Here is a 62,174-nt window from a genome sequence, read left to right as displayed (position 1 = left end):
TTAATTTAAGTTTTATTTTTTGGAAAAGGAAATAAATAAAACAGTCCAATCTATTTTTAAACCAAATACAAGATTACTTTCAAGATAATTCAATCTTATCCAATTTAGTCCAATCATGTGTAACAAACGGACCCTAAGGTACTTTCATTTTGAATTTTTTCTACAAAATAATTTATTTGAAAAAAAAATTGCACAAATTATATAAAAAAACCATTGTAATTTCCTCCAATTTAGGGATGTACGTGGGGATGGGGCGGTGTAGGGAATGGAGTCCATGTCCCCGCCTTTTATTATTTCCCTTGTTCCTGTCCCGTTCCTGATTATTCCCCAACGGAGAATGGGGTGAAGAATCCCCGTCGATAATAGAGATAATAACAGGGACCAGTTTATTTTATTAAATAAAAAATTTCTAATACCGATAATTTTAAGAACATTTGCAAACATCAAAATGAAATCAGTAACCACATAAAATTTCTTCATTCCATAATCTATAATCATGCACACCTGTTGCAACTACAACAAAGACACCACTTACAGTTACAGAAAAGAATATAGCGTAGAAGTTTGGGATTGGCTAGGACATAGACAGGCCGGTCCAGAGTTGAAATGGGCTATAAATGGACTTACTATAAAGATAAATGATATTTTTACAAGTTATTAAATAATATATGTATATTTTTTAAAAGTTTTTTTTTTTTTATTTCGGCCCCTAAAATAAGTGAGCACCAGGCGCGGGCTTAGCCCGCCTATGCCTAGGGCCGGCCCTAGACATAAGAGAGAAATGACTAGAGAAAATATATATGAGATGAGAGAATCTTTTTAAAGTTCCAAATTCTTTATATTTATAGAGAAAATGCTATTCAAGTAATTCTCATATTTAAATACTTGGTGGCTATCGAAATTCTAAGACAATTAACATATGCATAGTAAAGACAGTTAACATATGCGTAAGTTAACATATGCGTAGTAAAAAGCTTATAAATTATAATATTATAATTTTGAGAAATGTAAAGGATATCAGTGGTGCCTAGCACCTTTATATGTGTCAATATTGCTATTGTTTCAACTAAGTATCGAGTCTCATATAATTAATTACAATAGCTTTTAGAAAGTATCGCTAGCCAATCGCAACGCGACATGTCAAGGATGTGTTAGGCACTACTAGTACCTAATAGCAATGTTCTATAATTTTACATATATTTAGTTTCTTATATGTACATAGAAACCAACTAAATTAATTAGGGGCATTAACTAAATTATAGATTAATGAGCTTAATTGTTAGTAAAATTAAATTACTGCATTCATTAAAATATAAAACCTGAGTCATATATACATAGAATCATAATAATTATCATTTATCAATACTATATATATTCAGGGCTTAATTGGGGCAGGGAGTACCACACTTGATTATGCCGCGTCCCCAATTCTAGAAATGAAAATCAACCCCGTACCCACCCTATTTCCCGCCAAGTCAGAGATTCTCTGCCCCATTAGAGGCGGATTCTCACGGGTCTCTAGTCCTATGAAACTTTGTACATCCCTACTTGCTATTGAACACTTAATATTTAATTGTAACAATAATAATATTAACACGCAATAAAATACTAAACATCACTAATGTTTTTTAACATTTCTTATTAAATTTAGCAATCAAAAATTCTAATTAATATGTGGAAGTTACTTTTACACCAACCCATTGAAAAGAAAAAAGAACGAATAAAGTGATACAAATTTAGAAAAAGAAAAGTCATGAATTGTGTCTGGCTGCTGCACGTTTTTCACATGAAGACATTATATTATTAACCATAATCAATTATAATTATTAATTCCATGAAATGTTTGGTATATAAATGATATTATATGATGTGTATATAGTTATAAATACCTAACTTTTTTCACAAGCGAATTAAATTTGTTACTACCTATATATATATAATATATTAAAAGTGTCTATCTAACGGCATTTCTTGGTTTAACAGAATATACTTAAAAGTAAAAGAATATTCTGTTAAATTTAACGATTAGTTTGATCTCCGTTAACAAATAAACCCAATAATTAAACCCAAAAAATTAAACAATCTTTTAAATATTAATAATCTATTTTTAAATTAAAAAAATCATCTTAGCCACATATCTCTCTAACAAATTTATTTTGGGAGAATATTAATAAATTCTTTTTATTTTTAAAAAAGAAAAATCTTTATATATTAAAGTTAACCTCACGTTATCTAATGTTTTCTCTGGATAAGCAGAAATACCACTTCTATCTTTGTGTGATTGCAGATATACCACTTCTGTCATTGACCCACTTTTTAGCTTTATAAATGGAGATGTTCATATAATATTAACACTTTACAGAATATTTATAGATATAAACTTACATTACAATGCTATGTTAAAAAAAGAACTAAATAGAATAATCTACTACTCCAATAATAAATTTATTTACAATTTTATAATTACACTAATATTATTTTTAATACATTATTAAATAATATTTCAAATATAAATATTTAATTTTTTCAAACAAAAAATTTGTAATCTTTAAAAATAAAATATATTCACAATCTTAAAAAGACCAAAATCTTAAATGAAACTAGCAATACGTGGCTCGGCACGTACATTTACCTAGTATATATATGTATATGTATTTTTTACACTAAGATACATTTTTATTTTAAAGTCATGCTTCCCTATCTATCTATAGGTTATAAGATGATACATACTTTAGTCTCTACTACCATTTCTAACAATTATGCTACAATAGTATATTTTTTTTTTCATAACATTATTCGTTATAATTATAGTATTATTCCGATAATTTTTTAAAAAATTTCGAATAATTTACAATACCGAAAATAAGATTCCTGAAACATTCAAAAAATTTCAAATATATTTTCAGCACTATAAATAACATTAATGAACACCTACCATAAAAAAAAAATGAAAAAAAAAATATTTCGGTAGGTGTTTTAAGATTAACTAAAAAGAGTATAATAATACGACTATAATTTTAATGATTTTCTTTTATTTAAGGGTAGGTAAAATATATGCAACTTTTTTTACAAAAATAAAAATCAATTTTAGTTAGAAAGATTTGCTATAATTACTCAAATAAATAATATTACAAAAATATTTAGTAATTAACGATAACAAATAATATTAAAAAATAAATTTTATTTGAAGGTAATATTTTTTCAATTATTATTATTATTATTATTTGAGCTAATTTTACATTGCTGTGTAAGTTATACATATATACTATACAGTACAAAAAAATAATAATATTATAATATTTAGTAAATATTATTATTATAGAAATAATTTTGTAAACTAATTTAGCTGAGTAAAATAAATTATTAATTATATTTACCGAACACAAATTAATTCCTAAGAACATATAATATTGGGTAAATACCATTTTGGACCCTCTGTTTTACAAAAGTTACCAATTGGACCCTGTGTTTTGTTAAATGACAAAATAGACCTGTATTTTCTAAAATAGTACAAATAGGACTGAATTGATTTTTTTGTCAAAATAAAGTTCAATTATAATTCGATCTAAAAGTGCTATGACAAAACTGTTTACATTTTTTGTATCTGTTCGTATTAATCATTATCTTCAAGTTAGTTGTATTAAAAAAAAAATTGTCAAAAAATAAGCTCAGGGTCCTATTTTTACTATTTTAAAAAATACAGGGTCCATTTTGTCATTTAATAAAACACAGGGTCCAATCTGTAACTTTTGCAAAACACAAGGTCCAAAATGGTATTTACCCTATAATATTCATATTTATAGTATTTGAAAATGGGAAATTTTATTTACACCCCAAAAATTTCTAAGTACACCCCATTTTAATAATTTTTATTTAATATAAAATTTATATTTTTAATTTTACTAAGTATTTTTAACTTTTTTCTTTCAATTTATATTCTTAAAATATATACCTATCAAACAAAATTAAATTATATTTTAAAAATTATGACAAAAAAAATAAAAATAAAAAATTATATGAAATTTTCTTAGAAAAAAATAAAAAAAAATATACATGAGTTAGAAAAAATTATAAAATTAAAATCAAAATAAGTATTGAAATTAACATAAAATAATGTGAGAAAAAAATTTAAAAAAAATATTAAGAGTAATTTTTAAAAATTATTTAAGTTTATTTTTTTTTTAATAATGGGGTGTATTTATAATTTTATGGGGTGCAAATATAACTCCCCTTTGAAAATTTATTACAGAATGTAGAGGTAACACTAACACAAAATTTTGGTTTAATCCAATGCTTTCATAAATTTCTGTATTAATTAAGAATAGAACAGAGAATAAAAGCAGAGATTTCACAAAATTCTTCTTCTCTTTCTTTCATAATTATATATACAAATATAAAAGTTACATATACTTAAATTCGCAGATCAAATCTTCCAAAATTATTCATATAAAGTCAGGTTGATCGGGAAACAGAGATGGAATTGGCCGAACTTTTGTGGTTTCGGTTAATAGGAATAATAATACTACTCTTGTTGATCCTCTTCAGTTGCTGTAAACTGAGGCGGTGGTGGCCATCGACGGTGGAAGGAATATTAATATCGTCGGTGGTGATGACGTCAGGTCTTCTGATCTGTACGACTGATTTAGGAAGTGGTTCCGCGGTGGTAGTGGAGGTGGAGGATGGACGAGGGTAGAAGAAATCGGTAGGGAAGAAGTTGTACTGAAGACCCGCCATTAAAGAAAATATGTGAAGAAAGTAAGAAAGGGTTTGGGAAATTTGGAAGCTTCGAGAATTTTCTGTGTTTTGGTTTTGGTTTGTTGAAGAAGCAGTGTGTGGTTTTAGGGGGTATTTATAGAGACCAAAGAGGTTTAAGTTTTTTTAAAAATAAATAAATAAAAGATAAAAAGAAAAAAATCTGTTTTTATTTAAAAATTTATTTATTTATTAGTGAAATCGTTGTGGTTGTTAAGGCGCGTGGCCTGGAGTGGCTTTTCAATTAATTAATTAAATAAAATTTAATATATTTTTATCGTGTGCTTCTATTGTACACAAAATAATGATAATACAAAATTATATAAATTACTTTTTTTAAAAAAAAAAATATGTTTTTGATGAATTTTTTTTATATTGTTATAATGTTTTATAAAAAAAAATACGAAAATAACAAAAAAAAAACAAGTAAAAAAAAATAACATTACAACAACCATAAAAAAACAATATATAAATTAACAATAATACAATATAAAAATATAGATCATATTTTCTATAAATAAAATGGTAAAAATATATTTAAAATTCTATACAACTAAATTTTTGTAGTTTTTTTTTTATTATTTTTATGTATTTATGAAATAATCCTAAAAAAGCCAAAAAGAATAGGGGCACTTAGATTATACACCTTCCAACAACTTATGTAAATTCCTTCTCTATTTCAAAACATCTCTATTTTTTTAAAATATTTTTGAACATGTAGAGAAGTACTATTCATCTTTTAAACATATTTTAATGTCAATAAATTAGATTTTAAGTAGATTAAAATTGTTAAATAGGTCATTTGACTGTATTTATACTTATAGTCACATAAGCAAACTATTTTAAAAAAAAAATAAGCAAAATGTAACTAGAAGGAGATATTTGCAATAATTTACATAATTTAAAAAAAAAATTCGCAACAAAAAAAAATGTTTAACAGGAAAAACTTTACAAAGTTCAAGGACAAAAATCATAATTATTACTATCTTCAATTATAAGAATTTTAAATTTAATTACATATAACTAAAAGTAAAATTTATTGACCAAATTTGAGTTTTGGGTACACCAAGTACTAAAAAAAAAAGGGTATATGATACATTTTTTTTAAGGTGCACTTTAGTAGTTTCCCATATTTTACTATGTGCTTCTTTTTTATAGATTTTTTTTTTTTTTGATTTAATCTTTTTTTTTTTTTTGAGTGAGTTTATTGTGTGCCTTTGTTTGACTAGTTTTTATTTTTATTATTATTTTTTATTATTATTATTAGTTGTGTGCCTTTTCTATTCTTCCACTAACATTCTAGTAAGTAAGAATATTACACTAGAGAAATTTCCTTTTTTTTTTCAAAGAAGGAAACTAGGAAAGGGAAATTCTTATGAGATCTTAATTCAAGGAAATTTTTATAAGATTTGAATCTTTGATTACTTTTTCTTTTTTTTAATAAATCTAAATTACCATTTTTAAAACTACAAATCCCATCAAGAACATCCTTGGCATTTTTTTTATTTACAATTTTGACACAAAATCCATCTTCATTTTATTGATTCTAATACAAGAATTGAGGTTAATTTGTAATTTATACCATTTTTGAAAGTTTTTTTTTTTTTTTTTGATAACAAAGTGAAGATTGAATCTTTAGGAGTTAGGTATTACATTTATTAACTTTGAATTATGACAATAGTTGGTTACTAATTTTTAGTTACAAATTGGTAACCATACTTGTAAAGCTTAGTGGCATCGCAAGTCCACACCAACTACATTGCACACTATTATATATAAAAAAAAATGTTAAAATTGGATGTCAAAAACACATAAAATTTGGTGTTCTCTATAATTTTGCTGATCCTAAAATTTAATGAGCCATAAAAAAATATTTTTAATGTAAATTTTTTAAAATAATAGTATATTAAAATTTATCAATCTCTAATAATTTGTATTTGTGCTAACTCTTAATTTAAATTGTGTTGCCATAAAGAATAATGAATTTTGTTTTCTCACACACAACCTTCTTTTATGAATTGAATATTCATTGTTAAATCTTCTTTTACAATGAATACAACTATAGATTAACATTCAAAATTCATTATGAACGATATTAGTAACCAAAACAAAACCAAAAAAGAGTACAAATTATTAAACTCATTATGAATCAAAACTGGCCTAATTAACAACAACAAAAATAAACAAATAATTATGGCCTATAGAATAATAACCTAACAATTATAGGTATAACTTAGTATTTGTTGTGTGCTTTAGAATTATAAACATTAAGAGCATAACACAAAGCAAGAGTAGAAGGAGGAGAAGAAATCTTCTCTTCTCTATAGGCGAATCGAGGACGACATAACTCGAAACATGAATAGGGCACATTAGTACTCTTTAAAATCTTGTTCGTCTCACTTGTACTAACACTACTCATGATCTTCATCATCCTATTGTTGTTGTTATGGACCATAACTTTTGACTCGGAATTTTGATCACATGGGGGATGATCCACCGTCACGAGTGGTGGCGTTGGTTGTGATGGCGGTGATGGTGGTGGTGGTCGAGGGTAGTAGAAATCAGTTGGGAAAAAATAATATTGCATACCGGCCATAGTTGATGATTTTGGACTTTGGAACTTTAATTTGAAGTAAAGTGTCTTTATTTTAGGGTTTGATACTTTGAAGGTTATTATATATTTATAGGATTAATTATAGTCGAAAACACTAGAAAATACCATCCTTAGATTTTTATTTTATTTATGTTAAAAAAAGGAAAGTAAAATCTTCATTTCAAATAAAGGGTAACTAACTGTTCAAAATAAATAAATAAAAGATTTCATATTCATAAAAATAAAAAATGAAAAAGATTTATCGTAATCTATTTTTTTTTTTTTTTTTTGAGAAAGAAGATTTATCGTAATCTTTGTATATTATTTTTTTTTAAAGGGTAGATTTTTTTTTTTTGACGAAATATAAGTTTGGATTTTAAATTCTAAATAATATTGGTTTTTTTTTTTTTTTCCTTTTATTGGGGGTGTTGCTATATTTAAATACTGGGAAAACTAATATATAGGTTATTAATTTTTTTATCTCATTAATATAGGTAACTATTAAGTGAAACTGAGTTAATGCATATATGAATTATAATTTACTGTACTTTTATTTGATTAGACATAGAATTTTAATTTGTATATATTATTATATTTTAAATTTGATACATTCTATATTAAAAAAAATACAATATTATATTGCTTCCGTATTTAAATAATAAAAACATAAAATTAAATTGATAATAATTTTTAATATTTATTTTATTTTTTAGAAAGGATTCAATTTTTATTTTCCTCATTATTTGTTAGTTGAGTGATATATATAATTAATAATTAGTTTCCTCATCATTTTAGTCGAACATTTGATTTCTCCATGCAACATTCTTATAATTAATAAAAAAACAGTTATTTTTGAAAATAAAATTATGAGCAAATCACACATTATAAATTTCTAAACTATAAATAAATCACACAGGGAAATTCTACAATGCACTCCTTTAAAATGGATACATTGATGCACCCTTATCTGTTTTAGCACCCGAAATAATTTTTTTAGTCAAATTTTTTTTCATGGTCATGTACGTTATAGTTATTTAAGACATCCTACAGAATTTTAAGAAATTTGGAAAAGTTTAACACGCCGAAAACTACGTTCAAACAGTGTGTTGCACTCGTGACTTTTTTATTTTATACGCGTGTAAAATAGACTGTTTGAACATTGTTTTCTATATTGTAAATTATTTTGAATTTCTCAAAATTTTGTAGGTTATCTTAAATAGCTATAACGTACATGAATATGAAAAAAAAAATTAGACTAAATTTTTTTTCTGAATGCCGAAATAAGTTAAGAGTGTATCAGTACATCCATTTTAAAAGAATGCATTGTTACATATATTTGAAAGTCAAATCAGTGGGCCATTGTAAAAAAAAAAGGGATAATTTAAAAAAAAATAATAATAATAAAAAATTATAAAAATATAGTTATACAAAATTTTAAATATTTTTACAATTTTATAATTTCATTTACAAAAAATATAAATTTTGATCATATGTTTTATGTTGAACCTTTTTTAATTTATTGTGATGTTATTTGAATATTATTTTTTTAATATTTTTATGTATTTTTTTCATGCTATTTTTATAGAATTTCTGAAAAAAAAAAAAAATCTATCAGCATAAAAATATTAAAATTTACAAAAAAAAATACTTAAAAATTAATTCAAAAAAAAAATGCAAATCAGTCTCTGTTTTTTCTTTTTTAATAATATTTTAATTTTTTTATTATATATATTATTTGATTTATTTAACATGCTTTTAAAAGTATCATGAGGAATGAAGATCTTTATTCCAACAAAGTGAAATGTAACAAAATCTAATAATGTACATTTATTATTATAACTAAATTCTCAACAAAACACAAACATAAATAAACCTTATTCAACAAAGATCATTACTTTGAAAATAATAATAATAATAATAATAATAATAATATAAAAAATCTACACCAAATTTCTGCAACTGAAAAAAATACATGCTGTATTTGGGTATTCCTTCTTCAAAAACACCATCCTATTACTGTATATGCAACTCAACAAGATTCTTAATCTATGCTACATTATGTCACATAAATTTAAACAAAGAAAAGAATAAAAAACAAAACTTTATACACTCATCATCATCATGATCTCAATACATAACTGCTTCTTGATCTTGTTGCCTTATTATTACCTGCCAATGTTCATCAAAGAACAAAAATTTAGTCTAAAAATTTGAACTTTATGAGAATTGTTTAGTTTCTGAGCTCAAAAGTGATCAAAATCTTTTACCCTTTTTGTGATTTTGCCAAGCTGATCAAGTGATCATCTTCTAATACCCGGGGTGACAGTCTCGAAAGCCTCTACAAGAAGCTTCACTTTCCTTTTCCGAGCAGGAGTTAGTTTCGTAACAGCTTGTTGAATCGCGTAATCGAGCATCCATTCCTCTGCATTCTTCCTCTCATCTGTGTCTTGATGCTTTAGGTTGACTTTTTCTGATTCTTGACCGGCCTCCAAGGGTAGAAACCGGGGGCCTCTCGGGGTGAATTTCTTCACATTTTCTAATGCTTTGATGAATCTTTTGAGCAGAATCATTTTCTTCAGGTTGCTCCAGCTTCTTGACATTTTCGGTTCTGTTGAGGCCTTTTCTTCTTCTTCTTCTTTCGGGGTGATATCATCGTCTGCTCGGTTTTCAAAGTCAGGAACTTTGAATTCCTCTGCTTCTTTCCTGTCTTCTTCTCTAGAATTCTCATTAGTAGAGACACAATTGGTTGAGCCTGAGTTATCCTGATTCTCTGGAAGAAGAATGTCATCGATCGCCTTTTCAATTAGCTTAATAGCTTCAATTCGCCGAAGAGCTGCCTTCTGATCATCTGCAGTGTCATCTTTCATGTTCATATCCACATTTCTTTCCATTGTTTTGGCATTGTCCAATCTTTTCTCATCAACTTCATCGCTTAGCTCGGTTCCATCGTTTGCTGATGACATATGCTTATAAACCAAAGACCAAAGTTTCGTGTATGACTGCTGTTCCGACTGAGCATCTTGTGCTGCATCATTTTGGCAATCAGACTCCGATTCCTCGGTTACTCCATTCTCTTCTTTACTGGCTGCAATGGCATTAGTAACACTTGTATTAGTGTCATCCAATTTTGTTTCCTCGGTCCTCAAGTTTGCATCGATTTGTTCTGGTGCCACTTGAACATGTTCATCTTGTAGAGCTTCATGAAAGGTGCTCACAATGTCAACCGAATTCAGCTCATCACTCGAGTTGGAAGAATCTTGTTGATCAATGGAAACATCCTCTTCTCGTTCGATATCTTCGAGCTTTGGAAACTCCTCTGCATACTCATTTTCATCACTTTCTTTACCAGACTTCTCACCAATTTGAACAAAAGAACTGATACAGGATTGGACTCTATCTACTTGACTGTGTTCCGCCAAACTCAGCCTCGGGCTAGTTTTAAGATCCGACGGTGGTAGAACTGTTTCAAAAGCCTTAACAAGCATCGCTACTCGTCTTTGTTGAGGTGGATCGAGTTTTGAAATAACCTTTTGAAGTGCATAATCAAGCATCCATTCCTCTGCATTTTTTCGCTCTTCTGATGTTTGACGCCTAAGATTAACTTTCTCTGCTTCGGGATCAGGCTGCAAAGGCAGATAACTCGGTTCCCTTGGATTGATTTTCTTTACCTTTTCCAATGCCTTAACAAATCTCTTGAGCACAAGTATCTTCTTCAGATTACTCCAGCTCTTAGAACCAGATTTGCCTCCCCATTTCGATGGTGTCTTCTCGTCTTTGCTTATACCACCATCATTACCTTGTTCCAAGATTTCCTGGTCTGAACTAACACCACTTGTAACTGACCGATCATCCTGAATTTCGGGGAGAAGGATTTCATCAAAAGCCTCCTGCACCAGCTTAACAGCATCATTCTGGTAAAGCTCCATCTGTTGCTTGCCTGCATCAGCATTACCACTTTCCACCATTGCATCTTGAAGAACTTGAGAATCGTTCGGTTCAAGTACAACTTCAGCCTCTTTTACTTGTTCTGCCTTGTCCACATTATCGAAAGGGACTTGATTTTCAACTGTCCCAGATACTCCTTTCACAGTATGCTTATACATCAAACGCCACATCCTTACATATTTCTGATCCTTTAGCTGCACCTGCATTCTCGATGTCCCCATATCTTTATTACCATTAAGTTCAGAATCCTTAGTAGGAGGAAACCGAAAGAAGCCATCAGCAGGCTCCAAATTTTCCTTCTCATCTTTCGCTTCTAGCTTTCTCGGGGATGCATACAAACACTCATTTCGCTCCTTACTTTCACCAACTGATCTCGAATCCATTTCCAACTCATCACTGCTTGGAGAAACTGTACTAGTCTCCACCGGTGCTGAATTAGGCTCAACAATGGGAAACTCGCATACTTGATTTCGATTCTCATCAATATGTGAAAGTGGATTTGATGTTTCACCAACTAACTTCTCAACAAAATCATTGATTTTCGCCTCTTCTTCGCCATAGCCACCTAACTCGTTTTCCCTATCAACTTCTTCTACTAAAAGAGCTAGTGATTCTTTCTTTCCCTTACCCGAACTCCTTTCTTTACAAGCAGCTCGAGTTTCGCCTCTTGTACTCCTCTGATTCTTCATCGAACGCCTCCTCATCGATATGAAACGCTTCAAAGGTGGTACATTGGCATGACGATGACCATGAAGCGAGCAATACGAAAATGTACAAACTTTCATAGCTGAATTTTCAATGGATTCAAACCCTTGCAGGGTGTCATGAAACTTAGAATCCTTAAGAATCGAAGAACATGTAGCTCTTTCGACACTCAAATCAGGAAACCGAGATACCCCAGAATGACTTTTCAAGGGACTTTTCTTGGATTTTGTTGGGGAAAACCTTAAAGGTTTCAAACTAAGTTTCCTTGTTAAAGTCCTAGGTGATGATTTCTGACCAGGAGATATTGACTTTGACTTTGAGTAAGCTAATGATGTTCTTCTCTTCTCATCTTCAACTTCATTAGATAACTTCATTTGGTTCAAATCAGTACTTTTCTTCTTTAATTTCTTGCTAGACATTCTTGCTAAAATCCTTTTCCCACTCTTAAAACTAGATCTTCTAATTAATGGTGGTGCAGATTTCTATCAAAAAACATAAAAATAAAAAAAAAAACTAAGTAAATCCTCAAAACTAAGATAATCTCAAACAAACTAATTTACACCAAAAAAACCAACCTGGGAAAATCTTGAAGAAGTAGTTGAACTTGGAGAGTTTTCCTCTTCACAAAATAGCTCAATCCCAATATTTCTGAAATGGGGTTTTGATCTTCTTGTTGAAAATTTCAAGCTTGGTGATTTTGAGAACTTGATTGATCTCAATTTCTTCACATGTGATCTGGTCTTGTTGCTGTCCTGTTCCTCTGACAACAGCTGATCAGATTCAAATTTTTCATCACAAAAATCAGTAAAAATCTCAACTTTTTCCTCTGTAATCATTTTAATTCTTCTTCTTTGAATTGGGTTTTCTTCAAAATTGTAAATTTTGGTGGAAGTAGAAAGAAAACAAACCAAAGATTTAAAACTGGTCTTTTTTGTATAAAACAATAATATAAACACTATGAAAGCTTTTTTGTGGTGACTCAAAAGTTTGATTTTTAAAAGCAAAAAAAAAAAAAAAACAGAGTTAAGACTTTGATTTATTGACTTGGACAAACAAATGCAACTCAACTAGACTTGGTCATATTTTAGTTTGGTTGTCTCAATCATATAAATATCCTTCTTACAAAAGAGACTCTTTTTATACTTTTAACCCAAAAAAAAAAAAAATTGAAAAGTCAATAGAAATTCTCATTTTCATTAAAGTAATTACATGGGTCTTTTTCATTTTATTTTTCTTTATATTTTTCCACAGATGGGTAGTAGTGAAGAAATTATGCATAAATGAGGGTAGTGATTACTTACATGTTAGAACCACAATTTCTTTCTTTCTTTCTCTAAGATGATGATGATGATGATGATGATGTTAGGGTTTTGGGGGCCACTTTAGTGAGAGTTGGACACCACTATTTGAGATTCTCTTCTTCTATTTCACTTAACAAAAACCAAAATAATGACTTGGAAGAACAACTATTTTTCTCTCTCTCTCATGTTCATCTTTGTCATGAAATAATTATAATAAATAATATAAAAATTCAAACTAATGAACATATCAGAGAGATTTTAAAATTGGATTCTCTTTTTGAATAATGATACGTTATATTTATGTATTATATTCATTATTCATGTATGGTATGTACTTTTAGTAAACGCATAATGAGAGAGTTGTCTTTTTCCTTTTTTTGTTGTTTTGTAAATTTTGTATAGTAGTAATTAGGGTTGTATTTGGTAGGATTTTTTTTAATAGCCTAATAATATTTATAATCAATTAATTGTTTAATAGTATCTGGTGGGATTATATTGTATATTTTCTAATTCAATGTAAATATTAAGTTATAAAATTTAAGTATAATTTGTTTAATTTGGTCGGATTAGTCGGTTCAAATTGATTTAATGTGTTTATTTTTTTTAATTTCAAAATAAATAAAATTTCAACCCATAAAACATTATGAGAGGTCAAGGTCATTATTGATTTTTTCAATTTAATTTGAATAAATTATTCAAGTTAAAAATGTCTATAGAGTCCTAGTAGTAGTGAGTAAACCCACCAACCCTTTTAGATGACAGTGTGTTAGATTTTGGACACTATTTAGTATTTAGTTAGGGAGGGACACGTGGCACCGACTTATTATCAAAAAACGCGTTGAGGAAAATGGGACCCAATAGTGGGGACCATAGTAGTGCTCCTCCTCCTAGTGGTTATGTCTTTGGCTATAATAATAATAATTTGTTTAAATTAATAAGGCGATTCAACAATGCATCTTATTGGCATTTAACTAAATTTTTTTATAATCATTTAATAAATTATTATTTAATATATTCGGTAAAATTTTAAAAAATTCAAAAAAAAATTAGCATACTTTAAATAGAGTTTAAATAATCAATTACATGTGAGACTTTTTTATTTAATAATAAATTGTTGAATATTATTTTCGACGTATTAAATTTTTCTAAGTTTTTCAAAATTTTACAAGATATATAGAATAACTACAACGAAAACGACCATAAAAATATAAAACGAAATTTCAAATACTAAAACAAGTAGGGGTGCATCGGTGGACTCCTTTTAAAAGGGTGCATTGTGAAATTTTCCTGATAATAATAATAATAATAATAATAATAGAAAATTCTACAATGCACCCTCATAAAAAGAATGTATTGATGCATCCCTGTCTATTTTGGTGTTTGGAAGAATTTTTTAATCTAATTTTTTTCATAATCATGTTCGCTGTAGTTATCTAAGATATCTTGCAAAATTTTGAGACATTTAGAGAAATTTAACACACCAAAAATAAGATTCAAACAGTTAGTTGCACACATGACTCTTTTATTTTATACGTGTATGTAATAGACTGTTTGAAAACTATTTCTTATATTGTAAATTATTTTAAATTTCTTAAAATTTTGAAGTATATCTTAAATAACTATAAAGTACACAATTAAGAAAAAAATTATACTAAAAAATTATTTCGAGTGCCGAAACAGATAACTGGTGTATCAGTGTATCTTTTTTAAGATGTGTGCATTATAGAAACATCCAATAATAATAAGAGTAATTTGTGGTATAAATACTTAAGTTTAACTTCCAATTGCAAATAAATACCTAAGTTTACTTTGTGGTGGTAATAATACCTAAGTTATATTTTTGAAACTCTGTAGGTAAACCGTTAAATATTAAGTCATTATCCACGTGTTATTTTCTTTTTGGTATATTTAAATTAATTTTTTCTAAAAAAAATAAAAATTTAATGACTTTGACCGATCAAGAATTGCCACATGACAATTTACTTAACACTTAACAGCCAGGTACCTACAAAAGTTTCAGAATTACAACTTAGGTATTATTACCGCTAAAAATTAAACTTAAGTATGTATTTGTAATTGGGGGTTATGTTATATTATTTATAATAATATAATATATAGATTAAATATATGTAATAAACTAATAAAATGTAACATATGACAATGTATATTAGTTGTCATCTTTTTGTAACATTTGGGGAGTTACTTGTTACTATGAGTAACCTCCACCATTATCACCAACATTAAGAGTGTAAAAAGATGTTACACATCTTAATTTGAAATTCTTAACTCTGTAGGAGTTATGGTGTGCATGAGTTACATATCTTTATTGAGTCCATAACATCCATGGAGGTTATGAGTTATGAATTTTGAATTTCAAATGGTGATATCCTAAACACTATATAAAGGAGGTCTATGCTGCTCGTTTGTGAGTAAGAGATGAAGTTTTCTATCAAGAAAGCACTTTGCTAGAAAATCCTAAAAGGCTTGATAATTCTCAAAGCTATTTCCTAGAGAGTTCCCTTAGTGCTTAGAGATAGGGGGAAATAAGCTTTTGGACAAAGGTGTAATACCTTGTTCAAGTCATGGTGATCCCTACTAATCTACACTTAAGGCTGTGAGTGAGTGTATATATATATTATTCTCCTGTTATGTATATACATATTTTATATATTACATGTGTTCTTATCTTCTTCTATATTTCTTATATATAATATATGTAGTGTATATATATTGTATATGATGTTGTTGTAACATTTATTTAATCTCTTTGTTGGTCCTTGTATTGTATTACAATAGAGTTGTAATATCTTGATTTTCTTCCATTGTAATAAAATCTCTAACAGATTAAACTTAGATTTTTATGCCGCAAATTACTCTAATAATAATAATGGGTGTTTCAAATTATAATAATAATAATAATAATTTGAGATAAATACTTGGCCAAGCAAGCTTAATAGGATGTGAACCCTCCAAGACTTCATTGTGTTATCATGTCAACCTACTAATGATCCAATTAAAATATGATGAGGTATAAAAACCCTATAACTCAAAATTGACTATTATTTCATTATATATATATATAAAAAAAAAAGTAGGGTTGAAAATTCGTTTTCGTATTATACAAGTTGACATATTTAATCATTCAATTTTAACATGACTCATATATTTCGTGTCAAAAAATTTCAACTCTGACCTGTTTGATTGTGTTCTCATGTCAACTTATCATATTCATGTATCGATTATACTTGTATCTTACCATTGATTAATATAGTATAGCATATAAAAAAAAGTAATTTATTATAAATTATCAATATAATGAATAAAACTCTTAATATTAACTATAAAAATAGTTTTTTTTTTTTCAAATTTATATATTTATTTATGAAAATAAATATTACTTTAATTTTAAGAATATATTAGATATAAACGAATCAATTTGTGTCACATGTGTTAATTCTAACCCAACCTAAGTAATTAATTATATCGTTCTGGTTTGACTTAATTTTAGCCTGTGTCTAGACATAGTGATTAGAAATACTCATGAATTTACGATGCAAATATTTGCAAACTGCACAGGAATCTCCTTGAACCAGGATAACTCATCGTCTAACCGAAAGGCATGCTTTGTCAAACCATGAATTGCTAAATAAAGTGAGCAACATGAGACAAAATTACCCCCAAAATTTAGATAATAAAACTATAACGTCCTCAAACAACACACCAAAATAGCTAGAACTTCAACTTGTAACATCGCAAACTACACAACAACTCATTAACATATCAAAATGTTCCACAAAATATCTACCAAACAAAATAAGATAAAGAAAAGTGGATTAACCCCTAAAGATGATATTAAAAACTAATAAAAAAATTCTCAATAGTAAAAAGATGACAACTCTCAAATAAATTATATCTAAAAAATTTATCGGCAAAGTCTCTGTAACAGTAGGCCCTCCACAAAAAACGACCTACAAAATAATAACAAAACTCTATTATCACACAATTTAATGAAAAAATATATAATGTGAATAAAGATTGTAAAACAATTCATATAATAATATTAAGACTTGAAACACTTATTTGTTAAATCTCAAAAGTCGTTTGTAGAAGTGATAAATACTAAATGAAACCTTTCACTTATCCATTAATCATACTACAAATCTACTTTAAACAATTAAAGGCAAGTCAAGATGACACAAAAATTATAAAAGGCATCCTAACCATCAAAAATGGTACAAAAATAATACTAACAAAGTACTAATAAAAGTAAAGTCACTAAGGCTAGCTTAGTGGTGAGGGAGTGATTGGAAAAGGGAAAGATCGTGGGTTCGAACCCAAAATCTTTGAGCTATTAAGCTAATATATGATTATAAAATACTATTACGCTATACTAAAAAAAGAAAAAAAAATACTAATAAAAGTATGTGTATCTATTTGTTATGACCCAAACTTGCAATAATTTATATGGAGTTTGTATTAGGGGTGTTCATCAAACCGCCCAAACCGCTCAAACCGCCCGCACCGCAAAAAAAAAGCGGTTTGAAATTCTTTGCGGTGCGGTCGCGGTTTGAATTTTTCCTAAACCGCGCGGTGCGGTGCGGTTTGCGGTTTTGAATTGTTAATATACGGTTCAAACCGCACCGCATGGCATATTATAAAAATACTAATTTTTATATTTATTTAGGTCCAATATGTGAATATTCAACTTAAAGTCTACTATTCTCTCAAAAAAAAAAAAAAAAAAACTTAAAGTCTACTAATTATTGTATTGTTGACACTTAATTTTTTTTTATATTTATTTTCAAGCCTTATGGTATTTTGACAAGTTTTGCTCAAAGTTTGTTGTATTTGTGATAGTTTAATTATTTAGTGATAGTCCAAACCGCATAAACCACAAAAACCGCACTGCACCGCAATATTTTTTGCGGTGCGGTTTTTGCGGGTTTTTAATTTCACAGTGCGTGTGCGGTTTGAGAAATTTGAAAAACCGCATGTGAGGGTTGGTTTGAAAAAATAGTCAAAAAAACGCACCACCCGCACCGCGAACACCCCTAATTTGTATTTTCTCAAATATTTTTTTCTACCAAAAAAAAAGAAAATTTAATTGAAGTCTTCTCTCTCATAAACCCTAACAAGTAAAAGGCGGCTTCAGTCACCACCATCTCTTTCTCTCTCTCTCTGCCGCATCTCAATTGAAGGTAATCTCTAAATCTCTATGCTTTTTTGTTTGTAAAAGATTAAATGATGTTTGCCATTGTGTAATTTTGCATTTATCATTTATCGAATGGTTTAGATTTCATCAAATTATCCCATTTTTAGCTTCCCAAGCAATCTGCTTTCAAGAAACTATGTACAGTTTTTGAATTTAGTTGAAGCTCTGTCACAATCGTTCTTGTTTTCCACTAGAATCTGATTCAACTAGTGTTATATATTTATATATATTTATATATTTATAGTTTTGTAGGTCTAATGGCTTCGGAAGCACCACCTCAAGTTCCAGCAGAAGCTCTTCAATCCCTTTCGGTATCATCGGAGGAGCCTTCTAGCTCTTCTAATCAGATTGATCCGTAAGAATAAGAATTATCTCCAATGACCTTTATATTTATCTATGTTGTGTTCTGTTTTTGTTTTTTTTTTTCAATAATAATACAAAATTTGGATTTTTTTTTAGTGCTTTGGAGGAGAGGTACAGAATTGTTAGAAGTATTGGAGAGGAATGTATTCAAGAGGATGAGCTCAGGAATTTGTTAGCAAAGAAGCCTGAGCCTATTTGCTATGATGGGTTTGAGCCATCTGGTAGAATGCACATTGCTCAGGTAATATATATATATATATATATATATATATATGTATATGTATAAAAATATTTGTGCAAATTTGATCAAATGCTAACTGATATCCAAGTCAATCTTTATCTTAGCTATTCATGGTACCAGATTTGGTCTTTCTAATACTGTGATTGAAAGACAAATGGTATTCTTAGACTTTGACTTTTGTGAGGAATAACTTGAAGTTTGAAACTTTTTCATATAAATGATTTTAGAACATATTGATCTGAGAAGGCTTAAAAGATTTAAGTGTTATCAGTTGAAAAGAGTAGCCAACCAATCAAGACAATCCATTTACAAAAGATTCAGTATCAGAAAAATAGCCAATAAAGTACAAACTTTGGAGATACAACTTAGATTCTTAAAGTACAAACATAATAACCATTGATGTAAGTATAATCATAAGTACAGCAATCATTGAAAAATCATATCTTTACTACTTAAAAATCAATATTTTTCTTTTTCCCCTACTTTCTTGATTAACCACCACTCAAAATCAAGCAATTGAACAGTAAAAAAAAAATACAAAAAATCAATCGAAGGAACCGAAAAATTTATCATCAAATGATCTCAAAAGGCATAAAAAAATTTTAAGCATAATTTTTGTGAAAATTTGCTCTATTATGGATTTATTGACCAAATGCAAACTAGTATATCAAGTCATTCTTTATCTTAGCTATCCATGGTACCAGATTCGGTCTTTCTAATATCGTGATTGAAAGACAATGGTGTTGTTTGTTAGATCCCAAGATTGATAGGATGAGTGGAATGTGCTAGAGTATAATAGCTAAAAATGGTAATTGAGTGATGGAGGGTGGATATTGAGTGGTGAGTAAGGGGATAGTGTGGGATATGCAAGAATTGAGTGTACACTCTCTGCATCATGGGGAGATTAAGCCTCTATAGTGCCTTAGGTTTCCTCACTGTAATTCTATTTACTCTGCATTATCAGTTCATTTGTTCTTAGTGCTACTGTTATTTGTTCAATTGCTCTGTTCTATCGTTTTGGTTGCTGAAACGGTACTCAAGGAGATTGGTTCACATCATCCTTGAACTGTGATTTCTGTGAGAATAACTTGAAGTTTGAAACCTTTTCATATAAACTTATTTAAGCATTGATTGATGAATAGTTTTCAGTACGAAACCGATGGAGTGTACTTGTAAGCTGTAACATGATAATATACTTTGAGAGATTCAAATGGGTTGCTGTATTGCCTGTTCTGCAGGGTGTGCTGAAGGCAATAAATGTGAACAAGCTTACCTCTGCTGGGTGCAGAGTGAAAATCTGGATTGCTGATTGGTTTGCACAGCTTAACAATAAAATGGGGGGTGACTTGAAGAAAATCGAGACTGTTGGCCGCTACTTAATTGAGATATGGAAAGCTGTTGGTATGGATCTAGAAGGAGGCAAAGTGGAGTTCTTATGGTCATCAAAGGAGATTAATGCGAGAGGGGATGTGTATTGGCCTATTGTAATGGATATTGCTCGCAGGAATAAACTTCCAAGGATACTCAGGTGTTTATATCTGTATGAAATTTGTATTTTGGGATATATCGTATGACTATGATGGTGCTGATTATTTGCTGATTTTTGATTATAGGTGTAGCCAAATTATGGGACGAAGTGACCAAGACGAGTTGACCGCAGCCCAAATTTTCTACCCTTGCATGCAATGTGCTGATATATTCTTCTTGAAGGTACTTGATTTTGTGCTCTTAATTGTTATTATTGCTCGGTGTTTAGGGAACATGAACTAAGTCGCATTTCTTCTTGTATCTGATGTATCATATGTATTTTTTTGTTAAAGATGAATGACAAATGATGTTTATGTAAGCTTTCTCGCTGAACTAATGTTTTTTTTTCTTTTTCCCTTCCTAAATGTAGGCTGACATTTGCCAGTTAGGAATGGATCAGCGAAAAGTTAATGTACTTGCAAGAGAGTACTGTGATGACATCAAAAGAAAGAACAAACCAATTATTTTGTCACACCGTATGTATACACAATATTCAATTCTGCTTATTTTGTTTTCAAATGTTGTGCATATGCAGTTTCATGATTTTTTATTTTTTATTTTTTTGTTTGCTTAATGGCGTTGTGTAGACATGTTGCCTGGATTACAGCAAGGACAGGAGAAGATGTCCAAAAGTGATCCATCATCCTCCGTCTATATGGAAGACGACGAGGTGTGTTATAGATACAAAGTTGTTAGGATTATACATATTTGACAACGAGTGGCTGCTATTAGTTGTACCGGAAGTTTTTGAACTGAGGATGTTACAATTTCATTTTTTGCAAATTTGAATTAATATTTTTGTTCTGTTGAATTTTTGAAGTGGGAAGATGTTACAATTTCATTTTATCCAAATTTGAATTAATTTCTTTTGTTCTGTTATGTTAGGCTGAGGTGAATTTGAAGATAAAGAAAGCTTACTGTCCCCCAAAGATTGTGGAAGGGAATCCATGTCTAGAGTACATTAAATATCTTGTTTTGGCCTGGTTTAATGAGTTCACTGTTGAGCGAAGTGAACAGAATGGTGGAAATAAGTAAGTATCACAAACATGAGATCAAATATTGTACTGCTTGTTAATGGAACACGAGATCTTCTCGATCTCCTCGGATGCTCTCTTATCTAAACATGATATGGTTTCACCCTTTTTATTAAATTCAGAACCTACAAAAACTATGAAGATATAATTGCTGACTACGAGAGTGGGGATCTTCATCCAGCCGATCTCAAACCCGCCTTATCAAAGGCGTTGAATAAGATACTTCTGGTAGTTGTTCTCTCCTACACGATGAGTCTCTTCCACTGAATAAAATTAGTTGTTTTCGCTTTTCAGTTTTGCTAAATCCAATGTTTGTTTTTATTCACAGCCCGTTCGAGAACATTTTAAGAACGACAGTACTGCAAAAGAACTTCTGAAAAGGGTCAAGGTAACTCTACTAAAATTTTCCATAAAATTAACCACTATTCGGTATTTTCTACCTATGGCTAACAATTTTTCGCATTGATCATAATTTTGTTTCTGTAGGCTTACAGAGTAACAAAGTGATAATGATCAATGGAGCTTTAAAGATTTTGCCTCCTTCCTTTTACTTGGAAAAAAAGACAAAAAGGTTTGATATTTGAGATTGTAGTCAATTTAAAAAGATTTGTAGTAATATGCTCAGCTATTTATTATTAGACTAACAAGTATTTATTTAGCAAGGCTAAGTAGTAAATATCAAGTAGACTGAGTTAGCTTTTTACTACAAAATGTTATTGTACTTCATTTCATTTTTCACTCAAAGAATTTCACCAGTTTGATTTTGTGTTTCATGCACCATGTTTATGAATTTTAGCACAAATATGTAATATATATTTACATATTATTTGAATAACATATATAATTTTCAGTTTAAGTTGCAATGAAGTATTTTCTATTACTAAATGGGTTATTAGTTTTATACCAAGTGATTCATATTATCATGTAGCAATTAGGTTTTCAAAGGTTGAGAGAGTTGGATTTTGGGATCATTCAAAAACATATAAAGTTGAGTTGTTAATATATTAATTATAACTAGTTTAATGCTAAATCCACCAAATTAACATGTTAAATAGAATGTCTCTTTACTTTCAAGCAAGTCTAATGGAAAATCCCTAGCATGAGACTACTATGGGATTGGCTTTAAATTCAATCAAGAAAATGTTACTTGAGCTTTTTTTGGGACATGCTTGAAGATTGAGGATTTGCACTATGTTTGGTAAGGTGGAAAGAAGAGTGGAAGGAGAGGGGTGGAAGGAAAGAGATGGAGGGATATGTATAATCATTTGTTTGGCAAAAGGGAAAGAGGAAAGGAAAGGTAGAAGGAGAATTAAAAAATTTCAATCCTTCCTAAAATGGAGGGATTTAAGAAAAAGACAATATATAATATATACAATATCATATTTGTCCTAAATAAATAATAAATAATTATATATATATATATATATATTTTTATAAGGTAAAATGAATAATTATATTAAGAAGAATAGTGTTGTAAAGGAAAATTACTTTCTTCTCTATTCTTCATATTTTTTATTCTTTTTGTCCTTTCCTCCTATCCTACCAAACATAGCCTAAGAATTTTAGATGAAGAGGTGCCTTGTCGGATTGTGTTATTGTTCATCTTCAAGACAAATGACAAATTAAGTTGAATTTAAGTTGATCTTAGGTTTCGAACACTTTCATTAATAAACTTACAAAAATACTGTTTTTTTACCAAATGTTTTCAAAAATACTGGGACACGGCAAACTTTACATTTTTACTGTCCAAGCCCATTTTTATTTCTTTTATACTGCCCAGGCCCAATATATTTACTTTTATACTGTAAACAGTAACAAAACACAAACGACACCTGTCCTTCGTGGTTAGGGACAGACAAATCAACACTGTTACATAGAAATACCAGAAAAAAAACCATAAAATATGGCAAAGAGAAAAAATTACTAAATCAACAATAAATTACTGTTTTGTAGTGTTATTTTACTGTTGTTTTAATATGAAGAAAAGGCCACATAAATGAAATATTGTAAAACATGACAGGACATGGAATCTATACCAGTTCTCATAAAGAGCAATGGACAATGGGAAAAAGAGCATAATTATTTCAAGAGAATGTGACAATCCTATAAAAAAACATAAGAAAACACTACTAAAACAACACAAAAAAAAAAAAAATAACATAAAAAACAAGCATAAAAAAACTCTGGAATGGTAGTATTCTGATCGGGTGTACTTGGATTCTCAATCCTATAAAAAAACATAAGAAAACACTACTAAAACAACACCAAAAAAAAAAAAATAAAGAACATAAAAAACAAGCGTAAAAAAACTCTGGAATGGTAGTATTCCAATCGGGTGTACTTGGATTCCCAATCCTATAAAAAAATATAAGAAAACACTACTAAAACAAAACTAAAACAAAAAAATAAAATAAATAAAGAACATAAAAAAACATTAAAACTAAAATAATGAAATGACAAACCTCAACAATCCTTTTCCTAAGAGTTAACAAAATAAAACCAAAACAAAACACAAAGTCAAACAAACAGAAAACTATAAAATAGGACTAAACAAAAAAAAAACATGCAAAAAAAAAAGGAAATATAATCAACTTGAAAAAAACCCTAAAACAACACAAGATCAATAGAAAAAAACCTTATCAGATTTGGGAGACTTTTGAACTTTGGCTCAAACTCAAAATCAGAGTCGGAGTTCTCCAACACAGATTGAGGGTATTTTTGATTTAGTGTTCTTTGAAGTACCAGAACCTATATTTGCAAGAACAGATCTAGAAAATCAAAATAAAAAAACCACTCTTTTATTTCCCCCCAAAAGTGTGACTAAAAATTAGAAAAACTAAAAAAAATGAGAAGAAGATGAAGAAGAATAACTGAACAAGAAATAAAATAAAAAATTCATATGTTAATGGAGAGAGTAAGAGAACTTAAGAAGGAAGATAGTTAGAAAAAAGATGATAAGTGTATGGATTTTGAAAAAAAAAAAAAATAAATAAATAAAAGATAGAGACCCATGAAGAAGAAGAAGACCAGAAGAGGAGCAATTACTATTACATGACACCTTAGATGAGTCCACCCATCTTCTAAAAAGAACAAGTACTTCGTGTTGTTCTTGTTCTGCAAAAATTTTAGAAGAAAAGGTGTTTGATAAAATATTTGTAGATATTTGGGATAGGAGCTGGTGTGTTGTCACTTTCATGGAGTGTGGCTCACTTTCATCAAAAAATAAAATGAAGACACGTTTTGACTCAAATCTTTATCATCTTTAATTTTAATTTAATAAAAATAAAAATAAACATGTAAAAGAAGGTTTTATCAACTTTTATCATTATTTTTAATAAATAAATAAAAAAGCTGCCACAAAATTAATCACATCATAATTTTTACACTCATTAAAATAATAAAAAAGAATACAAATAATCCATGGGATAATAAACTTGAAAAAGAAAGTTTGTTCAGCTTTAATCAATCTAATCATAACTTTTACACTCATTAAAATAATAAAAATGAATATAAATAATCTATAGTGTGACATGTATCAGTTAAATGGAATAACAAATTGGTTTAGCAAAAAGTTAAGATATAGTAAAAATGTAATAAATAACGTTTAACAGTAAAAATGAAATAAAAGTAGAAAAGACAGTACCATGCGTAAATTTCCCTTTTTCTATTCTATCATTTCAAATATCTCATTAAAATTTTACCTTTTGTATACTTTATTTCAAACATTTAGATAATAAATAATTACAAAATTATTAGCTAAGAAAAATGGTATGTAAAAATTTGATGATTAGATATGTTTAGGGGTCCCAAGGAATCCAATCCAAACAATTTAATACCAAAATTCATAAGTAATACGATATGGAGTGTGTTGAATAGACTCCAATGAAGAACAAACTCACACCAAGCTTTGGTTATCCTCATTTTCTCCAACAAACTAACATGTATAGTGATGTCACTTTCAATATTTATGTGCACATTAACCTAACTTATATAAATAAATTAGGACAATTCTTGAGTGCCAATTTATAAAACGTTACTATTAGTATCATTTTTTTTTTTTGGCATTTTACATAAATGTATACATTTTCTTAAATAATTACAAAAAATGTGCAAAAAAATACAATTTTAAAAATGTACACATTTGAAAACATATTTACAAAAATTCATACAAATTCTTAATTAAATTATAATAGATATATTAATGAGTCAACTTACTATATTTAGATTTGTATAACTATTTTTATGACTAATTTATATAGTATTAATGAGTAAGCCTACTAATTACATAAAATTGTAAATTAATAATTACAAAACATAATAAGATACTAATAATAAACAATAAAATTTGTATTTATCATACAAATCACATCAACAACATAAATGATATATTTTTAAAATTCAAAACATATATAATCATAATTTTTTTGATTAACTATGTCCAATATCAATATTAGCTGATTTTTAAAAATCTTAATTTCCACTTATGTGCAATTTATATTTTATTTTTTCTAATTAAATAATATTTTAAATTTATAAAGTTATGTTTGTTTATTTATTTTTTAATGTAAGAATTGTTTTTCAATAGATAAATTTGTTCACTAACTCATTAGAAAATAATCAACATATAGAAACAATAGAAAAAAATATATATTTATTTTAATATAGTATAAATATTAGATATGTCTATTTTTATGTTTACAATTATAATGAACATATCAATAATATAAAATATTTTATATGTATATATGTATTTATTTTATTTTCTATTAGTTAAACATACTAATTTAATAAACAAAATAATAATATTCACATATGTTTATTATATTACTCTATGTGTGTCATGTTTATTTTTTAGTAATTTTTTATAAAATAAATAATATATATAAAAAAATTATTTATCTTTTTCTTTTGTTTTTGTTTATTGTGTCCTGTTTATTTTTCTTTAATTAAATAATATTTGGAGTTTATAAAGTTATATTTGTTTATTTATTTTTTGATGTAAGAATTGTATTTAATTCGTTTACTTACTCATTAGAAAATAATGAAAATATAGAAACAATAAAAAGAAAATATATTTATTTTAGTATTGTATAAATTGGCTATGTCTAGTTTTATATTTACAATTATAATAAACATACTAATAATATAAAATACTTTGTGTATATATGTTTATTTTATTTTATGTTTTTTTTTTTGCGTATAGTTTTGTGTATTTATTTTCTATTTATTAAACCTACTAATTTAATAAACAAAATAATAATATTCACATATGTTTATTATATCACTATGTGTATCATGCCTATTTTTAGTAATTTTAAGCGTTGATTTATATTTATATACATTAATATTTATAATTTTGATATTGTATTTTATTGAAAAAAACTTATTAAATTATAATAATTCATACTAAAATAGATAATAAACATTTTTTCTTTAATAAAAAAAATATTTAATTTATTTATTTTTATAAAACTGTTTATTATTTATTTAATTAATTTTACAGAATTCTTTGTTTTGAATTTTAATAAACATGTTTTATTATTAATAATTTTTAAAACATTAATATAATAAACATAAGGATAAAAATATTATAAAATAATATTAGAAACATTAATTACAGTTTTCTATTTATGGTAATTAGTTTAATTATTAATGATTTATATTATTTAATGATTAAAATGTATGGTTTTATGTAATAAATTTTCAAAATGTATAAGTTTTTCAAATAATTATTTTTTGCACATTTTTTGTAATTATTTTATTTTTGTTGTACATTTATGAAAAAAGCCATTTTTTTTTGTTTCAAAAACTTGTACTCAATTTTATTAACCGGCACCTAGTGACAGTGTGGACGGAATTTTAGGAGCACAATTTGATACATTTAAAATTTTGAGGACATGATTTAGTACATTGATAATCGCATGTTAGGTGTCTGTTAATAAACTTAATTAAACAGAATTGGATGAAAATCTTTAAATCCGATAATTTTAATAGTTCGAGATACACGATTTGGTATGTGTCAAAATTCGGGAAAAAATTATAATTGAACATGGTTTTTCAACACTTGCCATCTAAAATATTATATTTTTCAACACATGGAAAATGAAAGGAATGGGCTACAAAATCCAGTAAAAGAAAGACACCATATACAAATGCTAATTAGCAAATATGCCTAAATTCACTTTTTTTTTGTTTTTTTTTTTTTTAAGAATATCGTTGATTAATATATAATAAGTTAGACCTCATGGTCATTACATAAAATGTTTAAAGGGTGGTGAATAACGGAATATCATCAAACAACTTGTGGGTAAACGCTCACTTAGCCACATTATGGGCGACAAAATAACAAGTCCTACTAATATTAGAGAAGATACAACTAGAAAATAAAGAAGAGTGACTATTACAAAAGGAGACATAGTTTTCAATAACCCAACGGGACTCCTTTCCATTGAGAGCATTAATAACTATCCTCGAATCGCTCTCTACAATAACAAACTTAGCATTCACTTCCAGCGCTGCAGAAAAAACCAAACAGCAGGCCGCTGCTTCCCCACAGAGCACGTTAGTGAAGTCCATTCTAGTCGTATGAACCCAAACCACTCCACCTAAATGATTCCTGGCAACAACCGCTAAACACATGCTATTAAGCCCCACTTTAATATTACAAATCAATTTTAACCAATCTTGAGGAGGGGAAGAGGAAGACCATATCTCCTTCAGGCAAGGGACAGGGGTAGGGAAAATAATAGCATGTAAATCTGTAAAAGAAAATCGAATAGAGTGGACTTTAATTATTTGATGACTTGTTATGTATTGTCATGAATCGAATTGGTATTTGATGTTTTCTTTTGATGGAAAATAGAGAAATTTACAATCAAACTTATGTATGTTTTAATTATTATACATTAATTCTTTATTTTTTTTTTTTTGAAGTAATACCTTTTTTGTTTTATTCTATTTGCAAATTTGATTATTTTGTTAAAATTAGATATTAAGTATTAATTGGATATGTCTCTGTGTACACATGTATACATTGGTTTAAATAATTTTAATAATTTAAATATTATATCAATTATTTTAAAATTAAAAATAAATAAAAAAATTCTCTTTTTTTTTTTTTTAATTTAATATTATATTTTTATTTTTAAATATTTAGGGGCGACTGTCCTCTTGCCTCTATGTGAGTCTGTCTATGCATATACCCTTAAGTCAAAGATGATGTTCTTAATTAGGTTTTGGTGTTTTATTAATAATTTAATTAACAAAAATTTGAAATTTTGAATTAAAACTGAATCAGCATTCAAATCCTCTTTTCTCTCCATTTATCCATTCTGTCTAAATTAATATTATAACACATTAAATCATAAATTATAATCATATAATATAAATTAAATAAAAAAGAAAATATATGACAGAGTATTATATAAATATGTTTTTTTTTTAATAAGACAAAATATTTTATGAAGTTGTTTTCTGTTATAATTATGACACCTATATCTGATATGTATGACTATTGTTAGTTATTACTTGTAAGCAACTTACACTTTTTTCTTTTCGTCTACCCAATTAATTGCTTTCAAAAATTAAATATATATATTTATTCTAAAAGCCCTACATTATTTATTTATTTACAAACTAACCATGATTCCCAATCCAAATTTGTATTCTAGTGTGCAATTATTAGGTAGTATAATTATTAGTATTTAAAATGTAAATCGTATTTGAATACAAAGTGAGTAATTAATTATTTATGAATTTTTAGTATTTTGTTTGACATAATAGTTAGTAATTACACAAAAAAAATTATAATTTTTAATACTTAATATTTAAAATAATTTTTTGAATAATTATATAGTATAATTACACCCAATTCTCCTAAAGTTTGAGAGTATAATTTAAATTTCTTAATTATTTTTAATTATATAATTATAATCATATAATCAAACAAATATGGTGCAATTCATTTGATAATAAGAATTTGTTACAAAAAAAAAAAGTTTGTACTAATTTTAAATGATGATGACATTCTACCAAAAAAAGAAAAAGAATTGATCATGGCACGTTTACTAAAATTTAAAGTGTATTATATTATTTATTTAATTGACTAAAGTGTGAAATGGAAAGAAATACAATCAAAACATTATAAATTAATTAAATAATATTACATAATAGTATTTCTTTTATAGGAAAATGTTCCTTCTAAACTTCTATATGTTATTTTAAGCAATTGCAATTGAATTTTAAAATTATTCTAATAAAAAAAATATATGTAATAATTTATCATTTAATTATTATTCAGAAAAAATAGATTTTTTTTTTTTCTTTTAAAAAAGAATAAAGGAGATTTGAGTACTCATGTACTTATTATTTTTATGAGATTATTTTACAAATATATAAAAATAATAAAAAAATTATAAAAATACAGTTTTATAGAATTTTAAATTATTTTATTTACAAAAAATATGAGTTTTTAATGTATTTTTATATTGTACTCTTGTTAATTAATTGTTCATTTTCGTTATTTATATGTTATTTTTATTGAACACCGTAAAAATATATATAAAAAATCTTTGAACATAAAAATGAAAAGTTTACAAAAAATAGTATTTTATGTAATTATCTATTTTTTTTAATGATGATCAATTAGATTGGCTGTGGTAGTTTTGTGGTCCGGTCTCGTTTTCCCTTTAGTGTCGAAAGTCTGCTTGTGGTTGGATGTCTCTTCCTCGTTCGTTGAACTAGGATCTATGGTTATGCTTTTATTTTGTGTTGTTTCATTTTAGAGATTTGGGGCTTTGTATTCTTGTTCTGTTTCTTTACCTTCCAAAATGACCATGCCTTGGTTTGTCAGTCTAATAACTTTGTTGTTGTTTGCTCACCCTTCTTACGATTGATTTACTTTTGCTCGCCCTTTGATTTTTCCTTAAATGAAACTTTGATCTTTCTAAAAAAAAAAAAAAATCATAAAAAAAATATAAAATTATAATTATTAGTATATTTTTAAAAATTTATAAAACCAAAAATAAAATTCACATGTTTTGTTATATATTATAAATTTTTTGATAGAATTTTTGTCCTTTAAATTTTAACACGTACCGAATCATGTTTTAAAATTTTTTAAGTTGTTAAAAATTCTTCCAAATTATTGAGCTTGTTAAATTTGAGGATTTTTATTTAATTATACTAACAAAATTTTGACGTTGATAGAAGTTCAAGGGGGACAATTTAATATATTTTAAAATTTGGAAGACACAATTTGATAAATATCAAAGTTTAGAGTTCACAATCTAATACATGAATAATCACTACATTAGTAAAGTTAGATAAAATTGAACAAAAATCTTAATCCAACCATCTTAATAATTTATGAAAATTTTTACTATTTTGAAAAGTTAAAAAATTATACATACAGTAAGAACGTATATGATAATAGAAAAAAAACTGATTTGCAGCCTAATTTTATCTAAATTATATTTCTAAAATTTTTATAAGTAACTAATCGTTAAATGTCAAGTTAATCGCTTTCTTGTTAACATATTTAAATTTAAATTAAAAAAAAAAATTTAATAATTTAAACTAATCAAAAACTATCACGTTCAGTAGACTTAACAAAATTAAACAATGCAAATTACCAAAATCCAAAACTATTTCTTTTCTTAAATATGGAAACAAATATTGCAAAAAACTCATTTTACAAATGTTTATAACAAAATTTTCCACTAAGTTAAATAATACTAATTTCTTCTTTAATCAGAATTAGAAAGTTCGATCTGACAAACATTGTTTGTATATATATAATCTGTGTCAGTGCCTTATCTTCCATCTTCACCGCCTTGCCGATTCAATTCAACGTCATCACCATATCTACATCTTTATCTTCTCACGTTTCCCAATGATTTTTTATTATTATTATTTATTCATTTTCTTCCATGAACTTTTCAAACTATTCACATAAAAAGCCTCTCTTTTTCTAGTTTCCTGGGGAAGAAAATAGAAAGAAAGAAACTTTGATATTCAAACTGGGTTATCTGTACATAATCACTTGTTTGAATTCTTATTATAACAAAAACCTTTTGAGAATTTTAGCTGAAACCCAAATGGGATTTGGAGCATAATTTGTTCCTCACCTATAAAAATTAAATCTTGAATTGAAAGTTTTGAGTTTGGGTATTTAGGGTTGTGGGGAATTTGAGAAAAAGAAAGTTTGATTTTAAATCCCATTTGGCTGGAGATCTGTTGGGGTGTTAGTTTTCTCTTTTGAAGCTTCGAAACCAATTTTCAGAGTTTGAATAAGGTTGGAGAATTCTCTTACTTTGTGTATCTTATTATATATTGCAAATTAAGTTTCTTCAACCTTAAATTTCTGGGAATTTTCCCCTGATTCTTTCATTATATCCAAACAATTGAATTTCTTGTTTATGATAATTGATTTACCTGTTCAATTTCATTCTGTTTGATCTCTGTAAATTGAGTTTGTATAACAAAAGGGTTAGTTTAGAAATGGATATAAGTAATGAGGCTAATGTTGATGCTTTTCCTATTGGACCTTCAACATTAGTTGGTAGAACAATTGCTTTTAGAGTTTTGTTTTGCAAATCAATGTCCCATTTGAGACATCAAGTATTCCATGTTTTTCTCCAACTGTTATATAGATTTAAGGATTTTTTAGGTCCCATGTTATCATGGTTACATCCTAGGAATCCACAAGGGATATTGGCAATGGTGACAATCATTGCTTTTGTATTGAAACGTTATACAAATGTTAAAGGGAGGGCTGAAATGGCTTATAGGAGGAAATTTTGGAGAAATATGATGAGAACTGCTTTGAGTTATGAGGAATGGGCTCATGCTGCTAAAATGCTTGATAAAGAGACCCCAAAAATGAATGAGTCTGATTTGTATGATGAGGAATTGGTTAGGAACAAGCTTGATGAGCTTCGCCATCGTCGCCAAGAGGGGTCTCGAAGAGACATTATCTTTTGTATGAGAGCTGATCTTGTTAGAAATCTTGGGAATATGTGTAATCCTGAATTGCATAAGGGTAGGCTGCAAATTCCTAAACTTATTAAGGATTACATTGATGAGGTTTCGACGCAATTGAGAATGGTTTGTGATACTGATTCGGAAGAACTTATGTTGGAAGAGAAGCTTGCTTTTATGCACGAAACTAGACATGCTTTCGGAAGAACAGCATTGCTTCTGAGTGGTGGCGCTTCGCTTGGAGCTTTTCATGTTGGTGTGGTGAAAACACTTGTGGAACATAAGCTATTGCCTAGGATCATTGCTGGTTCTAGTGTTGGATCCATAATGTGTTCTGTTGTTGCCACTAGGTCTTGGCCCGAGCTGCAAAGCTTTTTCGAGGATTCTTGGCATTCGTTGCAGTTTTTCGATCAAATGGGTGGTATATTCACAGTTGTTAAGAGGGTAATGACACAGGGTGCTGTCCATGAAATCAGACAGTTGCAAATGATGTTAAGGCATCTTACTAGTAATCTTACGTTTCAAGAGGCTTATGACATGACAGGTCGGGTTCTCGGGATAACAGTTTGCTCCCCGAGGAAGCATGAACCTCCTAGATGCCTTAACTACTTGACATCACCCCATGTTGTCATATGGAGTGCAGTGACAGCCTCTTGTGCTTTTCCCGGGCTTTTTGAGGCACAGGAGCTGATGGCGAAGGATAGAAGTGGCGAAATTGTTCCTTACCATCCTCCATTTAACTTGGGGCCGGAAGCAGGGTCTACCCCAGTGCGTCGGTGGAGGGACGGGAGCTTGGAGATTGATTTACCTATGATGCAATTGAAGGAACTGTTCAATGTTAATCACTTCATTGTGAGTCAGGCCAATCCTCACATTGCACCATTGTTGAGACTAAAGGAGTTTTGGAGAGAACTTGGAGGCAACTTTGCTGCTAAGGTATAAATCTAGACCCGAAATCTGTTATCTTATAAGTGCATCAAATACCTTTGTTTGCCTATCTTTTTCTCTATTGTATGTGTTAATATGGTGTCATGTTATGAATTACAATGTGATCTTTCGATCCTCTCGTTTGCACACACGCAGAACATACTGTATTTTAGAGCTCGGTTGCTTTTTGTGAAGCGATTATTTAAAATGAATAGCTTGTTCTTTTTGTGTTAGATGGCGATTCGAAAATTAATTGGTGTTTACATGTATAATTTTTGTAGCTTGCTCATCTTGCTGAGATGGAAGTAAAACATAGATGCAGCCAGATTTTAGAACTCGGTTTTCCATTAGGTGGACTTGCTCGGTTATTCGCTCAAGATTGGGAGGGTGATGTCACTGTTGTCATGCCCGCCACACTTGCTCAGGTAACTAATTTCTTGGAATTCTATTAACATTATAACCGAAAAATTTGTGAAGAAACTCGGGAAAAAACACAAATTGCAGTCTTGTTATTGTTTCTAACTAGTTGTTGTTTGTATTCGTTGCTTATAGTACTCGAAGATCTTACAAAACCCGTCTCATGGGGAGCTTCAAAAAGCTGCCAACCAAGGAAGAAGGTGTACTTGGGAGAAGCTTTCTGCAATAAAAGCAAACTGTGGCATTGAGCTTGTTCTCGACGAGTGTGTTGCGATTCTCAATCACATGCGGAGACTCAAAAGGAGTGTGGACCGTGCTGCTGCTGCTTCTTCTCACGGCCTAAGCACCACCGTCAAATTCAGTGGTTCTAGAAGGATTCCCTCGTGGAATTGCATTGCTCGTGAGAATTCAACTGGTTCTCTCGACGATGATTTTCTGGCTGATGCTGCTTCCTCGTTGCATCATGGAACAAGCGCTTTCACTGCTGGTGGAACATCTGGTAAAACTTTCCGAACCCATCGTGGTCCACACGATGGAAGTGATAGTGAATCTGAGAGTGTTGATCAACCTTCTTGGACAAGAACCGGTGGCCCCTTGATGAGAACAGCCTCAGCAAATATGTTCATAGATTTTGTTCATAATTTGGACATTGATAGTGAATTGAACCGAGGATCGCTTGTTACTAACACTGAATTTTTTCTCAGCCCGAGAGGGACAACATCAGATGGCACAGACTTTGATCAAAGGGATCTTAGAAACCGAGTTACCATAAACGGATCAAGCATTGTTGTCTCGGAAGGTGATCTTTTGCAGCCTGAAAGAACCGAAAATGGGATTGTGTTCAACATTGTAAAGAAAGACAATTTATCGTTGTCGAATAGGAGTCAAGACTCAGAATATTGTGATAGCGAAGCTGTTGAATGTGTACAATTGGATTGTCCCGAAAAGGAGAGCTCAGCATCTGAGTGTGGCGATGGTGATGTCGGTGATGTTGCTGCCCCCGAAAGCTGCACAAACGAAACCGAAATCGAAACCAAACCCGATTTTAATTCTTTGGATACATCTTGTAGAGATGATTTGAAGGATCAAGAGCCTTGTGCATAGAAGTTTGGACTCACAATGGTTCATACAGTTTAGTGAAAAGGCAAAGAAACTGTTTTTGGTTTATAGTTACATATTATTAAAGATGGGAAGGTTTACACTTGTAAATACTATATGATATTCAATTATAGGGGCTAATGTTGTAACCATGGTTCATATATAAGCTCAATGAAATTGAAAATATTCCATCTTTATCTCTATTCCATTGTCTCATGTGTATCAAAATTGAATGCACTAGTTAAATTTTGCTTTTTTAATTCCAACAGTGAGACTATAGCTGCAAATATAGTGTGTATTTACAGTTTACCGCTATATTTATATGTGATAAAAGGATTAAGAAGTTATAATTTGATAGTGAAAAAAGCTTTACAGGGGTAAAAAATAATAATTATTTTAATATATTTATATTTCTTGTAAGAACTAATTATTCTAATAGAGTAATTTGCGGTAATAGTATTTAAGTTATAATTCTAGAACTTTTGCTAGGTATTTATCTATTAATTGTTAAGTAAATTGTCACGTGACAATCTTTTATTGGTCCAAGTTGTTAATTTTTTTTTAAAAAAAAATAGTTCAAATAATACTAATAAGAAATGACACGTAGATAATCATTTAACTGTTACTGAGTTCTAGAAGTATAACTTAAGTATTATTACTACTAAAAATTAAACTTAAATATTTATTTACAATAGAAAATTAAACTTAAGTATTTATACTGTAAATTATTCTATTCTAATATAATTTCAAGTTGTATTATTTGGTAACAGAAGTACATTTGAAACCCTAGTGTGTTAAATGTGACATTATCCTTAAAGGAAAGAGAATTTGGAGATGGAATGTCTAGTCAGTCTTTAATTAAGAAAACAAGTAAGAAGAAGAAGCCATGAACATGTGCTCTTTGTACTCTCTCTATATATATATATATGTCATCTTTCCACCTTCTATATGATCTATATAGTTTTGTCTATACCACACCATTTATTCGAGATATTATACCATCTTACTAAATTTTGTTTGTACTTTTCACTAGTAAATATTCCTCTTCTCAAAAAAAAAAAAACATTTTTTTATTTATTTAAAATATTTATCAAGGCGACAATTTTTGTAATTACCGTATTTTGAAAACTGTTGTAACTTTAAAAGGAGATCTCGGATTATGTACAATATTTATACATTTAGTTTAAGATTAAAGTTTAATTATAAAATTTTTAATTATTCATATTTTTTAGTGAACCCTTTAATTAGTAAAGGAGTGCACAATAATTCAAAATCACAATAACATGCCTAATCTAAAAAGGTATTACAAATAATGTGTACAATTTAAATATGAGCATTGTTATTAGGCATTGGTGCCTATAGCACATTCTTAATATGTCGCGTTGCGATTGGCTAGCGATACTCCCTAAAAACTATTATATTAAATTATATAAGACCCGATACTTAATTAGACTAATAGCGATATTGACACATAGAAAAGTGCTAAGCACAACTGGTGCTCTAACCTTTAGCATTTCTCTTTAAATATGTATGTAACACATTAATTATTCATTTAATAAATTTATTCTTGTTATATTGTTATAATGTACAAATAGCAAAATAATATAGTATACAATCTAATCCTAAATCCTAAAATACTTTTGACATTAATTTCAGACCCCTTAGATTCTGCCATATAAAGTGACTTAGTGATCAAATGAGTTGGATTATTCACCAATAAACTGGAACCCAAATTAATTAATACGCCTTTCCAAATTAAAGAAAAATTAATTAATATACAAGAACTAATGTATTTACATACATATCATTATTAAAAGACATTAGTGATGCCTATATTATATGTAAAATCATTAATGATACAAATTGAGTTTCATATAATTTAATATAAATTTTTTTATGAAGAATCACTAACCGATTATAAGGCGACATTTCTAAAGAAAAAATAAACACTATTAATATCTAATAATTATATTTTTTATATATATATAGTTATACATATTATATAAGATTAAGTCCCAAATACTATTAATTCCAACATTTATTCTACATATATAATACTTATACGTACTATATATATGATAGTTTATGAAATGATCATTATGATACTTAATTAAGGTGCTTTCTGCCCCATAATAATAATAATAATAATAATAATAATAATAATAATAATAATAATAATAATTATGCTTTTTTTGCCACTACTTAGTGTTTGTTAATAGTTCTCTAATTTGTCAACATTGCAAATGATCATAAGGGTATGATGATATCAATGATTAATAAGAGACCAAACCAATGAATAATAAATTAATTTTGATCACCATTTGTGGCAATTATTGGGTATTATTATATAAATACAAGTGAAATTAGTAATAAAAAAGTTGATGGCATATATTAAGAGAAATTTAGATGATATACTAACTTTTGTCATTTTTTTTATAAAAATACTGTTAGGCGGTATTCTTTATTTATTTACTGTGTTTTTTTATAAGTTTCATACTGCAGTATAGTGTGTTAAATTTTCACTGGTGTTCTACTGATGTTTTACTGGTGTTCTACTGTTGTTTTGAGCTGTTCTGCTTTGTGTTTTATTAATGTTTTATAAAAACACAGTATTTTTGTAAAGATTTTCGTATGACAGTATTTTTGTAGAAATTAACCCAAATTTCAATATTTTTATAAATTTCCCTATATTAAACCAAGTTTTGTAAGTTTTAATTAACCGATAGAATAAGCTAATTGTCATATATATATATATATATATATATACTAGATGAGAGTTACGTGGCGAGCCACGTAAATATTAGTTTTATATAAATTTTAGTGGTTTTTGTTTAAGAATCCAGTAACTGAGCAACGACAACAACAATGGTAGATAAATCTATTTAAGTTTTTTATATTTGTAAAGATTATAAATCTAAACTTTTAATTTTCTTGATTTGAGATTTTGAATTGTTCTGATTTATTTGTTTATGAATTTATTGAAATACTTGAATATTTATTGGTTTTGATTTTGAATTGTTCTGATGTATTCATACTTGAATATTTATATTAATGAAATTAGTCTGTAACTTTATGGATTTAGAAAAAAAAAAGATATTTTTTAATATAGAGTTTAAATTTTATGTTGATGATTATTAATGAAATTAGTCTGTAACTTTATGTTTCTAGAAAAAAATATATTATTTTATATGGTTTGTTAGAGAGATATGTGGCTAAGATGATTTTTTTTTCAATTTAAAAAAGGATTGTTTAATTTTTTGATTTTTTTTTTAATTTAAAAAAAGATTGTTTAATTTTTTGGGTTTATTTGTTAACGGGAGATCAAACTATTAACATCGTTAAATTTAACAGAATATTCTTTTATTTTTAAGGTATATTCTGTTAAACCAAGAAATGCCGTTAGATAGACACTTTTAATATATAAAGATATATATTTATTGATCAAATTAAGTGGCTATTATTGATCATATATATAGTTGATAAAATGGTTGATACTTTTTATATGGAAAAAAATATTAAAAAAAAAATGCTGAAACATTTAATAACAATCTATATAGTAAATTACTTGGAAATTGCAGTCTTTTTGAATATTCTTACTTTAGGGTTATGTTTGCTATAAGAGAAAAAGGGAATGGAAAAGTTTGAACACAAAAGTGATGAGAAAAAGTGAAAATATAAATACATTTATTTGGTAGGAAATGAAAGAAATAACAATATGAACTAGTATAAAAGTAATATAAATAGGAATTTTTAAAATATTTTTTTATATATTTTATTTATAATTTTATGGTCTAAAATTTTTAGTTATAGAAATACACTTATAAAATTTTAAATTTATAAAAATACGAAAATGTAAAAAAAAAAAAAAAAAACAACTAATTAAGAAAACGAAGAATCAACCTTACGACTAAGGTTGGGCATCTGATTCAATCTAATTTTTTTCTCCTCATCTAATTCAATCCAATTAGTAATTAGATTTTGAAAATCATCATCCGATCCAATCTAATTAGACCTCAAAATCTAATCCAATCCAATTTAATTACTAATTAGATTTTATCGGTTTTTTAATTGGATATTCAATTATACACCTAATTAAATTTTAATATTAACTTAAAAATATGAAGAGAAATACGTAAAAATTAAGTATCACCTTTTATTTTTAAAAATATCATACATTTAAATTTTTTTTAAATAATTATAAAAAAAAATATATTTTTTGGTAACTACAATAAGTAACGGAGTTACAATAGTAATTTTGTTTTGGCTGAATCAGATACTTTGTATTGTATATAACTAGACTTTTTACAACTTAATCAGCACCATATAAATGCCTGAATAATACTCTAGTTACATGTATAAAGAATTGAACCAATCTCTTTCTTCTATGGTATTTTTTGTATCTAATAAGCCATTGATTCTATGCTTCACATTCTCTTTCATTTGGTGAACACACCCGTGCACAGTTTGCATTTTACCATTCCATAAACAATCATTTCGGTTGCTCCAGATTTGATAAATCAAAGCAGCCACCACTGCTGAATAAACTTTCCTTCTGAACTTGAATGTTTTAACCCGAGAAGTCCACTTGATCATGGCTGCTAGAGGACGATCTGATATTTTCCAATTCAATCATGTTTTGATCTCTTGCAAACACCTGTTACTGAAATAGCATTCAAAAAATAAATGATCTATTGTTTCAAGCTCAATGCCGCATAAAAGGCAACTGCCTTCTTGACAGACATTAAATTTCAGCAATCGACTCGTGGTAAGGAGCCTCTTTTGAACAGCCAGCCACATTATAAAGCTATGTTTAGGCATGTTATATCTATTCCAAACTTTCCTATGCCATGAAACTCTATTTTGATCAACATTTAGCAGCTTGTAAACTTGGTGGATACTATAACTTCTTACCATGATTGGCTACAAGTGAGAGAGATTTTTATGTTTTTCTTTAAGCTTTAGTACTTGTCTCTAATACCAGCTGCCATCATTGGTTTGATAGTCCCACCAATTTGAACTTTTTATGTATACATGATGTACTTATTTTACCCACAGGTTGTCTTGTTTGGTGGCTACAGCCCACACATACTTCCCTAGTGCAGCATTGTATTCCTCAATCCAAGCCCTCCTTCATTTTTGGGTTTGCATAACCGATCCCATGCAACATAACCGATCCCATACATTGTATTCCTCAATAGTAATTTTTTGAAAAAACATAAATATTTTTTCTATTTTATTATTTAGAAAAAAAAAAAACAATAATGAAAAGATATTTTTTTAGATATGTGGATTGGGTAAAAAATAATAATAGAAAAATATCTTCTAAATATGTACAATATGTTTAAATTTGTATTGCTATGTTAAAAAATATTTTATGTGATATAACTACATTTAATATAAGATAAAAGATAGGAGATATGTGTAGTGAGTTTAAATTTAAATTATTATATTTTAAAAATGAACAACAATTAATTTTTGTTATATCATATTGAGTATAACTATATTCTTTTGCCTTCTATCATATTTTTTTGGATTGGTATACTCAATAAGTAGTATTAGAGTATAGTGCATTCTGTATGACAAATGTAAAAATACAAGCATTTATATGGGTATAAGTAACTCATCATTATTATTAATTGGTTTTGAAATGAAATATCATAATTCTTGTTATAGTATCATGAGTTATTTCTAGCAAGTATTTGATTTTCACACGATGGCAGTCAGATGACGAAACAAGGAGGGGCCAAATAAAAATATATTTTCACCTAATTTTTTTTTAATATATAGTATTTTATAAATTAATATAAGAAGTTAATTAACCTTATGCAATGTATATAAAATAATAAAAAATGTTAAGAGCACCATGAAAATACATATAAATATATATCAGACAAATATACTCTTCAAAAATAAATTATATTATTCATTTTTTTTTGTCACTTTTTACTATAAAATAGATAACTAATTTAAATAGGCTACTAGATTTGGACTTCATTTTTAATTTTAACTTCACAATTTATTATTAGACTTACTAATAAGAAAATTCACATTTTTCTAATAAGTAAAATCTAATTATCCTAATTTAGTTTATATCTTATGTATATTTTTTTTTTCTTTTTCTAAAAAATTAGGAGAGGCCATGGCCACTCCATAAATATATGTAGTTCTGCACTATCTACACATACCCAAATAGTGTACAAAATGAAGAGTAAATCGCATGAAATCAGCATAGTATAAAGAGACTTGAAATAAACAAACAAATAAATGATTGTCAATGATTCAATGATTTAAAATTAGTGAGTAAAAAATAGTCATCATCTTAAGATAAAATATTAGAGTATAGTGTTCCACATGCATGTATAGTAAGGTAATCATTAATCAATATTATAACTAAAAATTTATTTTTAAGACTTTGTTATCCTTAAAAAGTATGTGCTAATAATATGAGTCACAAAAATTATAATTTATTGTGATCAAATATGTTTTGAATAACAAGTAACTTTTTATTATAATTAGAAAATAATATTTAGGAACAACAAAGAAGTGTACATTGCCATTTTGAATACTCTCTATAATATTTGGGAAGCTAGAAACAATGCTTTATGGAATAGCCAAGTTTACACTATAAATTTTCTTGTAAATAGAATAAAGAAAAAGATTTGTGTGAGGTTTTTTTATTTTTAAAGAGAGAAAACTTATATGGATGAATTGAATTGGTTTGAAAATTTCAGTGCAACTTAATGTTTCCTTGACTTTGTACTGCTTGTAATTGTGTTAAGTGGGCAATAAGATTTTTACTAAATTACTAAAAAAAATATTTAATAATAATAAAAAATTTATGTTATGATTAAAAAATTATTACGTCGTACGCAGAATGTAACTTACCGGGTAAAGTGTACCCTACCACAGCTGGTTTTTATTTTTTTTCACCAAAGATAATGCTAAGAGTGAGAGAGAGATGGGAAGAAGGATACAAAACAAGTTGTGATGAGTGTATGATGTTTTTTTTTTTTTTTTTTTTGTGTAAAATTGACATTTGAGTTTGTTTTCTATGTTATAATGAGTCTCATGACTTGTGAACAACCAATGTCGACAACACTCCTTTAAAGATGGTAGAAAAATAAATGAAATATTGTGGACCATATAAATATAAATACCAATACATTTCACATGCATGACAATGTCATTATGTGGGAATACCTACTTTATAAGTTATATAATATGGACAAACTATTAATTATTGACTTCATCTATATTTAGTAAAATTGTTTTTACATAAGAAAAAATAAAATTAAAAGAAAAGAAACAAATATATAGAGTATTTGATATTAGGTACTTGTGGTGTTTAGACCTATCACAATGTGTTGTCTTATTAAATTAAAATATGTACAACTTCATATTAAATTGTATCAATATTGATATGTAATTTGTAGTAGTGTTAGGTATTATTAATTGTCATTTAATGTGAAAAAAGTATTTAAGGAAAAATTAAATAATTCTCATAATTTCATATTTTTTTCTTAAAATAATTGTTAAGGAAAAATTATACATGATACTATAATATTCAATTTTATTTTTTCTTAAAAAAAAAATAAATTTCTATGAATAACAATTTGTGATAAACTATCAAGAACTCTATTTTTTTAGTATTGTAAATTATTTGAAATTTTTCAAAAATTTACAAAAATAATATTGCAACCATAACGAATATGACAAAAATATTCTGACGTGTGTTTTCGAGCGTGAAGGTTGACTAAAAAGTTGTAATTAGCACTCCTCTTAATTTTTTCATATTATTTATGATTACAAACTTGAAAACTTTTGTTACAAATCTCTAAATCTTAGTTACAAAAAGATTTGATTCAAAAATAAGAAATTTACACTTTTGAGACTATTTTTATAGCCTCTTAATTCCTAAAATGTCTTGAGCCATTGAAATTATAATTTTACTATTTCTTTCCCACTTTTTTTTTTTACCAGGATTTTAATTTTATAACAGTAGTACGTATATTATAACTCTCTCTTTTCTATCATTTAGCTACAATACTAATAAGTTGGAGATAAATATATATTAGGGGAATTATTGTATATACTGTTTTTTTAACTTTTTTTTTTTTTTTTCAAATATACGGTTCAGGTTTCTAAAGTGGTTGCAGCGCTAGTTGCAATAGGGGTTTTTATACAATTTTTTTGTTGCGATTTAGGTTGCAGCGCTAGTTGCAATTAATAGAGATTTCTATATAGAATTGCGTAAAAATGTAAAAAAAATATTTAAAAGTGTAAAAATAAAAAAGACCCTAAATATTATTATAACTTACTCTTCGTAATCATTTTAATATGTGAAAAATATATATTTTTCTACTATCTTTTGCATTGACGGACACACTCACAATGGTGTGGGGGCTATAGCCCCAGTAAAAAAAATTAAATAATTTTCTTTTCATTTGATAATTATAGCACAAAAAATTGAAAAAAAAAATCCCATAAATAATAAATAAATAAAATAAAACAAGCTTAATTTTTTTTAATAATAATTAAGCCCCCACATAATAAAAAGTAATCTAAAGTAGTCTTGTAGCTTATGTTATATTTGGTTAACCATAAAAAGTAACCAAACTTTAAATAAAATAAAATTCAATAAATCATTGTAGGTTACTGTGTTAGAACAGAGTACTAGAGAGAAAACAAAGTATTTCATTGATTGTAATATTCTGAATTTACATGAGGAATGTTACACTTATTTATAGGCAAGGGATTTGGCATACAAGCCAACTAATTCTTGTAACAGAACAAAAATAACAGAAAAAACAGAAAGACAGTAAACATAACTAACTTATGCTAACTAACTCTTAACAGGCCCCTTCAAGTTGGAGCGTAGAAATCTCGAATGCCCAACTTGGATACAATATCGTTGAAGTGACTGGGGAAGAGAGGTTTGGTGAGTATGTCGGCTAAGTTAGCTTTGGATGGAACATGGCTCATGCGAAGAACACCTTGGTTGATCTTTTCTCGAACTGTATGACAATCGATCTCAACGTGTTTTGTACGTTCGTGATAAACTGGATTTTCTGATATATGAATAGCAGCATTGTTATCACAGTGAAGTGTGGATGGGAGTGTCATGTTGATGGAGAAATCCTTGAGAATGGAAAGTAACCATGTGAGTTCACAAGTTGCATGAGCCATTGCTCGATATTCTGCTTCGGCGGAGGATCGAGAGATGGTTTGTTGTTTCTTAGACTTCCATGAGATGAGGGATTGGCCAAGGAATATGCAGTAGCCTGTTATAGAACGTCTTGTGTCGAGGCATGCACCCCAATCTGCATCGGCAAAAGCTTTGAGCTGAACAGGGTCGGTTGGAGAAGCATGGAAGAAAAGACCTTGGCCTGGTGAGTTCTTTAGGTAATGGAGAATGCGTGTGGCAGCTTGCATATGAGGAAGTCGAGGGGTTTGAAGATATTGACTAAGTTTGTTCACGGCGAAACTAAGATCAGGCCGTGTAATAGTCAGGTAGAGAAGTTTCCCTATGAGACTTCGATAAGGGGTAGGGTTAGGCAGTAAATCCCCTGAATCATTACGTAGTTTGGTGTTGGGTTCCATGGGGGTAGAAACCGGTTTGGAACCAAGACAGCCTGAATCTTGTAGGAGCTGTAGAGTGAAGGGTCTTTGTGAAACTGATATTCCTTTTGAACATCGAGCAATCTCTAATCCAAGGAAAAAGCGAAGGGGGCCTAAGTCCTTGAGTTTAAATCTGGTGTCGAGTGTAGTAATGAATGTGTTCATGGCAGGGATGTTGTTGGTGGCAATGACTATGTCATCAACATAGATGAGTAGAGCCATGAATATACCAGATTGGTTTCTAATGAATAGAGAGTGATCATTTGGAGATTGGATGAAGTTATGTTGAAGTAATGTGGTACTCAATTTTGCATACCATTGGCGAGAGGATTGTTTAAGGCCGTAGATGCTTTTTTGGAGTTTGCAAACGGCATTGGGAGGGATGGGATGTTTGGGTTGATATCCTTGGGGAAGTTTCATGTAAACTTCCTCATTGAGATCCCCATGTAGAAACGCATTGTTTATGTCTAAGTGATGTAAATGCCAATTGCGAATGGCTGCCAATGCAAAAATAAGTTTTAAAGTATTGAATTTGGCCACGGGAGCATAGGTGTCGAAGTAATCGATGCCAGGTAATTGAGTGTAACCTTTAGCTACTAAACGTGCTTTGCAACGTTGAAGAGTACCATCTGGATTTAGTTTCTTTTTATATACCCATTTATTGTCAATTACATGTTGGTTGGGTGGAAGTGGAACAACTATCCATGTATGATTTTTTTCGAGAGCATCTATTTCTACATCCATGGCATTGTTCCAAACCTTGAATTTGGATGCTTGTTTGTAGAATGTAGGTTCTGGTGTAAGGCTGAGTGAAAGAATAGCTGCTCGAAACTCAGGAGAGAATTTGTGGTATGAAATGTAATTGAGTAAAGGATGATCGGTGCTAGTGTTTGTGATAGAGTCACATTGATAATCCTTTAGATAACTTGGGGGATGTTGTACACGACCTGATTTGGTGCGTGTTTTATTCTGCCTGGGAGGTGAAACCAGTGAGGGGGGGTTGGAATTTTGTGATATATCCTCGAGAATGGGTGAGGATGGGGAATTGTTGACTTGTTGTTGCTGAGATGAATTGTTCTCAGTGGAACTTAAAGGAATTGAGTCAAGTTGAGGATGATGAGTCTCAGAATATGTAGAGAAGAAATTGTCAATGTGTGCTGTGTGGGACACACGGCCAAAAGGGTAAATGTGCTCATAGAAGAGTACATCTCTTGATTGGAAAATTTGTTTTGTTTGGAGATCTAAAAGAGTATATGCTTTCATGTTGGGGGGATAGCCTAAAAAAGCACAAGCTCTAGCACGAGGAGAAAGTTTAGTGGTGGTCTTGACATGTGATGCATAGGCAAGACAGCCGAAATTCCTCAAGTGTGAGTACTGAGGTAGTTTGTTGTGTAATATCTGAAATGAGGGTTGATCTTTTAAAAGAACAGAAGGAGTTCTGTTTAAAAGGTATACGGCAGTGGCAATAATAAAAGACCAGTATTGCAGTGGTACATTTGATTGTAAGGTTAGAGCTCGGGCAACGTTTAATATATGCTGATGTTTTCTTTCGACCACAGCGTTTTGTTGTGGTCTTCCTACACATGAAGTGTAGTGTATTGTGCCTTTAAGAGCATAGAAATTAGTAAGTGTGAGCTCTTTGGCATTGTCTGTACGCACAGCTTTAATATTCGTTTGGAATTGTGTATGTATGAGTTCAAAAAAGGTAGGAATCGCCAAAGTGGCATCCGATTTTGAACGTAAAAAATATAACCAAGTGTGTCTTGAATGATCATCCACTATGGTTAAGAAATATTTATAGCCTTCTATTGAAGGGATTGAATATGGTCCCCAGATGTCCATATGGACAAGGTCAAAATTTGCCAAAGTAAAGTTATTATTTGATTGAAAAGGTAATTTCTTTTGTTTGGCAATGTGGCAAGTAGGACAATTAAATGAACTTGGAATATGAGGAATTTGTAATTGTTTATTGACTTTATTAGAAACCATTACAGAAGGGTGTCCAAGGCGTGTATGCCATTGGAGATTATTCAATTGAGTATTACAAGTTTGGACTGAATATTTGTCCTCATTGTCTAATTGTTGAAGGTAGTATAGGTTGCCAATTCTCTTAGCTATCCCAATCTTCGATGTCATTGTAGATTCCTGTATATGGCAGCTGTTAGATTTAAAAATTGCAGCAAGATTTGTGTTGTGTGTGAGGGCACTAACAGAAATCAAATTATACTTGAAATCGGGTACAAATAATACATTTTTAAGAGTGATATGAGAGTTGAGAACCACAGTACCAATTTTATGGATCTTGGCTTTTGAACCAGTAGGTAAATGGACAGAAAGGTCAGTAGGGATGGATTCAATAGAAGAAAAACATTCTAGGTGGCAACATACATGGTGTGTTGCACCACTATCCATTATCCACAAGAAAGGGTCAAGAATACCTGAGATATTGTTGATCATAGCTTTGTCAGATGTAGATGCATCTGTTGTTGGGAGTTGTTGTGCTAACATTGAGATCAACTGTTGGCATTGTGCTGGTGTAAGTTGTGTGGTGAAATCAGGTGTTGAAGATGTGACTTGAGAAGCTTGCGGGTTGTTGGTGTTCAAATCAGATTTTTTAGTAGAAGTAGAATCTGATTTTTTGTTGCCATAACCAGGTGGAAAACCGATTAGGAAGTAACATTTATCTTTATAATGGCCTGGCTTTTGGCAATTTGTGCAATGTGGCCGTGGTCTTTTGTTCTTCGAGACTGCATTGGCAGTAGGTGCAGAATCTTGTGGGTTGGAAGAACTTGAAGCAGCAGCCAAAGGGGGAAGAAATCGATGGCCAAGAGACCTTTGTCTTTCTTGGTTGATTACCATAGAGAAAACCTTGTTCAAGGCAGGACAAGGATCAAGAAGTAGGATCTGATCTCGCACAGCCTGATATGTATCATTGAGGCCCTTAAGGAATTGTAATACTTGGTCATGGTTTTGATGAGCCAAGTGTTGTGCAGCAGCAGCACAAGTACATGGAATGCATGGTCTCAATTGATGAATTTCATCCCATATAGCTGTAAGTTTGGTAAAATAGGCACTAACCGAATCATCTCCTTGATTGAGATAGGTTAGTGTCTCATTTAATTCGAAAATTCTGGGACCATTAGCTTGGTTAAAGCGATTGTTTAACACGGTCCACATTTCATGAGCAGTATCAAAGTACATGATGCTACTCTTGATTTCGGGTGAAACCGAATGTAAAATCCATGACATAACAAGTTGATTACAACGAGTCCAATGATCAAAAAGAGAGTCATTTGCAGGGGGTTGAAGGAGAGTACCTTCCAAGAATGGAGTCTTGTTCCTTGCTCCAATGGAGAGCTTGAAATCTCTTTTCCAAGATTGGAAATTCTTGTCCGAGAGAACTGGAGTGACAAGAGAGAGGCCCGGATGATCAGCTGTGCTGATGTAGTAGGGTGATCTAATGTCTTCATAAGCTGGTCTGTCGACTGGAGTAGATCGACGCAGAGCAGGAATTGACTGGTTTGTTTGTGGAGGGTTGTCAGCGGAATTGGTTGATGGTGGAGGAGCCATTGGTGCTTCAACTCTGGAAGGATCGTCAGACGTTGTTGCAGAACTGGTGGCCCGAGTACGCACCATGATCGGAGGAGGAAGATCTTGATTCTTGAAGCTCGAAGGGGACTGCTTGAAGCTTCAGTTTATTTCATCAATTTCATCTGATACCATGTTAGAACAGAGTACTAGAGAGAAAACAAAGTATTTCATTGATTGTAATATTCTGAATTTACATGAGGAATGTTACACTTATTTATAGGCAAGGGATTTGGCATACAAGCCAACTAATTCTTGTAACAGAACAAAAATAACAGAAAAAACAGAAAGACAGTAAACATAACTAACTTATGCTAACTAACTCTTAACATACTGAAAAATATTTTGATATTTCACATTTGAAAGCCATGTTGTATTCTAAATAAGTATGTTTTATAAAATAATTTGAATAAATTTCTAAAAAAACTTATAAGAAAACTAAATGGTACCTTAAACATTACAAAAAATTAACTATACTAATTTTAAGCTACATAACCACTTGAGGCTAGCTCAAGTGGCCATAGGTGGGTGTGTGTGTCTTGGAGGTCTTGGGTTCGAGTCCCAATTAAAATATAATTGTAATATATAAACACTTAAATCAAAAAAAAAAAAAAAAAAAAAGAAAAACTACAATGTAAAATTTTAAACTAATCTTATATATCAAACAATATTATATGAATAAAAAATGAAACTATAGTTTCAAAGATAAAATTAAGTAACCAAAATATGTATAAAATATAACATGGTCTAAAAGTGAATATTTTTCTACCAAAAAAATAATTAATCAATTGGTGTTGTTATCCGTGTTTCTAGGTAAGTAATAGGTGTACTTCCAGGATTCATAAGTTAATGGATCAACCCACCAGAGGAGTCGGACCACGTCTCTAGGTACAACAATGAACCAAATACAGTCGTTAAAGAGTCGGGTCAGTCTGATTTTAGAAGGGCATCTCACCCATAAGAAAGAAGGCTCAACAAGGCATATCTGGGTACCCCTAGGGTATTCTTGGAAGGACAGTTGAAGAGGTTTGGGAGCACAGTCTTACGAGGCACCTCTCCGATACAGAATCTCACCAAATCGGGGGTCAGTCCTTTGCGTCAAACCATAAGAGTGCGCGCACCACCAAGTGGGACATGTCCTCTGTCTAACATCCACTATTCTGACATTACTGTACACTAAGCGCGACACACACATGCCACCTGTCGCTATCAAATGGTTCCCTTCGTACGGACGACTGTTACCTCACGGATTGGGCCTCTCCTACTCAACACAATGTCAATATTTTATTATATTTACCCCATTGGTGGACCTTGTTTTACATACTAATCCTAACAGGTCCAGATCTACCCATTCCCGACTCTAATCTATAAATAGAACATTATTCCTTCATGCAAATGCAAAGGGTTCGAGCACCATTGTTCATGCACTAAAGCTAAAAATACTCGGGCAAGACATTCTTATATAATACTCAAATGCTTTTCTATCTAATAATTAATATTAATTTATAGATTAAGATTCATTAATGCTCCTAACACATAAAAATTCTTATTCTTTAATTTATTTATTTTTTAAAATAATATATTTAATAATCAATTTTCGAAAATCTCAGTATACAAGTGTCATCATAAGTAATCTTAAAATTAGTTTTTGAAAATGGAGAAAAAATAGAAAACACACAATTTCAGGCTTATTTATATTCAACTATATTAGTTTAGTAATTTTGAGCCAAAAAGTTATATTGGTTTAGAAATTAAGTATTGTTTTTAATGACATGATAAAGTAATTTTGTTAATAAAGTTTGTTTAGGCATATTTTATAACAACTTCATATTTTATGTATATAAATGAAGAAAAATCTGAAAATAAACTATAATAAATGAAGACTAACTAGAATTTTTGCCCCCTGAACTTTTAAGATCGTTCAAAATGTCTCCTGAACTATTGAGATTGTTGGATTTAAGGAATTTTGTCTAATTTCATTCAATTTTACTATTTCAGTGATTGTTAATGTACTAAACCATGCTCCTCAGACTTTGATATACGCCCCTCGAACTTTGACATGTACTAAATTATGGCCCCTGAATTTTCATTCATGTTAGACTTTTTTGCTAAAATTAGAAAAAAGTCATTAAATCTAACAATCTCAATAGTTCAGGGGGTATTTTCAATGACCTTAAAAGTTTAGGGGGACATGATTTGATACATGTCAAAGTTTAAGAGGCAAAAATCTTAATTAGCTATAAATAAATTAACTTGACAAATTAATTTATTGGTTATTCTAAGCTCTAGCACAGCAAATTTGACAATAACCAGCCAACTTAGTTGGTCTTGACTCATTGATGTTATCTAAAATAAAAGAACATTCATACCAAATTAATTTTTAAAAAACTACTCATTATAAACACTTTCAAATGCTACATTTAAATAATTATTATTATTTTAAAATAGATTTTTTTTTTTTTTTTTTTTTACAATAACCAGGGCCGTCTCAAGGTAAGAAGAGGCCTGGGGCGAAATTTAAAAAGAAGTCTTACTTATTTTATATAAAAATTAAAAATAAATATTAATTAAATTTTAACATAATATCATTTTTAATTATTTTATCTCTATGTAATAAATAAATTTTTGTCGTACAAGCTAACTCAATAAAGTAATATTTAATTACAGTGAACATTTTGTATTATATATTTTAGCATTTTTTTTTTAAATAATAATAAAAAAATATATAATTTTTTTACATACATATAGATTTTTTAAAAATTACACACTTTAATACAAATATTTAAAATATAGTATTGTTATAAATTTACTTTAAAATATTTAATATATTTCTTATAAAAAAACAAAACACATATGCATGTGTGAAGTATCGAACCTTGATCTCAAGGTACAAATAACACTCTGTTTACCGCTGGCGCAACAAGAGCTTCCAATAATTTATTAAATTAAGTATTAATATATTATAAACTTTTATATATGAATATATACTAATTTTAATTTTTTTTTCGGGGCTTCAAAAATTATGGGGCCTGGGGCCTATGCCCCGGCTGCCCCACCCTCTGGCCGGCCCTGACAATAACAACAACAATAATAATAAATTATTAATAATGATAAAAGTGTAATTGACAGGGCTAATCCCATTTCACACACTTTTTTTTTTCAAGAAAAAGATGTATTAATAAGCAAAGATGAGTTTGGTAGATACAAAGAGACTTGTTATGAGAAACTTAGGAATGAGTAACCTCAACAATTTTCTATGATATTTATTAATACTTCATTGTATATTAAGTTAAAATACTTATTAGGTTAATCATAATTTGATCCCTAATCTCTAACTAAGATTGCTCATAGTGTCGTTGCTTGTGTTGCAACTAGTAATATTGCTTGCTTTATTTCTTTTGAGGAGGTTCCACTATCTGTCGCAACCATAAACTGTGTCTATACTTATAAATAACAAGCGTCACAATAAAATAATTAAATATCACATCTCATATATTTTAATATAATAATTATTATAAAAATTTGTTAATTATTCTACAATTGAGTAATGTCTTTCTAAAAGAGCATTATTATTACTTATTTGGCACTGGTAGTATTTAACACCATTATGAAATAGCGCCTTATCAATGACTAGCGATATTTTATAAGAGCATCGCTATTAGGCACCACTTAGAAGTGACGCCTTGCGATTCACTAATGATACTCTATAAAAATTATTATATTAAATTATATGAGATTTGATACTTAATTACACCAATAACGATATTACACTCTGAAGAGTGCTGAGCACTATTGCCTTTTAACATTTCTCATTTATAATAGTTATTAAATTAAATTTTATGCAACTTAATATTATTGGTATTTTTATACATTTCTCTCCTTAAAAAGATGAGAAATATTAAATGGCACCATAGGTACTTAACAATTGTAATATTATTATTAGTGTAATTTAATATCTAATTTATTTTATTTTAATGAAGATCATAGATACCGCTAAATAATTATAGGACCTAGGAAGGGTCGGCCCTGAAATTTAGTGGGCCATAGAGAAAAAAAATATTTTTGGACCCTCATTTAGAAAAAAAAAAAATATGATATTTTTCAAAATTGATAAAAAAAAATGTGTAATTTTAAAATGGGATAAATTTTTTTGGGCCTCTGAGCTAGGTGAGCCCTAGGCGCAGGCCTAGCCTGCCTATGCTCAAGGCCGGCCCTAGACCTAGGGTGCCACCTTATAGTAGTGTTCCATAATAAGAGTTAATATTATTTTAGATCATATATTTTGTAAAAATTATTGATTAAATTTTTTATTTTATTTAATAACAAAAAAAAAGATTTTATATTTTGTTTAATGATTATGACATACAAGATGAGTGGTATTGCATAGTTGATAAATGACTTTATTTGGAGAGGCATACCGATTAAACCAAGAGACAAAAAAGCAAAAATAAAGAAGTGGATACAAAAGGGTCAAACTCAAAACTCAAAAGGACAACACAAACCAAAAAATGAAAACTCTACATAAAATACATATATAGTCAATTGGGAAACTATATATATAATAAAAAGTGGGCATAATTTTTATTTATATATGTATAGCTTAATTTAGTGGTGGTGTGGTGGTGGTCCAACACTGCCTGCCCACCAATATGGGAAAATTTGAAAAGTGATATATAAATAAATATGTTATAGGAAAGTGTGAATTAATATAAAATAAAACTATATATTAAAATGAATGAATAATAATAATATTAATGAATATTACATTAATCATTAATAATAAATAGTCAATAGTATATGAAAGAATAGGTGAAGTGAATGTGTGTTTTTTCCGTGTGCTCAACTATTTCCGCGTCCCTATTTTAGTCGACAAACATGTGTACCAAAGCACTCACATTTAGTGCCCTAAATACGGTTTGGATTTTTATACGGTACAAAATTGGTACGAGTATGATTACATACGAAAAGATATGGGTTTAGACATAACACCACACAATACGAAAAATGTTATGGAAAATTTGATTTTCTATGTATTTTTTATACCTAAATTTGTTTTCCAAACTAATAGTTATAACTATTGAAAAAATTGGTATACTTTTCCCTAAACCCTAAAATACCCCTCCCATATTTTTTAACCTCTCTCCATGCCGAGCCACCTCCTCCATCGCACCTCCATGCCGAGCCACCTCCTCCACCGCACAAAACCCACGCCGATCCACCTCCTTCACCGCACCGCTCGACCGTCGCAACCACCACACCGCTGGATGCCATGACCACCACTGAAAAACCGTGTTTTTGCAAATGTCAGTTGTATATACGAAAATATAAAAACTGTAAGCGTTTGCAGCAGCAGAAAGTAATTCTGCTACAGCAAAACGGAACAGGCAGAATATAAAATATTTGCAGAAAATTAAATAACTTGACACAAGAGATTTATACGTGGTATCAGTGTTCTCCCGAACACTCCTAGTCCACGGGGCCACGCCCAGAGAATGAAATCAATTAATAAAGTATCAAAATTACAAAGACAATTGACTTAAACAAGTTTAGACTCCCTCTAAAGTATTGCCGCAATCCTTTGTAATCCACTTTATGAATCTGACTTCTTGAAACACCTTCAAGCCCGAACTCCCTTCGTCTTTGAAGTGTGAGTGCTTACTTCCTCCCGAAGTAAGGCTTCAACAAGTCTTCTCCCGAAGACCAAGTGCTTACTTCCTCCCGAAGTAAGGCTTTATCAAGTCTTCTCCCGAAGACCAATCTCTTGTTCAGTCAAGTAGTTCTTCACAACCTCTAGGATAGAGTAAGAACAGAAATAGAACAACTAGAACCTAGATGAACAACTAGGCTCTCACAAAACAAAGAAAGACTCTCTTCTCTCAAAAGATAAATGTAGAAAATGAATAATGGAAGAGGTAAATTCGAATGGTTGCTCTCTAGGCTCTATTTATAGATCATAGAAACCAAAGAGGCAACCACAAGATCGAATTAGCAGCTGTACAAAAACTTTCCAAAAGAAACACGATCTGCTACATCAGATTTGGTTGCTGACGAAGCAGATCTGCCCAGAAACGGGAAACTTACTAAAATCGGGACCGATCTTCTTTTAATGCTTGATTCCTGCCAAAAACAGATTAGATATTCTGATTGTATCAAGATACAATCGAAATCAATAAGGAAAAGGCAATAAACAAGGTTTCCCTAAAAAAGACAACTTTCCAAAAGAGAATTCCTTCTCTTTTGAGAAGTTTTCAACAAAGGAAAGTTCAGCTGAAAGTGCAACTTTCCAAACAAGGAAAATGGCAACTAATAACCGAATAAAAGAGGTAAGAATTCGAAAATGAATGCATAGCAATCTTACCATAAAAAGCAAAAATTATTTTGTCACCTAACTTGCCAAAAAAAGACTTTACAATCTCCCCCTTTGGCACTTTAGATGAACAAAATAATTTTTAACATAAAGTACCTGCAAGATAAAGTTAGTCATAACAAATAACTACTCCCCCTGAGTAACACAATCGAAGACCAACAATAACTAAAGAAGCATGCTAACTTTTAAACCAAATAGTTCACAGGTACTTACCAACCACAACTCCCCCTGGAAAAAGGGTCTAGAGTTGATAAAAACAAAATGAATGCTCAATAAAATGCACATTAATTAAAAAATATTTTGACAACTAAATTGCCAAAAAAGGACCTAACAATCTCCCCCTTTGGCACTTTAGATAATCAAAATATTATTAATTAACAAACACCTACAAAACAAAGTTAGCAAAACAAACATAAAAACTCCCCCTGAGAAGCACAACATTAAACCAAAATAAAAAGCTAACTTTGACCAAAGATGAACACAAACACAAACCTCAACTCCCCCTAGACAGTTGAGTATACAATTACTCCCCCTTTTTGTTTATCTATAAGGGCCAAAGACAAAAGGAAAAGAAAATATAGAAATATGTCCAACAAAAACAAAAAGAAAGAAAACTTATGCCCCATAAAGTTTGATCAATGAGGACAACTGCTTGGACATCTCTTGCTGAACCTCCTCCATGGCAACAAGACGATTGGAGCAGCAAGACGAGCATTTGAGGGGGCTTGTTTAGATTCCACCATTTTCCTTTTTGGGATGCCCTAGGTTCTTTGTTCTCACCATTTTGATCTGAAAGAGACAATGAATAGCAAACAAGCAAGAGAGACAAAGAAATAGGATCGGGTAGGTGGTGAGAGAGAATGACAAAAATTGGTTGAAATAAACATGGGAGAGTTTAGCAAAAAGGAAACCAATTTCAACATATTTGAGAAACCACCAGCCCACGATTACAAAAGGAAACAACCCACTCCTTGCAACTTCTTTCCCCTTTTTTTTTTTAAAAAAAAATAAAATAAAAGGAAACTAGAAATGCCAAAAAATTTTCCAAAAATAAATCAATCTTTCAAGAATAAAGGCACATTACCATATAAAGATTAATCTTTACTTGGAAAAATATCAAAATAAATCAAAGAAGAATGAATGTTGATACTTACCATTTATGCACAAGATTTTCTTAACCCATGAAGCAAGTCACACGCCTCCCTCTTTTCTTTTTTTTTTTTTAAATTAAAACCGAAAATATAATGTGTACAATAAGTATATGTGATTCGAATCAAGCAGAGAAATCAAATATCATTGACAATTGACAAAGTAGAATACATGTTATGCTTTTAAGGAAAATAACTAATCAGTATCTCATGAAATAATCATACTTAATTGATGTGGAGGAAAAAGATATGCATGTTACAGAAAATTGTGAACCAGGATTATCAATTTAATTTTAATAGAGGAGACTTACAGATTTGAACACACTTGTCAGACATAAGTGTGTGCAGTGAAAATAGGATCATTGTCCTTGGCAAGATTTTTCATTTTCGCCTTTTTTAATTTGATCCCGCAACTGGATGCTTTCACACCATACTGAAGGTAGCCCTTTTCTATGGTAGTGCATCCTCATCATAGTTGCTAATTACAATGTTCCAGCTTACTCATCAGATGGCTTTCACACCTCAGTATGGGTAGCTCTATTCCAGCAAGGGGCCTGACAAGACTGAAACAAAAATTGCTCAACTCTGTATAAGAACATTATTTAATCCTAGACACAAATAAAGAGTAACATGAACCTTTTAACACAGCATCACAAAGTATGATCAGACTGAGATCCTAACTAATTATATTCCAAAAGCATAAACATGATTTGTCAAAATACAAAGATAGAAGATTAAGAGCTAGAGATGAATCACATAACACTGTTGTACAAGAATTATGAACAAATAAAATTAAACAATGCAAACTCCCAAAGACTTTTTGAGGGAGTCAAAGCGACTTGCATCTAGGGCCTTTGTGAAAATATCAGCTAATTGTTTTTCAGTATCAACATATTCTAATTGCAATGATTTATTTTCAACAAGTTCCCTGATAAAGTGGTGTCTTATGTCAATGTGCTTTGTTCTAGAATGTTGAACAGGATTTTTGGAAATATTTATGGCACTAGTATTGTCACAAAAAATAGTCAAAACACCCAATTCAAACCCATAATCAATCAACATTTGTTTCAACCACAATAGTTGAGTACAACAATGCCGACGATGTACTCAGCTTCGGCAGTGGATAAGGAGATGGAATTCTGTTTCTTGCTATGCCAAGATACTAGATTATTCCCAAGAAAGAAACACCCTCCACTTGTGCTCTTTCGATCATCAGCATTTCCTGCCCAATCTGCATCACTAAAACAAGCAAGATTTGAATTGGTATCTTTCGAGTACCAAATTCCATAATCAGGAGTGCTATTAACATATCTAATAATCCTTTTTACAGCTGATACATGAGATTCCATAGGATTACTTTGAAATCTAGCACACACTCCCACACTGTAACAGATATCAGGACGACTAGCAGTTAAATACAAAAGACTTCCATTAATCATGCTACGATAGAGTGTAGTGTCTACCTTTACTCCATTCTCATCTTTTGTTAATTTCAGTGTGGTGCTCATAGGAGTACTTACCTGCTTAGCCGATTCAAGGCCAAATTTCTTGACCAGGTTCTTAGCATACTTGCTTTGAGATACAAATGTACCTCCTTCCATTTGTCTCACTTGAAGACCCAGAAAGAAATTAAGCTCACCAACCATGCTCATTTCAAATTCACTTTTCATTTGATCAACAAATACCTGCACTTCATGGTTAGATGTAGAACCAAAAACTATATCATCAACATAAATTTGAGCAATGATAAAATCAGATTTTATATGTTTGATGAAAAGAGTTTTATCCACACTACCTCTGTGATAGCCATGAGAAAGTAAAAATTGAGTCAACCTTTCATACCAAGCTCGAGGAGCTTGTTTCAGACCATACAAAGCTTTTTCAAGTTTGTATACATGGTCTGGAAATTGAGGATCTTCGAATCCTTTTGGTTGCTCAACATAAACTTCCTCATTCAAAATACCATTTAGGAAGGCAGATTTCACATCCATTTGAAACAATTTAATATTCAGAATACAAGCAATACACAAAAGTAAACGAATTGATTCTAATCTTGCAACAGGAGCAAAAGTTTCATCAAAATCAATACCTTCTACCTGTGTATACCCTTGAGCCACCAAACGTGCCTTGTTTCTCACAATTGTACCGAACTCATCACTTTTATTTTTAAACAACCACTTTGTTCCAATAACATTTATACCTTTTGGTCTTCGGACCAAAATCCATACCTTGTTGCGAACAAATTGGTTGAGTTCCTCTTGCATTGCATTGAGCCATTCCTCAAAGGTCATGGCTTCCTTCACATTTTTCGGTTCATATTGAGAGACAAAGCAAAGAAAGCTGATTAAATTAATATACCTTCTGCGAGTTACCATGCTTTCTTCAGGATTTCCAAGGATGAGATCTTTTGGATGATTCAGTTTGACTCTGGTGCTTGGTTCTTTCTGAATAGAGTCAGTGATGATGTTTGGATGAGTCAAGATAGACGGTTACGGTTCTCCGAGTTTCGGTTGCAGCGACGAGATTCGTCATTTGCGGCATCGCGCAATGGGTTCCGCCGCATCGGGATCCGTCGTTACAACTTCCGGAGGAGTATCCATGAGACTATCTATCTTGGCTTCGTTGAAAACTACGAAAAATCTCTAAAATCATCAACAACCACATTAGCTGATTCCAAAACAGTTTGAGTTCTCATGTTATAAACACGATAAGCTCTACTGTTTAAGGAATATCCAATAAACACACCAACATCACTTTTAGCATCAAATTTACCAATATGCTCACGATCTCTATAGACATAACACACACATCCAAAAACATGAAAATGACTTACATTGGGATGCTTACCTTTCCAGATTTCATAAGATGTTTTTGAGGTACCTGGACAAATAAACACTCTGTTTATTATGTAGCAAGTTGTGTTAATAGCTTCAGCCCATAAGCGCTTTGTCAACTTCTTGCTATTTAACATCACTCTTGCCATTTCCTGCAATGTTCGATTCTTCCTCTCAACAACTCCATTTTGTTGAGGAGTTTTGGGAGCTGAAAATTCATGAGTTATACCTGTAGACTTGCAAAAATCATCATACACAGAATTTTCAAACTCCTTACCATGATCACTTCGAATTCGAACAATTTTCCCAATATTACAACCTTTCTCAACTCTTAATCTCAGACAAAGAGTTTTAAAGGCATCAAAAGTGTCAGATTTTTCTCTTAAGAAATCTACCCAAGTAAAACGAGAGAAATCATCAACACACACAAAGATATATCGTTTACCATTCAAACTTTCAACTTGGATTGGACCCATAAGATCCATGTGAAGCAATTCCAATACCTTTGAGGTATTGATATCAGACACAGGCTTGTGAGTGATTTTTAATTGCTTCCCAAGTTGACACGGTTCACACTTACCTTCACTTTCCTTACCAAGCTTGGGAAGACCTCAAACAATACCTGCATTTGACAATTTTTTCAGGTTTTTAAAATTAATATGCCCAAGCTTGGCATGCCACAGATCTGTGGTGTTGTTGATAGCTGAATGACAAGTAAACACAGGGGTTAGAGTGTAACAGTTATCATTGGATCGAAATCCTTGCAAGATACATTCATTGTCATCATTCAGAACATAACAATGATCACTATCAAAAGAAACAGTAAACCCTTGATCACAGATTTGACTGATGCTAAGTAAATTAGCCCTCAGTCCTTCAACTAACATCACATTTTTCGCCCAGGTAACCCTTCAAAATTTAGAGTTCCCATACCAACAACTTTTCCAGATAGGCCATTACCAAAAGTGACTTCTCCACATTGCATAGGCCGAATGTTAGTCAAAAAATCCTTGTCACCTGTCATATGTCTAGAGCAACCACTGTCAAAATACCACATTTGAGATGCAGCAGTTTTATCGGAAAAACCGGTAGACACTTCTTTTTCACCCATATTTGTTTCAAACCTTTATGTTTCTTTTGAGATTTTTTCAAATTATCAAAATAATTTGTTTTAAACAGATTGTTCAACGTGAAACATTTGGGTCTGATATGTCCTTTTCTACCACAAAAATGACAAATGGGAACAAATCTTTTTACCTGAGATCTTACCCTTTTCGAAAATCCTGGAGATTTTGGCAAAGATCGTAAACTCGCTTCGTCTGTGACAGACTGTGAAACTGTTACAACAGACTTTGTAGCCTCAGAGTGGTTCGTTGGAACACTGGATTTTACAAACTTCGTGACTCCAGAACTCTCCATTCCATTTGAACCAAGACCTGCGGAACCTTTTTGACCTGCATTCTGAGCTTTTTCAAAAATAGAAGATCCAGGGTTAAGCATTTGAACATTTTTCTTAAAATTTTCAAGTTCCTTCTTTAAGAGAGTAATTTTGTCATCTTTATCACAAACACTTGTCTCAAACTCTTTTATTTTCAATTCACACATTTCAATATGATGAGACAATTTTTTATTCAATTTATTCAACTCTCTATTTTCAGAAGCAACCTGAATCCATTTTTCATACATGACTTTGTATGATTCAGCAAGAGACTCTTCACAGATTTCAGACTCATCTGAATCTGATTCCTCTTGTTCGGTGGTATTATTCAGACATACTAATTTAGCTTTCACCTGTGAATCACACAACACATTAGTCATAACAGAGGTTAGGGCAACATTTTCAACATTATCTTCATCACTTTCGGTTTCATCATCACTCCAAGTGACATTGAAACTTTTCTTATTCTTTTTCAAAGTGTTTGCACACTCAGCTTGAATATGCCCAAAACCTTCACATTCCCTGCACTGAATTCCCTTTTTGTTAGAGATAGGTGGTTTAATGAAAGTATTACCTTTTGAACCTTTCGAAATATTCTTTTTATTTCCCATCTTTTTCATATATTTTTGAAAATTCTTAGTTAATAGAGCAATCTCATCATCACATTCACTATCAGAATTTTCATTATCAGCAACTTTCAAAGCAATACTTTTACCTTTATCAGCAATAGATTTGGGTTTGTCCTTTTGTTTAATCTGTTGATTTAATTCAAAAGTACGTAAGGAACCCATCAATTCTTCCACTTTCATAGTGCTGAAATCTTTAGCTTCCTCCATTGCCAACAGTTTAGTATCAAACCTTTCTGGAAGAACTCTAACAATTTTTCTCACAAGAACAGAATCATCAAGCTTTTCTCCAAGTGCAAAATATTCATTAGCAATGTCAGATAATTTTTCATAGAATTCAGTTAAAGTTTCATTATCAGACATTCTAAGCTCATCAAATTTAGTTTGAAGCATGATAAATCTAGATCTTTTCACATCAGAAGTTCCTTCAAACTGAGTTTGAAGAATCTCCCAAGCTTCCTTAGCAGAAACACAAGATGATATAAGTTTAATGTAACCCTCACCTACACCATTAAAGATAGCATGCAAGGCTTTGCTATTGTAGGCAGATAGTTTATCATCTTCAATAGACCATTCCAGTTCAGATTTTATAGTAGTATTACCTGAAGAATCTGACTCAACTGGAGGAGACCAACCTGATAGAACCATTCTCCACGCCTTCTCATCTTGAGATTTGATGAAGGCCCTCATTCTAACTTTCCAATAAGGATAGTTAAAGTCATTAAGCAACGGTGGTCTAGAAATAGAACTTCCTTCTGCAAAAAATGACATTCTAACAAAAACGTTATAGGACCACACTAAGAGTTTAGTGTCCCGCTCTGATACCAATTGAAAAACCGTGTTTTTGCAAATGTCAGTTGTATATACGAAAATATAAAAACTGTAAGCGTCATAGCGGCAGAGAAAGTAACTCGCTACAAAGAAACTAACAAAAGGGCGTAATATAAAATATTTGCGTAAAATTAAATAACTTGACACAAGAGATTTATACGTGGTATCGTTGTTCTCCCGAACACTCCTAGTCCACGGGGCCACGCCTGCAGAATGAAATCAATTAATAAAGTATCAAAATTACAAAGACAATTGACTTAAACAAGTTTAGACTCCCTCTAAAGTATTGCCGCAATCCTTTGTAATCCACTTTATGAATCTGACTTCTTGAAACACCTTCAAGCCCGAACTCCCTTCGTCTTTGAAGTGTGAGTGCTTACTTCCTCCCGAAGTAAGGCTTCAACAAGTCTTCTCCCGAAGACTAAGTGCTTACTTCCTCCCGAAGTAAGGCTTTATCAAGTCTTCTCCCGAAGACCAATCTCTTGTTCAGTCAAGTAGTTCTTCACAACCTCTAGGATAGAGTAAGAACAGAAATAGAACAACTAGAACCTAGATGAACAACTAGGCTCTCACAAAACAAAGAAAGACTCTCTTCTCTCAAAAGATAAATGTAGAAAATGAATAATGGA

The 62,174-nt window shown here is 29.9% G+C and overlaps 3 protein-coding genes across 5 annotated transcripts; 2 read left to right on the top strand and 1 right to left on the bottom strand.

Annotated features, from left to right (window-relative positions):
* Window positions 1-9,272: 9,272 nt before the first annotated feature.
* LOC115709341 (calmodulin binding protein PICBP-like) lies at window positions 9,273-13,071 on the bottom strand. Its single transcript, XM_030637427.2, has 3 exons — window positions 12,571-13,071; window positions 9,613-12,477; window positions 9,273-9,514 (listed from the first exon to the last, which is right to left on the bottom strand). The coding sequence occupies exons 1-2, from the start codon at window positions 12,829-12,831 to the stop codon at window positions 9,646-9,648; spliced, it is 3,093 nt and encodes a 1,030-aa protein (XP_030493287.2). The 5' UTR covers window positions 12,832-13,071; the 3' UTR covers window positions 9,273-9,514; window positions 9,613-9,645.
* Window positions 13,072-18,345: 5,274 nt separating this feature from the next.
* On the top strand, window positions 18,346-22,529 carry LOC115710157 (tyrosine--tRNA ligase 1, cytoplasmic). 3 transcript variants are annotated; one of them, XM_061111497.1, is made up of 11 exons: window positions 18,346-18,494; window positions 18,753-18,863; window positions 18,968-19,112; window positions 20,351-20,640; window positions 20,726-20,822; window positions 21,010-21,115; window positions 21,227-21,309; window positions 21,525-21,670; window positions 21,796-21,901; window positions 22,002-22,061; window positions 22,160-22,529. In XM_061111497.1, exons 2-11 carry the CDS (start codon window positions 18,766-18,768, stop codon window positions 22,178-22,180), a joined length of 1,152 nt encoding a protein of 383 aa, XP_060967480.1. In that variant the 5' UTR covers window positions 18,346-18,494; window positions 18,753-18,765; the 3' UTR covers window positions 22,181-22,529. The 3 variants fall into 3 exon arrangements, with proteins under 3 accessions (XP_060967480.1, XP_060967479.1, XP_030494352.1); XM_030638492.2 differs by having other exon boundaries at window positions 18,392-18,494; window positions 18,761-18,863; XM_061111496.1 differs by having other exon boundaries at window positions 22,002-22,529.
* Window positions 22,530-31,366: 8,837 nt separating this feature from the next.
* Window positions 31,367-35,298, top strand: LOC115709474 (triacylglycerol lipase SDP1). The gene is made up of 3 exons (XM_030637590.2): window positions 31,367-33,589; window positions 33,862-34,005; window positions 34,133-35,298. The coding sequence occupies exons 1-3, from the start codon at window positions 32,174-32,176 to the stop codon at window positions 35,099-35,101; spliced, it is 2,529 nt and encodes an 842-aa protein (XP_030493450.2). The 5' UTR covers window positions 31,367-32,173; the 3' UTR covers window positions 35,102-35,298.
* The last annotated feature ends 26,876 nt before the right edge of the window (window positions 35,299-62,174 follow it).

Source organism: Cannabis sativa, chromosome 3, assembly GCF_029168945.1.
Source record: "Cannabis sativa cultivar Pink pepper isolate KNU-18-1 chromosome 3, ASM2916894v1, whole genome shotgun sequence".
Taxonomy (NCBI): domain Eukaryota; kingdom Viridiplantae; phylum Streptophyta; class Magnoliopsida; order Rosales; family Cannabaceae; genus Cannabis; species Cannabis sativa.
The sequence above is the reverse complement of the archived record's forward strand: the minus strand, read 5'-3'. Positions and strand labels throughout refer to the sequence as shown.

Excerpts from the sequence above, each read along its gene's own strand:
- LOC115709474 (XM_030637590.2), top strand. The coding sequence starts at position 32,174 with ATGGATATAAGTAATGAGGCTAATGTTGATGCTTTTCCTATTGGACCT. Across the intron at positions 33,590-33,861 it reads GAGGCAACTTTGCTGCTAAG|CTTGCTCATCTTGCTGAGAT; the intron begins GTATAAATCTAG and ends TAATTTTTGTAG. Across the intron at positions 34,006-34,132 it reads TGCCCGCCACACTTGCTCAG|TACTCGAAGATCTTACAAAA; the intron begins GTAACTAATTTC and ends CGTTGCTTATAG.
- LOC115710157 (XM_061111496.1), top strand. The coding sequence starts at position 18,766 with ATGGCTTCGGAAGCACCACCTCAAGTTCCAGCAGAAGCTCTTCAATCC. Across the intron at positions 18,864-18,967 it reads TCTTCTAATCAGATTGATCC|TGCTTTGGAGGAGAGGTACA; the intron begins GTAAGAATAAGA and ends ATTTTTTTTTAG. Across the intron at positions 19,113-20,350 it reads GTAGAATGCACATTGCTCAG|GGTGTGCTGAAGGCAATAAA; the intron begins GTAATATATATA and ends CCTGTTCTGCAG.
- LOC115709341 (XM_030637427.2), bottom strand. The coding sequence starts at position 12,831 with ATGATTACAGAGGAAAAAGTTGAGATTTTTACTGATTTTTGTGATGAA. Across the intron at positions 12,478-12,570 it reads CTTCTTCAAGATTTTCCCAG|AAATCTGCACCACCATTAAT; the intron begins GTTGGTTTTTTT and ends GTTTTTTGATAG.